The sequence below is a fragment of the Natrix helvetica genome (assembly GCF_964273705.1).
Source record: "Natrix helvetica genome assembly, chromosome: 3".
Lineage (NCBI taxonomy): Eukaryota > Metazoa > Chordata > Lepidosauria > Squamata > Natricidae > Natrix > Natrix helvetica.
Window position 1 is genome coordinate 131,291,980 of NC_138549.1, and position 65,383 is coordinate 131,357,362.

General features: G+C 39.9%; 2 protein-coding genes across 8 annotated transcripts in view; both read right to left on the minus strand.

Moving 5' to 3' along the window:
* LOC309390055 (polymeric immunoglobulin receptor-like) overlaps nucleotides 1-1,696 on the minus strand; it is a 20,901-nt gene extending 19,205 nt beyond the window's left edge. For 2 of the 3 annotated variants that reach the window (XM_081949134.1, XM_081949132.1), the window contains exon 1: nucleotides 1,524-1,696. The gene's annotated coding sequence lies outside the window, so the exon portion shown is untranslated. Of the gene's footprint in view, nucleotides 1-1,500 lie in introns of all 3 variants that reach the window. The other variant, XM_081949133.1, reaches the window with a different exon arrangement.
* Nucleotides 1,697-29,344: 27,648 nt separating this feature from the next.
* On the minus strand, nucleotides 29,345-52,939 carry LOC309388920 (specifically androgen-regulated gene protein). 5 transcript variants are annotated; one of them, XM_081946684.1, is made up of 5 exons: nucleotides 52,739-52,930; nucleotides 48,096-48,263; nucleotides 33,920-34,074; nucleotides 32,664-32,838; nucleotides 29,345-31,813 (listed from the first exon to the last, which is right to left on the minus strand). In XM_081946684.1, exons 3-5 carry the CDS (start codon nucleotides 34,031-34,033, stop codon nucleotides 30,351-30,353), a joined length of 1,752 nt encoding a protein of 583 aa, XP_081802810.1. In that variant the 5' UTR covers nucleotides 34,034-34,074; nucleotides 48,096-48,263; nucleotides 52,739-52,930; the 3' UTR covers nucleotides 29,345-30,350. The 5 variants fall into 5 exon arrangements, with proteins under 5 accessions (XP_081802810.1, XP_081802811.1, XP_081802812.1 ...); XM_081946685.1 differs by having other exon boundaries at nucleotides 48,096-48,268; XM_081946686.1 differs by lacking the exon at nucleotides 48,096-48,263 and having other exon boundaries at nucleotides 52,844-52,939.
* Nucleotides 52,940-65,383: the final 12,444 nt, after the last annotated feature.

Below are 65,383 nucleotides of genomic sequence, written 5' to 3' on the forward strand. Positions count from 1 at the left end.
CGTGCGCAATTGGCCAGTCATGTTATAAACAGCTATGGAACGTGGGCGGGTGGGCCAAACAAGCCACCGTACCAGTATGGTGACAGCTGCTCCCGGCTACTACCGTACAGGTGTACCGGGCCATACAGCCCGAAACCCACCACTGGATAGCATGTCCATTTAAGAGGGGGAAGCAAGAGCCATGGCAGTCTATTGAGAATCTACAGAATGCATACATGAATCATTTTGATACAACCCTTGCTGTACAGAATACATAGATGAATCCAAAGAATACATGAATCATCTTGATACAACCTTTGCTGCTATTAGAAAATAAATTGTATTCACAAAAATGTCATCATTATTTCTAAATTTATATCTATACGTATTATGACAATCTAATGCAAATCTGCATTCTATTTTTTCCTCCTTTTTGATCATGCGGAAATGAGTCATGTAATTTATAGCACACACCAAGACACTGTGGGTCACATCCTAATGCAGCAAATTTGTTTTAGTTAGTCATCTTGTCTTCCAAAAAGGGGTGCATAGGGGTGCCTGTCAGTGTTCTAGTTAGTTTAAATGGAAATTGCAGAATGTCATATAAATATTTTGAATACATTGAAAAATAGCCTTGATAAAATTGTGTCTTTGGTTTGAGCACATAATACTGCACTTATTTATTTGAAGTCACCTAATAATCAAGGTAACCTTAAATGAGGAAGGGCTGAAGTGACTATTGCAATGGGCTCTGGAACTCCTAATCCTAATTTTAATCTAACCAAGTTTTTCCAAGTTTTTCAATTTGAATTGAAACCAGCGAAGAATTAGCTTGTTTCCTAAACCAAAAAGTGGGCAACAGGGCCATTGGAGGTGCTAAGTCTGCTTTTAGTGGCCTTTGGGATTATCTCTGACCGTGGCTGCTGAAAATTGACAGCAATTTGGTGCCTTGTTGAAAAGGAGGGGAAAAGATGTCGTCAAACAAGATTATTACAAACTTCCATCCCCAAAACAACTCTCATTCTTTATGTCTGGAATAGCCCCATTCACTTTGCTGGCATTGGTCTGCAAGAAACTATTGTGCTCCTTGCCCATCAAAACTTGCTAACACCATTGTTGCAATTAAGAGTCCTCCTTCAAAAGCTGCTATGTGAGATTCATTTTTGTAGCTATTTTTAATAAAGTAATACTTTAGATCAGCATAATAGAAAGTTAAGAGTTTTGTTACTCAGTGTAATCTCAAGCATGTTTACGTAAAATAAATGTCCTTGTGATCAAGAAGTCTAAGACACACTTATGTTGCAATCCTCTTCAAGTGACCACAGAAGATTCATTCTATTCAATATGGCATGCTGCCAACAGGCTACTAGTTTCAGGAAAAACTTGTCTTTATAAAATACAATGTACATTTTAAATATAATTTACCACATGCCACTTTGCAGTAATTTAAACACAATGTTATTCAGAAAAAAATATTTGTTCGATATTTCCCTTTCATATAGAAGCTTGCCTTGCACTTACCTAATGATGACTATTTCACATACCTCTATTTTCCAGATATTATCTTTGATAGTTGCATCACTGACCTAGAAGCCCGCAAAATATAGAAGATAACATTTTTATTGCATTCCAAAATATTTCCTTACTGTAGAGATGGCTAATTTATTTCAGTCCAGCCATTCAAAAACTTCAGTTTTATGTTATAACTTCTTCAGCAATTAGGATACAAAAGAAAACAGTTGCATATTTAAAAGAGGAAGCCACAATTTTGGCTTTATATATCTCAGTTACCGCCGTCTGTAGTATAATGAAGTTCTTGATTCAAAGAAGAGGAAGGACCTGAGGTCATAATGAAACAAAATCTCCCGAAGATGGACACGCTTCAGAATTTTTTAAAAAAATCTAAGTCTAATATGATATATTGGCACTTACTTCACAAATCAGCAATTTGGTTTATAAGGCCATTTCCCTTGAGGATCACCACATATTCTATGACTGACTTTACGTTTTAGATTCTTATAGTTTTTAAAAATGATATTGCATTATTTTGCTTCAAAACAAACAAAACCCTGAGAATGTATGAAGCTGCAAAATCCCTTCTTCATTACATTTATTTCTAAAAAGTTTCTAAGCCTCCTGTAAACTACTGGGGTATTTCTACACAGGAAAAAGGATGAGGAGATGCTGCTTGCTATTTTAGGAAAATACCTACTTAGTCACAAAAAGGGCAAACAAAGGAGAGGTGGTAGAGAGAATTCTTGAAATTAGAGAAAGAAACAGAGCAACCTTTCCAATTGGCTATTAACTAAATTGATGTTTTATGGCTGACAATATAACTATGACAGCCACTAGGCATATATGCAAAATCCTACATGTAGCCCTTTTGTGAGAGTACTCCTGATATGTGTCAACTTTGCAAATATGTCTCCGGGTCTCCACATTTGCCTACATTTTATATACATCATAAGTATTCTATTTAAACTATTCAATAGGTTTTTTTAAAAAAACAAATAAGTTTTACAATACAATAATGCAATAGTAGAGTTGGAAGGGACCTTGGAGGTCTTCTAGTCCAACCCCCTGCCTAGGCAGGAAACCCTATACCGTTTCAGACAAATGGCTATCCAACATCTTCCTAAAGACTTCCAGTGTTGGAGCATTCACAACTTCTGGAGGCAAGCTGTTCCACTGATTAATTGTTCTAACTGTCAGGAAATTTCCCCTCAGGTGCCTTGGAGAATAGTTTGACTCCCTCTTCTTTGTGGCAACCTCTGAGATATTGGAACACTGCTATCATATCTCCCCTAGTCCCCTAGTTTTTAAATAGTTTTCTTTTTATCCAGGTAGGAAACATTGTAGTACTATTTGAAAGTAAAAAATGAGTATAAGAAACTAAGAGAAAGTAGAGTTTTCTCGCATGTGGTCTGGGGTTCTCCCAAGGGTCCATAAAATCAAAATTATTTGCCAGCCTATGGTAAATACAATATTAAAATCCCAACAAACAATCGAGAGTGGTAATGACAGCAAATACATCTATTTTTAATATGATAAATATAATTTGAACAAACAAAAGCTCTTTTGGAGTCTTCCATAATTTTTAAAAATAGGAAAACGTTCCGAGAGGGGAAAAAACATTTAAGCAACATTGCACTTGAACATGTATAAGTTCCTTTTCTTAGTCATATCTCATTATGATAAGAGGATTTTACTGGGGGCTTGTAGTTTTTCCCCCCAGGTAAATACAATGATACTGTCCAGATTTCAGTGTGTGAGTTAGGAGGAAGCCAAGTGAAATGATGATGGAAGAATTTCCTTGGTATCTTAAAGTAGCAATATAAAAATCTCACAAATGCTTGACAGGACCAATAGGCCTTTGGAAAGCAGAACAATAAACAATGAGAAAAGCATAGGATATATTCTTCATTCTGTACACATTGGATATGATAACTATTGCATTTCAGGCATAAAATAGAAATAATAGATGTACTGGCAAAAGCCACTTTAGACATTTGATGAAAAAAGAAACTTCAGTTTTATATATTCATAGGATAAATCAAAGATAGCTTCACATATGATCATGTATTATTTTTATATATAGGCAAACAAAATAATTTCTAACATCTGTAACCCTAGTTTGCCAGCCCAATATTGATTGCTGATACCATTATAAACTGTATTCCTTTTGCATAATCAAAATTACCTGAGTCTCTTATAAAAGCAACAACAGTAGTTTTTTGTATATTTAGGGATATTCCAACTTGCAGAAGACTTCCTCTCCCGCCCCCCCATCATTTGAATTAGTCAATGAATTACTGGAAGAGGTATCAAAATACAATGATCTCTATGGCACAAAAACAACCGAGAACTTAAAATGAGTGATGTGGCTTCAAAATTAGGAAGATGCATATCTACTTTCAAACAGAGGCATGTTATTTTAACCTTAATTGCTTGTTCTCAATATAATATAAATTAAATCAATATAAATTGCATCCAGCTTTGGTTGCCACAATGTAAAAAAGATGTTGAGACTCTAGAAAGAGTGCAGAGAAGAGCAACAAAGATTATTAGGGGATTGGAGTCTAAAACATATTAGGAACGGTTGCAGGAACTGGGTATGTCTAGTTTAATGAAAAGAAGGACTAAGGGTGACATGATAGCAGTGTTCCAATATCTCAGGGGCTGCCACACAGAAGATGAGTCAAACTATTCTCCAAAGCACCTGAGGGCAAGACAAGAAGCAATGGGTGGAAACTAATCAAGGAGAGAAGCAACCTAGAACTAAGGAGACATTTCTTGACAGTTAGAACAATTAATCAGTGGAACAACTTGCCTCCAGAAGTTATGAATGCTCCAACACTGAAAGTTTTTAAGAAGATATTGGATAACCATTTTTCTGAAGTGGTGTAGGGTTTCCTGCCTAAGCAGAGGGTTGGACTAGAAGACCTCCAAGGTCCCTTCCAACTCTGTTATTCTGTTAAATATGGATTTTTAATTTTTCAGTATGAGTGCTCAAACAAAATTGGGATAGATAATCACCTTAGTGTGAATTAGGGATATTCAACACTTCAAAATCTTTTCAATGTCTTCACTTCATTCACAACAGAATGAAGGAGGTTATAGAAGCAGTGAAGGAGGAGGCAACAGAGGAGATTTTTGAGGTTTCTCTATGACAGTAAATAAAAGTTATAGTATTTTTATTTAAAAATTCTATTGGGGATTATGGAACTTTTCAGTACACACGATTTTTGAAAGGAGATGACTCCCATGAATGAAAAAGCCCTGTTATTTTCATTTCAAATGATCTTTCAGGAGGATACTGGACATGTTCCCAGGTCCCCAAATCTCCGGTATGCAGATAAGGAGCTCCTTCCTAGCCCACAAACACCTAGTAATGGAATGTTCTCCATAGCGCTGCTTGGAGAGTCCAAGGAAGGGTTAACACAGCCTGTTTGCCCATGGACTGAGTAGATTTTTCCCCTCTGGCCACGCCTCCTTTGCCTCTTCTGGCTCAGTTTTAAAAACTCAGTCCGCCCGATAGGACTAGTTTTGGGGAACCCTCAGCTTTGAGTAAATAGACTGGGTTCTCCAATAGTATTTTTAGAGTATTTTATGTGTCAATATTAAGTTGTTATTAGGATTTTCCCCCAGATTTTATTATTTTGACTTTTTATTTTCCTTTTCTATTTTTTACCAAGAAGAAGATTTCCAAAAGTAAGGCTGAGGCAGCGATCGGTTCCACAGCTGCTTAGTCGCAGCTGGGGGAACAAGCGAGGCCGCTCGTCCGGCGTCTGCTGGCGAGCGCAGGGAAGGACGGCAATCCCCGTGTTTCCCTGGTCGCTTTGGAGAGGAGGCTTTTAAAAAAGCCCTTGCCTTTCCAAACGGCGTCTTTTGCCGATCGGGAGAGCGGCGGCCATTTTGAAAAGCGCTGCTTTGGCGCGCTTTTTGGCTGCAGCCAATAGGAAGCGCCTGGACCTTAAGTGAGGCTTTTGGCGCGCAGAAGAGCCGGCGGCCATTTTTTTGGAGCATTTTACCCACCGGAAAGCAGCAGCAAGCAGCAGAGCCTCTCTGCCTCAAGCAGACAGCCGCGGAGGATTGCGAGGGCTTGCCTGGGTCTCCAGCAAGCCTGAAGTTCCCCAGACACCTAAGGGGAAGCGGCAAGGAGTGTCCTGGTGCCTGATCCAGCCTCCCATCTGAGTCTGCAGACGCTTCTGGAGCCGTCGGGCCAGCGTCCATTGCCCTTCCCTCAGCAGCGACCTCTTCGACTCAAGATCAACCAAGGATGGCTGATGAAGGTTTGGAGCGAAGGGAGGAGCTGGCAGGGCCATCTGCAAAGTGCAGTAGGCCAGATCCCTCAGGCCAAGGGAGAAAGGGAAACAAGGGCGCTGGGGGGAAAGCTTCCCACTCTTCAGCTGGGAGCAAGGCCCCCAAAATTCAAGGGGACAAGGGGCAGGACTCCCTAAAGGACAAGTCTGCTAGGCCCCAGGCTCCCTCTGCACCCTTACCAAGTGAGGCTGGGCCAGTTCCTTCCCCACCCATCCAGAGGGAGATAGAGCAGGGGGAGGAAATGGGGGATAGATCCCCATCCTTCTGTGATAGGGATTCCATGTCAGGATCCCCTGCAGCCTCTCTGGGTTATCCAGGTTCTCCTAGCTCTTCAGTCAGGGAGGATATCCCCTCCTTTCAATGTTGTTTTCATGCAGAGGATCAGAGAGATCCTCCTAGGGGTGCCAGGGGACAGGCCTATGACCTATCCAGGCCTGTAGAGGACAAGGGCCCAGCTATGTCAGCAGAAATGAGGGATCTCATCACACAGGCTATTTCCCAGGGTGTGGTAGAAGCCATGAGGCTACAGGAAGGCAGGGGTGGCAAGGCCTCTAGGCCTGTTCGCCCCCGGGGGGAAAAGAGGACCAGAGTCCTCGATTCCCTGGGCACTTCTATCACCACAGAGGTGTCTACGTGGGAGGAGGAGACTGCTGAGGAATTTGCTCTCTCGGAGGATGAGGATATGCCTCCAGACAAGCCCTCCTTCACTGGTCTCTTTAAGCCATCCTTATTCAAGTCCATCTTACACAAGGCCAGAGCCTCTACTGAGCTTGGTGCCAAACCTAAGGACAAGGAAGTCCCCTCTACTTCCCAGGACCTCATGGCAGGGCTGTTCAGCGAAACAACCCCTGACCCAGAACTGATACCAGTCCCTGACATGTTCATGGAGGTTATTCAGCGCCAATGGGCACAGCCAGGTACCCTGGCCAACCCCAGTGGCGCAGACAAATCAATGTACCCCCTAGAACCTAGACTGGAGGATGTATTGAAACCTCCAGAGGTGGATGCCCCTGTGGTCTCTCTGACCTCTAATTCTAATCTCCCGGCCGAGCTATTAGAAGGGTTAAAGGCAGAGGATAAGAGGGCAGAAAAGGCTTGTCTCAAAACGCACCAGGCGGCTGCCTGGGCGATCAAAACATCCACTTCTGCCTCGTTCTTTATGAGGGCATCCCTATTATGGCTGCGCCAACTCAGATCTCAGCCCCCATCTGAAGCATCTCGTTGGCGACATGATCTTAACAAGATCATTACGGCTGTGGAATATGCCTCTGATGCATCCCTGCATGCAGCGAAATTCACCTCCAGGGCACTAGCGTCTAACATCATTTCTCGCCGCCTGCTTTGGCTCCGGCACTGGCAGGCGGACATGAAGGCGAAGTGGAAGCTGGCTTCAGCTCCATTCAAAGGGGACAACCTCTTTGGGGATTCCCTAGAGAAATTCCTAATTGAGACTAAGGATAAGAGGAAGATTCTCCCTTCCACCTTCAGGAAGCATGACAGGAAAGGTCAGGGCTCGTTCAGGAAACAGGCCTTTCGGGCACAGGAAGGTGCCCAGGCCTCCACCTCTTCCTATTCCTCCCAGAGACAGTTTAAGCAGTCCTCTGACAGGTCCCAGGAACGAAACAACTTTTCTTCCAGGGGCAGACAATCCAATCAAGGGTCTTTTCGGAAGCCCTTTCGTGGGGGCTCCCACAACCGTCAGTTTAGACGTGGGAAGTGACCGTCTGGGGTCTCCTCCCATCGGGGGCCGCCTGCAATTCTATGCAGACCGTTGGGAGGAAACAACCTCGGACAAGTGGGTCTTAAACACCATCAGGAGGGGTCTAACCTTGGAGTTTCTATCCTTCCCTCCGCGAACCTTTGTTCGCTGCCCACTATCCAAGAACCCTGTAAAGAGGGCTCTCATGCAGGCAGAAATAGATCATCTTCTGCAGATCAACGCAATAGAGTCAGTTCCTCCAGAACAGGAAGGGAGGGGGTTCTATTCCATTCTCTTCCTGGTCCCCAAGAGTTCAGGGGGGTGGAGGGCCATTTTAGATCTGAAGCGCCTGAACAGACATCTGGCCTACAAGCGCTTCAAAATGCAGTCTCTTCAGTCGATCCTAAGCTGCATGCGACAAGGGGATCTGCTCACCTCCATCGATCTCAAGGAGGCGTATCTGCATGTGCCCATCCATCCCGCACACAGGAAGTTCCTGCGCTTGTGTTACAACGGAAAGCACTTCCAATACAGGGCGCTTCCGTTCGGACTTTCTTCTGCACCCAGAACGTTCACGAAGCTTCTTGCAGCTGTGGCGGCCCACCTGCGCAAGCTTCCAGTCCACCTGGAGTGCTATCTGGACGACATCATCATCCACTCAAGGACTCATCAGCAAGCGGTGAGAGATGTAAACATCACAGTCCACACCTTACAGGACCACGGTTTTTCCGTAAACATGGAAAAAAGTAACTTGACTCCTGCCACACGCATACAACACCTGGGCACCATAATAGACTCGGTATCTTGCCAGGTGTCCCTGTCTCCGGAAAGAATCCGCAACCTCAGGAGCAGAATCCGGTTGTGTCGCAGAAACAGGTCCTGGCAGGTAGTGCAGCTATCCCAACTGTTAGGGATCATGATTTCTTGCCTCAACATAGTTCCCTGGGCACGTCTTCATGCAAGGGAACTGCAATGGTTCTTACTTCCAATGCAAAGAGCAAAGATCAGCAACTCCACCAGGAAAGTTCGCATCCCACCAAGAGTGACTCGGTCTCTGAGTTGGTGGCAGTCTCGAGCAGTGGAGAAGGGCTGCCTGTTCAGAGAACCCGACAGGATCGTGGTAACGACCGACGCCAGTCTCTACGGTTGGGGGGCGCATTGCCAAGGTCAGCTGGCGCAAGGCAGGTGGTCCAGCGCAGAGGCAGCCCGGAGCATCAATTGGCTAGAACTCAGGGCAGCCCGGCTTGCGCTGAAGAGATTTGCAGAAGAGCTGAAGGGGCACCACGTTCTGCTACTGACCGACAATGTGGCCACAAAGGCTCACGTGAACCGACAAGGAGGGACCCACTCCAAAAGACTCATGTCAGAGGCGGAGGCCATAGGACGATGGGCAGAGATCCACTTAGCGTCGCTGAGGGCGGATCACATCTCCGGAACCAGCAACGTGAGTGGGGATTGGTTGAGCCGTCAGACCATCGACAACTCGGAGTGGCAACTTCATCCAGACCTTTTCGCACAGGTGGTAAGGAGGTTTGGTCTCCCACAGGTCGACCTGTTTGCCACGGCGGCAAACACACAGCTCCAGCGGTTCTTCTCCCGCTACAAGTCAGCACAAGCGGAGGGGATGGATGCCCTGAGGTCCAGCTGGCCTCCAGGTCTTCTTTACGCATTTCCGCCCCTCCCTCTGATCCCGCAGGTGATCTACAAGCTGCTGAAGGAGGGGGCGGAGCTCATTCTGGTGGCTCCACATTGGCCCAGGAGATCCAGGTTCACGGACTTGGTCGATCTGTCTGTGGAACAACCGTGGAAAATTCCTCCAGACCAGGTATCCTTGCGTCAGGGGGCCATCAACCATCCAGAGCCCCAATGGTTGCAGTTAGCCGTCTGGCACTTGAGGGGCAGCTTCTGAAAGACCAGAGCCTCTCAGACAATGTCATTAAAACTATCCAAGCTTCCAGACGTCCGGCCACTACTCGCATTTATGACGCGACTTGGGCTGCCTTTTCTTCCTGGTGCAGCCAACGGGACATTGACAGTGTGGAAGCGTCCATCCCTCAGTTATTGGACTTCCTACAAGAGGGCTTGGACAAAGGACTGGCGCCAGCCACACTCAGGCGCCAGGTTGCTGCATTATCCACCATCTTAGCCAGACACCAACTTCAATCCCTGAGTCACCATCCTCAGGTCAAGAGCTTTTTGAAGGGGGCCTACAACATTCGACCCCAGGTGGTGCACAGGTACCCGACCTGGAACCTACCCTTTGTCCTGCAGGCATTGACAGCGGCTCCCTTCAAACCTTTGAGGAAGGTCTCTCTTCGACATCTGACTCTTAAGACTGCCTTCCTCATAGCCATTACTTCAGCCAGAAGGGTATCTGAGATTGCGGCCTTCTCGGCCAAGGAAGAACTGTGCATCATTCACCCAGACAGGGTCATCCTACGGTTAGACCCCGCCTTCATGCCGAAGGTGAATTCTCATTTTCACAGGTCTCAGGAGGTTATCCTCCCGAATTTCTGTCCCAGCCCTCAACACTCCAAGGAGCGCAGGTGGCACAAATTGGACGTGCGAAGGGCAGTCCGCATTTACCTGAAACGAACTAAGGACATCAGGCACCCCGAGGCCTTCTTTGTGTCTTTTCAGCCAGGCTCGCTGGGTCGCAAGGTGTCATCTTCAACCATAGGTCGGTGGCTGCGGGCTTGCATTAAGATGACATATGACCTTCAGGGCAAGCCGGTTCCACTTCGTGTAACGGCACACTCCACCAGAAGTGCGGCCACGACCGTGGCCTGGGCGACTCAAGCATCTATTCTGGACATTTGCAGAGCGGCCACGTGGGCGTCTCCCACGGCTTTCATTAGAAACTACAAGATCGATTCCTTTGCCTCTGCCGAAGTCTCGTTTGGACGTAGAGTATTACAGAAGGTTATTGAGGCTCTGGACAATGTCACTTCTTCCCGCCCTGGGACACCATAGCTTGGGCATGTCCCTTCCTTGGACTCTCCAAGCAGCGCTATGGAGAATGACCATTGTCTTACCTGAACGGTCGTTCTCATGGCGCTGCGGAGAGTCCAAGACCCACCCATGGTAATTGTTCAGCTCCGAGATTGTATCTTTACACAGGTGTGAGCTGAGGACGTCTTCGTCGGACAAGACCTCGTTTTTAAAACTGAGCCAGAAGAGGCAAAGGAGGCGTGGCCAGAGGGATAAAATCTACTCAGTCCATGGGCAAACAGGCTGTGTTAACCCTTCCTTGGACTCTCCGCAGCGCCATGAGAATGACCGTTCAGGTAAGACAACGGTCATTTTCTCCAGTCTTTGCTATCTCTTTTCCTAAGAACCTTTAAGGAGGGTGGCTCTACTTCTTGGTAGACAGAAGGAAGAAAGAGAAAGACATAAAGGTTGATTTCGGAAAGTGCCTGTTTGATAATATTGCCAACCTCTGATTGAAGTAATACTTTAGAGTACTGTAGAGATAGTAGCTAGCTCTAGATTTTTGAGTCCCCAAGTAACAGATTATAATCAAGACCTTATTTTATATCCCTATATTGGACACTATCCTTTCATAATGCATTCTTTTAATTTTTGTGTGTTTACCTTTCAGTCAATTTGTTCCAACAGTTCCTGTAGCCAAAATTTCATACATTGTTTGCCGTTGTCTGCTTCCTGGGAGGGAGGGGAGAGAAAGAGGGGAGAGGAAGGGGAAGGGGGGGAGAGAGAGGCACTATACAATTGACTATAATTCACTCTCTTCTGGTTTTTAGACTGATGCCTTAACCACTGTGCAAAACTGGCTCCGTGCACCATTCAATATCAACCATTTTAATAAAAACTATAACAAACAGCTATGCAAGACAGCCACTTTGGTGTGCTGGTTTGATTATGACCCCAGGCTGGAAACCAGGAGACCATGAACTCTAGTCTTATTTTAGGCATGAAACCAGTTGAATGACATTGGACCAGTCACTCTCCATCAAACCAATTCTGACACCAGTTCAAAAGATCTTGACCACAGAAAGCCTCACAGATTTGCTAGGCAGTCACCAGGTGTCAAGATTGAATGGAATATTTTTTTTTAAAAAAAAGTTATGCAAACACAATAGCAAGCCAAGAATCTACATAAAAGGTATGAAAAATGAGGCATGACACTCTGCAGCAAGTTATTTCACATAGACACGTATCACAATATTCCCTTGAGAGGTAAGAAACAGTATGCAAAATAATAACAAAAAGAAAATGAAAAATTTAAAGCATGTGGTAAGAAAAAGGAAATTTTCTTATATCTAATTTTCATCAACATTATTCCCTTCTATTCTCACAAAACATCCTTGTTTCTACCATGTCCATATACTCATTTATATGTTGCAATTTATTATTTAAACTTCATGTCTCTTTCTCTAAGGATGAATAGGATTCAGCTTTCTCTTCTTCCTTCTGGTAAACCATTCACTTTTACTTCATACATTTGTTTCTAACAGTTGATTTTCTCTGTAAGACCAAATCAGTGCAATATACCTTTTTCATAGTGGTCATTCATTTTGTAGTAAATAAATATTCATTCACCATTTATTCATTGTTGACTCTTCTTGAACTTACTTTACCACATAGACTCCATAAGTACTTCTTTGCCACTGCATTCAACTTTATGTTTGTACTGACCTACAGGTGAAACTCAAAAAATTAGAATATCGTGCAAAAGTTCATTTATTTCAGTAATGCAACTTAAAAGGTGAAACTAATATATGAGATAAGACTCATTACATGCAAAGCAAGATAGTTCAAGCCGTGATTTGTCATAATTGTGATGATTATGGCGTACAGCTCATGAAAACCCCAAATCCACCATCTCAGAAAATTAGAATATTACATGCAATCAATAAAACAAGGATTGTACATAGAATAATATCAGACCTCTGAAAAGTATAAACATGCATATGTACTTAGTACTTGGTTGGGCCCCTTTTGCAGCAATTACTGCCTCAATGCAGCATGGCACGGAAACTATCAGCCTGTGGCAGTGCTAAGGTTTTATGGAAGACCAGGCTGCTTTAATAGTGGCCTTCAGCTCTTCTGCATTGTTCGGTCCCATGTCTCTCATCTTTCTCTTGGTAATGCCCCATAGATTCTCTATGGCAGCGATGGCGAATCTTTTTTGGCTCATGTGCCATAAGTGGGGAGAGCGCAGGGGGTCGTGTGCAGGCGTGCCGCACCCATAATGCAATGCGCGACCACCCCCAGTATACATGTGCGCACTACAGGCGCGACCACCCCATTTTTGCATGCTTTTTTTCACCCTCCCCAGGTCCAGAGGCTTTATAGGAGTGTGGGGAGGGTGAAAACAGCTACGCGCCCCCCCCCCCAGAAGCACTCCAGAGGCTTTAGGGACCTTCAGGAGGCTTCCCTGAAGCCTCCAAAGCAGTCAAAATGACCCTCTGAGCAAACAGGAAGTCACTTCCGGTTTGCTCGGCGGGTCGTTTTAAGCGCTCCGAAGGCTTCAGTGACCTTCAGGAGGCTTCCCTGAAGCCTCCGGAGCAGTCAAAACGACCCTCCGAGCAAACAGGAAGTCCGTTCCCGAACCTCCAGTTTGCCCATAGGGCCAGTTTTTTGCACTCCAGAAGCTTCAGGGAAGCTCATGAAGACTCCAGAGGGCCTCCGGGGGAGCGGGGGGCTCTTTTCGCCCTCCTCAGGCTCCTATAAAGCCTCTGAAGCCTGGGGAGGGCGAAAAATGGCTTTAAAAAAGGGTGAAATCAGCTGGCCAGTGCGCCCATACATGCTGGCCAGCTGACAGGGCAGCGCCTCACGTGCCCTGACAAATGGCTCCATGTGCCACCTGTGGCACACGTGCCATAGGTTCGCCATTACTGCTCTATGGGGTTCAGGTCAGCGAGTTTGCTGGCCAATCAAGCACAGTAATCCAACAGTCATTGAACCAGGTTTTGGTGCTTTTGGCAGTGTGGGCAGCTGGAAAATGAAATCAGCATCCCCATAAAGCTTGTCTATGGAAGGAAGCATGAAGGGCTCCAAAATATCCTGGTAGACGGCTGCATTGACCCTGGTCTTAATGAAGCACAGTGGTCCAAAGTCCTGTTGCTCCTTGGTCCAAAGTCCTCTTTTCGGATGAGAGAAACTTTTGCCAAAAGCACCAAAACCTGCTTCTATGACTGTGGGATTACTGTGCTTGATTGGTCAGAAAACTCGTCTGACTTGAACCTCATAGAGAATCTATGGGGCATTGCCAAGAGAAAGATGACAGACATGAGACCGAACAATGCAGAAGAGCTGAAGGCCGCTATTGAAGCATCCTGGTCTTCCATAACATCTCAGCAGTGCCACAGGCTGATAGCTTCCATGCCACGCCGCATTGAGGCAGTAATTGCTGCAAAAGGGGCCCCATGCATGCGTATACTTTTCAGAGGTCTGATATTGTTCTATGTACAATCCTTGTTTTATTGATTGCATGTAATATTCTAATTTTCTGAGATTTGGGGTTTTCATGAGCTGTACGCCATAATCATCACAATTATGACAAATCACGGCTTGAACTATCTTGCTTTGCATGTAATGAATCTTATATCATATATTAGTTTCACCTTTTAAGTTGCATTACTGAAATAAATGAACTTTTGCATGATATTCTAATTTTTCGAGTTTCACCTGTATACAACACTCACTTTCATATAATGAAGTGGTTAGAAGGGTGTTCTTATACACATTAATTTTTGCATCTTTTGACAAACTTAAATTTTATCCTGCAGGCAACATACTTTCTACAGGTGGTCCTTGCTTAACAATTACTCATTCAGTGACAGTTCAAACTTGTGATAGTGTTGAAAAAATTCTACGTACAGAATACAGAAAAACAAGAGTTGGAAGGGACCTTAGAGGTCTTCTAGTCCAAGCCCTTGATTTAGCAGGAGATCCTAAAACACTCTGGACACTTTTATTTTTTATTTCATTATCTCTGCAAACCTTCTTGTTTAGCACTTTTTAACAACTTCCAAAATAGTGTTGGATTTTCATAAAACTATTCCTAAATTTTCTCTGCCTCTTTTAGGTTTAATTGATGTTTGTTCATTATATGTCTTTGTTTATTATATCACTTGTTTTTTGTACATATTAAGATATCATTGCAGTTTCTTGCAACTAGTAAATACAGTTCAGAATTTCCAGTACTGAGTGATATTTGCATCCTAATTTGTTTGGAGGGCTGATTCTATCACACTGTAGGAAATTGCTGCCATCATATGGCCATTGAAAGATACTTCTTTATAAATATCAAATTTGCACAGCATATACCTACAGCTTCTTCTTACACTAGAAAAGCAGACTATTGGTATATTTCATCAAATTTTGTCCTCCCCAGATCAAAATTGAGTCTGCTTGCCATGTGGAATCTTTTGTAGTACTTTCATACCGCGGCTCAAAACTCTAGATAACAAACCACTAGATAACAATAGATATCTAAAATATATTCCGTTGTTGACATTTAGATGACATTATAAATATTTGAAGCCCAGATATATAGTTGTAATGTTTGTGTGTGCAAAATTTTGCAACACGGTTTTCTGCTGCACTTGGACAGACAACTATTTCATTAAAATCTTATATACATTTGTTTTATTTAGTTGGAGACAGCACTTTTTTAAAAAAAATCTGGTTGCCAATTATAGCATACATGAACTAGTACTGCCATCATGTGGCTGTTTAAAAGTAGTAATCTGCATAATAGGGTGTTTTGTAAAAGTGTAACTATAAAAAAAACGTTGCCGCAATCTGGACTCAAAGAACAAAAAGAGCATCATCAGGCAGAGAGTTAAAAAAAAATCAGGATGGAGGCTGTAACTGTAACTCATGAGAAAGAGGTGGGGGTTGGCTTGTTCAGTTGCTGCAGCCACCTTATTTTTTCTGACCTTCTCCCCTTCAAATATCTCTGAAGACAATATGGGATTGTGAACATGTATGACACAACAGTCATGAACATCTCAAACCAGAAAGGTTTTGCCTAGGATCATGTGTTAGCTGCAGAACTGGTATAATAGGATAACTCTGTTTTCTATATTAATTAAGCTTTGAAAGCAACCTTTTCCTGAAAAGCTGTTTTCACGGAGAGTTCTTTACAATGAGTTTTTGTGGCTTTGGAAACAGCTAACTTTTCAGTGGATCTTCTATGGAAATTAGCTTAATGATAAGGTGACCAACTTTTTTACAATGAAAAGGAGGACAAATAAATTGGAAAAAATATATCGTAAATAAAAGAAATATTTTATTCATTGCAACAATAATACACTAAAATATGATATATGCATAATAAAAACATTTGCAACATTTAATATTGTAATTATGCTTACATGCCTGTTAATTAAATGAGTACTTTTCCATTGAATTAATATTTTTTGTCAAGGTATCATCTTCTAACAATATATTGGAAATATCTGAAGAAGAAATATCCTTCATATTGAATTTTACGGCAAGTGCTGCAGCTAGAGTATCAACATTCAATCTCGATTTCTCACTTGTCGAAAAATCATTGGCAATTGAAAAAAAACTCTTTCAACTGCTGCATTAGTTCCAGGGCAGCACAACGTAAATTGAGCAAGTATAAATAAATGTTCACATGGAATATGTTCATTTTTGAAATGGCTGAAAATATCCACCCATCTTTTATCAATTTCAACATGTTGATTTTCCCATTGTATTAATTTTTCAGAATTTAAATATACATTCAGTCTTCTAATTTCTTCATAGAGACAATTGTCGTCTATTTTAATGTCTAGCATTTCTTTAGATAAAAATTCAACACAAGATTCAATATCTGTTCAATATACTTGCGATGAAGTAAAAAAAACACCATTAAAAACTGTTTAATAAAATGTGAATTGTACTTACCTCTGTATAATTGAATATTCACTGAGAAAGAAATAATTACCGTGAGTCATTCAATTGCCGACGTGCCGTGAGTCTACTGTGTGCGTATGTGCCATGTTGTGTTTCGGTAAGAAGTGAACAAAGCCACTTGCACGCGACGCTCTCTCTCAAGGTCTCCCGTGCGGAGCGCATGTGTCTCATAATCGCGTCTTATACCGCACTATACCGAGTCTTGACAAATTGTCATGTCAAATACAAATACGTCACATAACGCGCAACAGATTAGTCTTCAAATATCGAAAAGGAGGACATGTAGGAGGACACTTTTCGAGGGAGGACAGAACTTACAAAAGAAGGACTGTCCTCCCTAAAGGAGGACGGTTGGTCACCTTATTAATGAATGCTCCAGAAGACATCAGGAATTTTATCCTAGCTTCATTTAATTACAAGCAAGCCTCATTTGTTTATGATTAACCATTTAGCATGGGCATTTCCAAGGCCAATAAAACTGCTCCCTGAAACTCTGTTATAATAAATATGAATGGAATGTTTTCCTTGTTGGTTTCTGACAATTTTTACCATTGTTCTCCTAACCACACAGAATTACAGAGATACCCTGACATAAATATTTATTTTTATTAGTACAAAACTGTCGCCACCTGATGGACTTTTGACTGACTTGAAGTAATTTATTTTCCCCATTGTAACACTGAAGTTGCTTCAGTAATCACAGTCACACCGTGCACAGGTATTTTCCATTGAAATAATATTACACTGGAATGATGGATGCTGATACTATAAAAATAAATTAATTGATCACTCACCTAGCAGGGAATAGTTATGGATAAGTCATTTTCATGGTCATTAGGAAAATATCCATAGAAATGTTTCCCAGTCAAAGTTTTTCCAACCGTGTCTGCCACATATAACAGAAGTATCATTATTTATACTTAGCATATACTAACTATATTGGCTGTGGATTATTGGAGTTCTAGTCTAGCCCATCGGGATTACATCCAGTACAGGAAGATGGCTAACCATAGAGACAGCTAACCATAGAGACAATCATTATATTAGTTTGACATGAAGAGTCATCTTACTCTAATCGTGAAAACAATATCTGTACTAAAGTGGCTAAGACCATGAAGCATGGATTGTCTTCAGATCAGGCATTATAGAAATCAAATGTCATCAGAACTGTTGGCACACATGAAACCTGTTAGTGTGACAATGGGATTTATTTCCATTACCAGAAACCTAGATATGATTTAGCACAGCATTTCTCAACTTTGGCAACTTTAAGCTGTATGGACCTCAACTCCCAGAATTCCCCAGCCCTTCTGGAAGTTGAAGTCCACATGTCTTAAAGTTACCAAGATTGAAAAACACTGATTTTAGTATATAGATATAATTCCTGTGGTAGTCTTCTGACTTCTATTGGAGACTATAAACGTTGAATTTTGATCAAAGAGTTGGTGTCATTGTGTTTTACTGTGTCCAATCCCTGCTCAAATCTGCCTAACATTAATACCATTATCCTTCCATTCTGGCACTATTGATTTTGTTCTATATGCCACCTTTTAAGATGTTTGAAGAATACTGTTTTCTCAGTTTATTAATCTCTAGATTAAGCCTGGCCAGATTCTGTCAACAAACTGCTATCAAAAATCTGACTTTGAATGTTCACTAATAGTAGAGAGAACTCAAACTGAGCATTAAGGTTTCTTTTGTTTGTTTGATCAGCTAAGGAAGCAAAGAATTCTGAATTGCACTTGAGGAAGTAATAATTAGAGATTTAAATCTGTAAAATAAACCTCTTTGGACCTGGCCTACAAGTGAAAGGAACTTGAAACTCACATTTTATAGCATATTGTCATTTGACTCAGGATTAGCATTTTTAAAAAAAACTATTATTCATTTCATTATATTACTTCCTTATATACTTACCATAATGCTTATTTGTTTTATGATAATGGATGATGGCACGTTAAACTATAAAGTGAACAGTTTATGGGTGGGAGGTTTTCATGTAGTTGTTAATTTTCATGCTAGTTTTAACTTGCCAGAATGACAGACCAATGAGAGAAAACTGCTCTAGAAAGATAAATGAAAAATCAGAAATGCTAATCAGCAGCAGCGTGATTTCTTTGATACTATGATTTACAGTCTTTATAAAGGTAAAGATAGCTTTTAATTATATTTATTCAAACATTTTCCTTATGTAACTTAAAATCCTTGGGTAAAAAATAAGTGCAGTTTATGTTACTAAAATACTTAAGGCCTGGATTGTTCCAATCCCATTGATTTCTTAAGTCTACACCCTTAGCTGATTTTTTGCATGAATTATTTAAGATTTGAGTAAAGATATCTTGACAAATAGAAAATTATGAACATATTATGAATAGAAAGGGTGGCATAGATCTGAACATTCTCACAGTTTTAAAAAATATTTTAATTCCCATCCAATAAAATAGCAAGGAGGTACGTTGCACATAATAGGAAGAGTAGAGTTAACGGATAAAAGCATTTTCAAGCAGCAGCAACAAGGAAACAAAAATCAATTTCCCCCTTCCAAAAATCAGAATTAACACTGTGACTAATTTAATCTGAATTTAACCTGTTATACTGTATATGGTAAATAGAAAATGTTGGTAGATAGATCCTTTTGCATCCCTAGAATGGAGGCTGCCCTCACACAATTTTATTGTTTCGTGCAGTGGTTCTACCACATCAAATGCAATTACATCTTTAAAATGCTTGCCCAAATTTATCTTTAAAAATTGATTGAATCTGATGATTTATAGATGAAAGCTATGTGAGTTTTAGTGCTGCTTTTCAGTATAAGAAGTGGCTGATTGTATGTGCTAATCTGCCTTTTCAATTTTATGGTCTCCAGATATCTTGGATTCATAACTTCTTGTTCAATATATCTGAGATCCTGAGATTTTAAAAAGTGGATGCAACCCAATTTTATGTGTACTTTAAAGACAGTTGCTATTGTGGTAATATATTGCATTACATACCAATACTTCAATGTTGGAAGCTTCATTGGTGAATGAAAGGATTTGCCAGTGACATCACTGTTGCCCACGGGACACCCAGTAGTGGGCTCCTTTCATGTCCCCATGAAGCTAGCCACTGAAGTGGTACCCATATATCAACTTACCTGCTTTTAAACTGCTGGGTCAGCAGGACCTGGCGCATGTGACAGAAGCTCACCCTGCCCCATGGCAGCAACGGATCTGAAGCATGAGCCTGCTGATTGTCAGCCCAGCATTCTAATCTCAAGAGCTACTGCGCTCCTTCATTGTATTACATTGTAGCATATATTATAAATTAAGACTCCAAATCCTGAAGTTACTGATAAATATGGATATTCCCAATCATCCAGGTCATGGTTGTCCCAAAGGTATTTTTCAAAAGGCAACTGGGCTTTCTTGTTTTATCTTTCCTTGAACGTCTTTCACTTCTCATCCAAGAAGTGAAAATTCTTCAGTTCTGGTCAGAATTCAGTCCTCTTCAATTTGGTCCTGGCTTGCATTAACACAAAAAAAGAATCAGGATCATGTGAAGTGTTAGTACAAGTTTACAATGCCTTAGGAATACCACACTTGCAATATTGCATCCAGTTTTGGTCACCATGATACAGTGACGTGCGGTGAGGTTTATGGCTGGTGAGGCTGGTGACATCATTAGCGCGAGCCGCGGTCCCCTTCATATTGACTCAGGAAGGCGGGAAATGGGACCACGTGTGCAAGAGGTTGAAGCTGCCTCAGCCTCCTGCACACATGGTCCCATTCCCCTCCTTCCTGACTCCTGAGTCAACATGAAGGGGACCACGGAGCGCGCTCCGTGGGACCGCGGCTCATGCTCCGCGGTCCCCTTCATGTTGACTCAGGAAGGCGGGGAATGGGACCATGAGTGCAGGAGGGAGGCTGAGGCTAGAGGAGCCTCCTGCACACGTGGTCCCATTCCCAGACCACGTGTGCAGAAGGCTTCTCAGCGCCTTTTCCCTTTTCCCTTTTTTTTATTTTCATGATGAGAGCGGTGAGGCTCTGCCTCCCCTGCCTCCCCTGACCGCACGTCCCTGCCATGATATAAAAAGATGTTGAGACTCTAGAAAGAGTACAGAGAAGAGCAACAATGATGATTGTGGAACTGGAAGCTAAAACATAAAAAAATGGTTACAGGAATTGGCTTTGTCCAGTTTAATGAAAAGAAGGACTGGGGTGATATGCTAACAATGTTCCAATATGTAAAGCATGCAACAAAGAAGAGAGGGCAACCTATTCTCCAAAGCACCTGAAGGCAAAACAAGAAGCAATTGAAGGATACTAATCATGAAGAAAACCAATCTATAACTAAGGAGAAATTTCCTGCAGTTAAAACAAGTAATTAATGGAATGGCTTGCCACCAGAAGTTGTGGATGCTCCAACACTGGAGATTTTAAAGCACAGATTGGACAAATATTTGTCTGAAATGGTATAGGATCTCCTGCTTTTGCAGGAGGTTGGACTAAAAAGCCTCCCTTCCAACTCTGTTATTCTGTTATTCTCCTTAAATAAATCCAGAGTACATATCTTGACCAAAGATGGGCATCCAGAAAAAAAACCTAGATATATAACTTAGAACCTTTCAAACTTTTCATCCTACAATTGTCAAACCTACTGTTTTTCATGGTAAAAAATATAGCTTCCATGGCCAAGTATGGGAAGAAAAGAAAATTATCTACTTTTGAGTATAGCTCCAACTTTTGGATTTATTCTTAGTTATATCTGTTAGATTTTAGTGTATGCTGTAATGTTCTTTTCATTTTTCACTGATCACTGGTCTGCTTAATTAGGCTTATCCTTTAATCTTTTTGATCTACTGACTTTGCAGCAGCTGGTTTTTCTTCTTTGACTAATATCAGTATATAAGCTGATATAGTATCAGTATATAATAGGGATGGACAACATGCAAGTCTCTTGTAATGCAGCGTCCCTTACTACTGACCATGTCAATTTCCTCCTTACATACATACATATTAACTGATGCCAAAGTATTATTTTGTTACATTGCATATACACATTTCAAGAGTAATCATGAAATCTTGATTTGCATTTTTAAATGACTAAAGCATGAACTAAACTTTATAACTATGTCCCACAGGAACTATCTCATGAACCATAAGAACTAAACAGGTTAAAAATTGAACCATCTATAACTGGGTGAGTTTGCTGGTTTTATCAACTTACGAAATGCATATTGGCATCTCACTGCGGAAGGCTGTGAAATATATGGACCTGTAGGTGCATCTTTTTTATTTTCAGGCTTACAGGCTACCTCCCTCCTTCCCTTTCTGGGACCCCAGGTCCTCTGTTTTTATCTGATCTTTGCTCTGTATATCAATGTCCTGCACAGGTGAGGACAACTGTTCTGCAAAGAGAATGGATAAGAAAAAGATGTGAGTTTGCTACCGGTAGAAGTACTCAGAATGGCCACAGTACCACAATAATAACAATGCCAACAACTATCCTAACATGTCCCTTGACCTAGCTTCATTTGGCTATCTAATGTAGCTTCCAAATTGAATTTCAGTAATGTTCTTTTTGTCAGGTAAGGAATTAGTTTTTAATGTACAATGACACTTCAGAGGAAAAATCTATACTGTATATTTGCCACTTGGCAAGTACCAAATATTTCATATGAAGAAAGATCCTGGCCACTCAAGACACCATAAATACTACTCAATATTTTTTAAAAAAATTCATGTTGGAATTCTTAATTGTTTCATTCTTCCTCTAATAGTACACAGAAGTACAAAATATTAAATTATTCAATAAAATAATAAACAATAAAATGAGATAATTAATATAATTGGTAAACAACTGTATAGAGTTGTTACACTGTTAAACAACATTAATCCGAATCACTTGTTATTCTGCAATGCAAATGCCTGGGTGAACAAGGATGAGTTTGATTCTCATTTAAAATTTCATGTGTGTCTATTTTTTTCTAAGAAAGAGCACATTGTTGAGGTGTCACCTTTGTGAAAACCTTACTCCTAGATATCATACCGTGAGCCAGATCCACAGGTGGAACTATAAAGACCTCCACAGCTGATCTTACTACCTTCAAACACTGAAAGCAAAATGTTAAAGAGATCTATCTTGCCTTAAAACCTGGGCTAACATAACTGCTGGGCATGATGGAAGCAGAACCAGCAGGAGGCAGGGCTGTTCATTTCCCTCAAGCTTTCTTAGGATATATAATAATTGTCAGAATTACTTGCATAATATTTATCTGAATTACTTTGACTTCCTCCCAAACAAGCGTACAAGCAAATGCTGGATCTGCAAGCTGCATTCTTACTCACTGCAATTTGATAATTGTAGTCTTCAGAAGAGGTGACTGGGAGGAAAATTCTAATAATAAGTGTAATTGAACTGAGGAACCAATTACCTGGAAAAGGGATAGGCTTCTCTTTACTGGCCCTAAGAAGGCCTGGACAACCTTCCGATTTGGATTTCTGAACTGAACTCAACAGTTCTTCCAATTCTATAATTCTACATAGTTTTTCTTTACATCACATTCAAAGTTACCATATGATAGTAACTTGTGGAGTTTTCTAGAACCACACCTAAGGGTTCCAATTGCTACATGCAACTTCAAGGCTTTGAGTTTCAAGCAGGTATCTTTCCAGCATAATTAAGGATGACAAGGATGGAAACTATCATGCAAAGCAGGTATTTTCTCTATTCCTGATATTCCACTTGAGTGTTCATTTTTAAAAAAAAATGTTAAAGTTAGTACTGAAATTAATTATCGACTAACAGAGTGGACAAAGCAAGTGTCTTTATAGATTTTTTAAACATGGAGAGAATGGAATCAAATGCAGTTCTCAAGAGATTCAAATGTATAACCTGAATGCAGCCCAACAAATGTTCTCTCATGTGCTCTATAGATTGTCATCTTCAAAAAGATATTTCCAACATATCTTAATTGCCAGTCACATTCATAATGGCAAAATCCATTATGATTATATGAATTATAAATATTATGGATTTTATGGTCTTATATTTGCAACTATTTTAGAAAGTGAATTATTATGAGTGGAAACCTGATAAAATGGATAAAGCAAATATCTTGCAGAAAGACAATGAGCAGCAATTGTCAATTTTTCAAAAGAGTGGTCTCCACAGAAGTCTGAAAACTGAGAAAGAGGTGTCCAGATAAATGAAGATGGTGCCAAATAGAATAACAACAATCAGAAGTTTAGATTGCTATGAAAGATTGAAGCTACCAGGAAGGAGCCACGATATATTGCAAGGAAAATAGCAGCAGTTCTTGTAGTAAAGTTGACTCTCAATGCTTTAAAACAAAATTCCTTTCACATCATTACTAGATTCCTGGAAATCTGCTAATCAAGTCATTGACCAGAAGACAAGTGAGAGAGACAGCGAACAAACTGGAGTACAATGGCATTTGTCAAGGCTAGAAGTTGTAAGATGACATCTCCATATTTGGAAATTGACTCACAGCAAAAGAAGCCACCTAGGTAGAGCTGAACAATAGCATGGTTTCTTTCTGCCTTTACTTTAAAAAAATGAAAAACTTTTTGTGTAGGACTTCTTTTTCTTTTCTTCTTTTCTTTCCCAGTTCAATTTTCTTTTTCCCATTATCCATTTCATGCAGTTGTTCTTTATTTTTTCTTCCTTTCCTTTCCTCCTATTCCATTTTTATCATTTTTAAACAAAATGTGATGAAGATAAAAATTGGTTAAATAAAATTGTATCTCTCTTCCCTAAGTACATATCTCAATACTTTACTGTTGGACTCCAAAGTCAGATACGGGGATTTGAAAGTTACTATCAGTACTTAAATTGTGTTCTGTAAGCAACTGGCAACAATACGGAATTTTGAGTGCATACAGCACTTTGTCCACTTACATTGTGTCAGTTGACAATTTCTGGATACGTATCAACGGTACCCCATATAGAACATTTAACAACTGAACTGCAAAATTTACTGGCCCTCTAGTAAATTTTGAATTTACAGACTTGGGATTAATAAAAATCTGCCCTCATCCACTGAGTGAACTGTCTTCTTTATGTTTTATTTTAATTATACTAGTATAAGAAATATTTATCTCCTTCATCATTTTCATTGAAAGTCATTCTTGTTCAAGTTCATTTTTAAAACTTTCTAAACATTAATATTTGCTGCTGACATGATTGTGCTATGCCCAAAAGCTTCATCAATATTAGTTTTCAGCAAATTCTGAAATATATATAAGCAGTACATTGATAGCAACCAAAATTATATTTCTCAACATGTTTGTGTGCTCACATGCATGCACGCACAAATACCAAACCTAAAAGATAGCAATAGATTGAAAACAAGTTATTGCAAGGCAAACCTCTTGTCTGAGTATGGATTTAAAGCAGGCTCATATTTGACACTAATGACATAAGAGTTCTAAGGATGTAAGGCACCTGAATCACTATGTCAACTCACTGATCAGCATTCCTAAAGGTGTTGCAAGATTAAAACTCTGAAGGGAGGGTTGCATATTAGAAACAGGAACACACCTAAACACTTTTTCTTATCATACTGTTTGAAACCTGGGAAGTAATAAAATTAAGATTTCATGAAAAGTCATGTTATTGACAAAGCAATCCACCACTAGATTATTATAGCTGTCCAGAAACAATGCAATACTTATTTTCATAAAAACCAAAGTGGTAGTTAATCAAGCACCGATAGATTTCTTTTCTGCATAATTCTCTTGTTCCAGACTAATACCCTCACAACATGAACATGGGGAATTCAGAAGTTAAGATTGGAGAATCTCTAGACAAGTGTGCTTGTGGATTCTCTCCACCCACATAAACAGGTCTCTGTAGATGACGCTTGCTAGGGAACATACCACACATGCTTCAGATTAAGACTCTACACAACCCAATATTGTTCCATGAAGTATGTTGGTGGATACATTCCTTTTGACAAGGGAAGGTAGCTCAAGTTGCAAATTATGCCAGCTCATTTTAAAAGTATTATTTTATCATATGGGAGTAACTTCCCCAACATATTCTACACACATTTCTCTGATTCAGGCAGATTCCAGATTTGGACTAGATGAATGATAGTTTGCTCAACCTAATTTGAATCACAAGAGGGATAACATTTAGAAAAGTAGTGTTGTTAAAGAAGGGGGGGGAATGTAGGTCCAAAAATAGTTTGTCTATATTCAGCTAGAATGAATTTGTGCCTCCCAGAACCAATTAATGATGAATACCAAGTATTTGTATGTGAAAATGTCAAGTTGCTTCCATCTTAGTTCATTCTTGAAATCATCTCAAAATAATTATTATTTGATTCTGATGGAGCATACCATAACCTGAGAATTGTTATAATTAATGCAATTGTGATATATTTCTACATCCTACTGTATCTTTCTACTCCATCATGTACTCAAGGTATTAAACATTACATTTTTTTACTCTCATCAAGACCAGACACAATTTTCTGTGTTCAGTGTGCTTTTCAGCCTGAAGATGACACTGGAAGAAGCCATGTTCCATATATCAGATAGAGGGGTAGGAACATTGTAAAAAAAAGCCCTCTCTTGCATTAATGATCACACCGGCTTGTAAAAGGAAATGTATCCCTCAGATAGGTGCATTTTAAATAGTTTAGGTTTTTAAAGTTAACAATTTCATAAATTATACTTGATAAACAATTGCCAACCACTGCAGCCTTTCCTTATAAGCATTGTATCTTGCAAAAAGGTATAACCTTAACTGTTATGATTGTATCAACTGTAGCTTCTGGATAATCCAGATATTGTTTTCTGAAGGTTGATTGGCAATTAGTACAAACATTGCTCTGTTGCTTGGTATAAATCTGTTTATGAAAACAAAAATTTTCATCATGTAGGCAACTATCATTGTTAGTCATGAGTTGCATAACCCTCAAACATAACCATGTATTTTAACATCAGTGGAAATTTTAGTTATGACTTCATTAAGTCTCACTTATTTTGAAGACCATGCATAGGCCAGTCAGGTCAAAGTAGGAGCTTCACACATTTCCCTTCCCTTCCATTATTTTGTTGTTATTACATCAATTTAACTTCTCACTGAAACATCCTGTGTCACATCAAAACAATAATGGTAAACAATTAATCATATTTTTCCCTCTTCCTCTGTTGCTTGGTAGCAGAGAAACAGCATTTGTCCCATCCTGCATTTTTTCTCTCTTCTTTCAGGTTTTATACTATTTCCTTTGCTCCAATGACCTCATTCTTAAAAGAGGACTTGGTTCTCAAATTCCTTTTGGGCCTTTATCTGCCTTGTGTTCTATCCTGCCTGGAGAAGATTAGGAGTCCCATATCTTCTTTTATTTTAGCCCCGCATAAATGAGTCAAGAAAACCTCAGTGATGTGAAATCAACAGGAGTAAAGGAGAAGGAACATTTAAACAGATTGATGAAAAATTAAGATCAAAACCTTTATATGTCTTCATTCAAATGATTATTAGAGGCCCAAAATAAATCCAGGTATCATACGAATTTAGCTTCTCTGAGAAATTCAATTGGTTATATGCAAGAGTATGTGATAGATAGAATTAAGTGGTGAATTCAAACTAATAATATTAAAAATAGTACTATCCAAATGCTGTTATTTCCAATGGTTTCTTTTTCTTTAAAACACCATAGTACAGATGCAAGTAATGATTGATAAACTTTCACAAAAGCTTTTTTATTTATATATTAAAAATAAAACGTGATGATTCACATATTTAAGATTAATATGTGGCTCAAAAATTGGATGTTTTGATTGAGAATTGTTTACATGTAGTATGTCTTTAATGACATTTGTGTGATACCTAAGCCAAGAACAAGTTGTGCCATGTTAAAGAAAACTCCTGCACTAGAAAGTCACATGTATGGGCCTGTCACAATCCAGACTTTAACATAAGGTGCCTGCATCTACTTGAAAAGCTGATCCATTATTTTTCATTTACATTTTTGCATAGTAAATAAAAAGATGTGAAGTGGTTTAAATAAAAACCTTGCTTGCGTTTTGTACACAAGATTATCTGCAGCTGAATTGGTCATTTTGATTAATAAGACAATGAAAGAAAAGTTTAATTTAAATTAATGTTCACCCCACCCAATCAATTATAGGGATCTGCATGAAATGTGCACTCACATATCACTTGTTGAATCAGGAACTCTTGAAAATGAGCATCCAAGCATAAATGTGTTTAATAAAGACTTAGGGTGTTCCCCACAAAAACAATCTCTCACAAATTTAAATAATAGGAATGAACACTATTTATAACATGAAGGAGAGCAAAATACTTTATAATCAGCTTCTGTAACCAGCTTCTATTTACAAAATGAAATGATACTGTGATTAGAAATAGCTAGCACCATTTCTAGAGTTTGTTTCAATGATGTAATCTTCCATGTATTATATTTTAGAAATAATGCAAATCCCTCCTTCAAATTAGTCCATTAATGAGAGTTTTCACCATAGTAATGTCTCCTACCTATTGAAAAAATCTTATATTTTCTTCTGCTATTAATTTACATTATTACATTTGCTGTAGAGATCTTGATCAACAGCATATAATAATAATATTGTATAAATAAATTGCTGGAATCACTTAAAATTCATTTTTCTTCAGAACATCATAAATCTAATAGTCTTAATTTAATTTATATAATCATCAGATAATCATTGTCATTGTTCCTTCATAGGAAATATGACTATCTATATACATGAGGAGGGAGAATTACTGGAAAAAATGTAATATGTATTAACTTTATGGCCATATCCTAAGCTGGGGGTCCCCAACTCCCAGACCACGGCCCAATATCCGGCCATGGCCTGTTTAAAACCAGAAGTAACGAGTGAGCATGCACACAAAGCTTCATTTGTGTGAGTGGAAGGGGTGTCCTCCCACTTGCACAAAACCACCCCCTCCCTTCCCACGTTGGTCCATAAAGCCAAAAAGGTTGGGGAATGCTGTCCTAAGCAACCAACAAAGCAATTATTTTAGTAACTATTAAAAGAAGCCTACATGCAAGAATAAAGCAAATTCAGTCACAACTGAATTATGTTATTGGTTATCTAATAGGAATCATAAGGGACCCATAACTCAAAATTCCATTTGAAATGGCTTTTATTTGCTTTAAGGTTAAAAACCAAGGAGATATATATATAATGTTGCAAAGACAATCTCAACTTTACACGGGAAAAGACCCGAATACAACAAAACCAGCATGCATATATATATATATATATATATATATATATATATATATATATATATATGTGTGTGTGTGTGTGTGTGTGTGTGTGTGTGTGTGTGTGTGTGTGTGTGTGTGTGTGTGTGTGTGTGTGTGTGTGTGTGTGTGTGTGTGTGTGTGTGTGTGTGTGTGTGTGTGTGTTACAACCCCTGGTATGCCCAATACAATATATATATATATATATATATATATATATATATATATATATATATATATAATGTGTGTGTGTGTATGTATATATGTGTGTATATGTATGTATGTGTGTATGTATGTATGTGTGTGTGTATATTTATTTATTTATCAGCACAAATACAACATATATATATATATATATATATATATATATATATATATATATATATATATATATATATATATATATATATATATATTCATTCATTCTATGGTAGTATGTTAGAAAATTACTGTGTACCAAAAATGAGATTCTTTTTAAAAAACCATGCATATAACTAATATGTAGTTCACTTCTACGTACTGTCAAGAGACATTTTTAAATGTTGACAATTCAAAAAAATCACCATTTTTTTAAATGAAAGATTTGAAGAACACATATCACAGACTTATGTTTTGCTTTTACTCTCTATCAAAATCTTAGATTTCAGAATTGTGGTGCTGCTGTTGCTCTTGAATGAGGTTTTGTTGAGCAGTTCAGTTGCACAACACCTAATATTTAATCTCAGTTTTTTAATATACTTGCCACTGTTTTCCTAGGAAAAGGAAGGACTAAGTTACAAAGCTTTGTACTACTGACACTTTTGTAGCTTATAACCCGATATATTTGTATTTCATTCTTACAGGAAGATAGTTTTACTAAGCAGAAAGAAACTCAACCTTTTTCCATACAAAAGTTTATTACTCAATCTTTTGGAAGCATGCACTCATACATTTCATTCTAAATAGATGTGTGATTTTAAATTTGAATACAGCAATAATCAATTCACATATAATAGGTGTGGCAAATCTAAAGTGGGTCAAATCCACTTTATTTCTAGCATCTATATTTTATTAATTATTAATTTAGAATGTGAAGCCAATTTATAAGTGAATAGTCAATTCATCTTTCATATTTATATGCAATGTGTTCTTTATTCATTCATTAAACCGACACTGAATGATCCACATATACTAGCCAAATTAGTACTGCTGGTTTTAGTGAGCAAGATTACATTAGGCCCAGTCATTTAAAAAGGAACCAACATACTACTAATGCAGCTCAATATTGACTAAATATTTCTAGCCATACTGCTATTGTCATGATACAAGTCTGTACAATATTTCAAAAGTTCATGGTTTGCCCCGGGCAATTAACACTATTTTAGATTGCCCCCTTAAACCGAACATATCTACCACATACAATCATTTATTTACATATCACAATACTCAAATCTTTGCACATATATACACAAATGCATTCTATACAGTTGGAATGGAAAATTTCTTTGTTGATGGGAAGTGTACTGCATAATAAATGGCAGAATTAATTGAATGAATTTTTTATCAGTGTTAATCCACCCATCAATGTTCACATGTTATACAAAATCTTGATAGGTATAATGTAAGCTTCAATTTCTCCATTTGGATGAAAAAAAGAGAAGAGTATATTAAATATGTATGTTAACCAAAGCTGAACATACAGTCTTTGAATTAAGTCAGCTATTAAGTTTATTCCTTCAAAAGGCCAAGCTTTTTTAAAGCTTCATTTCTGTGTTCTTCTGTGGCCCCTTTAGGGGTGATTTTTACACTAACACATGGTGGCCTAGGAAGCTTGGAGGGGTGCTGAAGTGGGTAAGATCGTCGCTCATGACCTTTGTCCCACTCAACATGATGCTGTTTCTTTTCCTTCAGATCAACAAAATCTTTCCCTGTGCCAAGAGATGCTGGGCGCATCCGGTTATTCCTGAGAAAATTTGGAGTAATCTTGCTGAGAAAAGATCTTTTATTGTTCTTAAAGTTCTCTCCCTCACTTCCAGAAGTGCCCGAACTGCTCAGACCTACACCAGATCGTTCCAGTGTGTTAGATTTGAAATTTGCCTGTTTGATCCTTTGGATGCTAATCTCAGTTGGTTGGACTTCTTTAACATCAGTTTGGTCAGACTGCTGGACAGATTTTTTACTAAGAGTAATGTCATCTTTGTTTACATTCTCCCTACTGCCAGTGTAGGATGTTTCTCTTGCTTTTGAGTAAATAGAAGTTTTGATCACTTGATCATCTGGATTCTCTTCATTATCCAAAGGGAGTCCCAGTTTCTCAAGAGCCTCCCTCCTTGCCCTCCCTTGTTCTTTATGGAGAGCATAGGTTTTATCCATGGAAAAGTCACCAGTTGCAGCTCTAGGCCTCCCACTGAATGGCAATGACACTTTTATTTTATGTGTTGGATCTAAGTTAAGTGGCGCAACATTATTTTTGCTGGTTTTGAGAATAATATTTGGGGGCAATTTTCTGGGTTTTGGGGCAATAGGAGGGCCTTGCTTGAAACTAGAATCCAACTGAGATTCTTCCAATATATGTTTGTGATTGTGATCAATTTCTTGATGATTAACAATTTGCTCAGAACTTTTCTTGTTACATTTAGGAGAGACAGATTTTAGAAAGGATTCATTTCCAGCTGCTGTCTCCATCATATCTGGTGGGAATTCTTGTTCAACAGCTCTTGCCTCATGTTCTTCCGTTACACCTTGGTTCCTCTTACTTTCATAATGAGATGTTGCCCCATTTTCGGCATGTTTCCAAGAATCAGTAAGGATTGATTCATGCTCTATTACAAGATGGCTCTTCCTCTGGTCTTGGAATGGTTCAGGAGGTGGAATTACTACTGATTCCAGCTCAGAGATTCTTTCCCGAGTACCTATCTCAGGCACTTCTTTCAATATGTCCAATGCCCCATGCTTAGAAGAGTCCCATAAAGTTGGATGCAATGGAGGGTGAGTTTTTAGATCATCAGCATTAGTTTCTGGTGCTTCGGCAACAAAAATCTTAGAAGTATGAACAGCATTTTTTGCCATGATATTTTTTGGAAGGCTGTGGTGGCCTGGACTTAAGATGGCAGAAGGTATTGAACCAGAAAGAGAGGCCTTGTCTTTTGGATCAATTTGTTTATGCTTTCCAAGATAATCAGGATCCAGTTCTACAAAATAAAAAATAGAGATAGGGGAAAGAGAAGGTAAATAGTAACATATCTTTTTTTTTTAGCAAGAAACAAGAGGACAGAAAGTTATCAATAGAGGAAATATAAGCCAAGGAGGAATAGAATCAAATATTCATTTAGATTTTGCACAGTCATTACATTAATTTGATAAACTTTGGATGAAATAATAAAACATGAATAAGATATCAATGAGTTTGAACACATTCTCCAAGAGTTTGAACATTTCCTCCAAGAGATGTAGATGAGAGAAAGTAGACAAATGCTGGTTTTCTATGGCAAATTGAACAATATAAGCACTTGCTTATATTGTTCAGCCATATTGTTCAGCCATAGAATACCATCTTTTATGAAGAAACATAAGTTCAAAGTACAACTGTATTAAAAAAACTTATTGAAAATTTTCCAGGTGTACATTAACCATATTAAAAAAATGAGAACTAGATCTGAAACTCAACAGGTTAGACATTTTTAATGAAAAGCTAAAGAATGTAACCTCCCTTATTTTGAGGATGTGAATTTTGACTAAAGACATCTATTTCCTGAAACTTAATTTTTAACAAGCTAAATCAACATATAATTTCATTTCAAAGCATTATATTTTAAAGTTATCAAACCTAAAAACATTACATGGGACAATCTGCACTATATTAAAGCCTTTTCCGATAATTTGGATGGCATAATAAACATCAACTATTTTGTGACCCTAAGGCATGCTTATACAAACAGGAATTTAAATCTGTGTCTTGTTTCTTCAAAACTCAGTCAAGAATTACTGTTCAGCTGAAGTGGCCCCATTGCAATTCGCTTATAACACAGTTCACAAACTTACCTTTGGGGACATCTCTTGTAGGCCATGTCCTTGGAAGTTTGGAAAGTTCAACAGCTTCTGCCTCATCAGCAGAAACTCCACTGTCTGCTTCAGCATCTAAAGAATGCAAAGTTTCTTCAAGAAACATAAGGCATTCTTTTTCTTCAACTGTTAGATAATCAAAGCCACTGTCACTCTGAGACAAAAACAAAGAACAAAAAAAAAACCTCTGAGTAAAAGCTTGCTCTTAAAAATAAGAATTTCATCTCTATTTCTTGTCTTCCATTCAAACTTATCTATGCAATTTCTGGGAAATATTAACCAATCTTTCTAACTAAGTTCAATAAAATTCTAACTTTTTTGTCAAAACAGAGCATACATTTGTTTGTTTGTTTGTTTGTTTTCTGCAACCACCATTGCTGAAAATAGTTCAATTGGACAAACTATAAATTAATTGAAATAAAATGATTAAATGTCAGTTGTGGTTTGATACAATACATCACATATTTCTGACAATCATTCCTCAACACTTAGAATATTACTTTTCTAATTTCTCAGTATGATTCTTTTAGCTACTGCTCTATTTCATGATCTGTACAACCATAATTCTTGTTAAATACTCAGTTTTGGAGTACAGTTCACTACCTTATTAACATGTATAAGATTTAAGGATTTAAAGGAATGTATATACATTCTTACAATCTTACACAGGAAAAGACCCAAATACAACAAAACCAGCATTCCTAAAAATGTATATACATTAAAAATGTATATACATTAACACATTATTCCAAAGAGATACCTGATGATCTCATGACTATCATATGGGTCAATAAATCTAAAAAAAAGTATATCTCAAAAACAGAAAATCTTATACCCATCCTTTCAAATATATTCTTTAATACACCCTAGACACATTTTTTCATGAATCATTTTTAAGTAGATACCATTTTAACATTTTTAAGGACATGAATCAATGATGGGGCATTATTAGTTATTCCAGTTCTTAGCCTATAAAATATACAAGTAATGTTCACCTAAAATATCATTTCGTATTTATTATTAGATTTATTTGTCACTCCTCTCGCTTTGAGGCAACTGTGAGCAGCTTACAAACATAAATATTATTAACCTATATATAATAAGCTAGTATTATTTGATAATACACATAAGGGATATTTTTTTACTATACCATACAAATTATCCAGTGCCATTAAAGCAATAGATACCACACAACTTTCAAAATAAATCAATATACAAATAAATAAAAGTATTACCATTTCAAAGGAACTGGAGTTGTTGCTGATCACACTGTCACAACTGCCTGCACTGTCAACAGTTGGTGCGGGATCTGGTTCAACAATTCCTACCCATAAATCTTTTTTAGGCATATCAAGTTAAATAAGAAAGCAATCCGTATGATTCAGGAGCTCTAGGATAAAAAGAAAACAAAATAATATATATTCTGCAATGTCAAAACATATTTGGGATAAGGATAAGAAATATTAAATATCTTAATTTTTTTACATTTTCATTTTTTGTATAACACACACACACACACACACACATTTATTTGTTTGTTTATTTATTTATTTATTTATTTATTTATTTATTTATTCAATTTATAGGCCGCACCCTTTCCACCAAGGGACTCGGGGCGGCGTACAACTCAATATACAAATAAATGACAAGGAGGAGGTAATCAAAACATTGTACAATTCATAAATAAATAATCATAAGTTAAAAACAACACAATAAAATTTAAAACAATTAAAATACCCAAAAAATCAGTTAGTTTAAATTTAAAATTGTCCAGGGGGGATTAGAAAATGTAGTTGTAATTTAAGCCAGGCCAGCTAATTAGAACAGGTGGATATATATATATATATATATATATATATATATATATATATATATATATATATATATGTGTGTGTGTGTGTGTGTGTGTGTGTGTGTGTGTGTGTGTGTATTTGTGTTACAACCCCTGGTATGACTAAATATGGGAGGAAGGTCACTCCTCCCTCTTTCTGTCCTTCGGCTTATCACAGAAGACCATGCAGGCAGAAAACCATATTTTTATTTTTAATGTTGTCTTTTTATATTTGTGTTATATTTGTACTGATAAATAAATAAAGGGAGACTAGGATAGATCTATTTCGAGCTAATTAGCTCTCATCAGCTAGCCATACCCTTACTGGGATTTGAACCCGGGCTGTATATATCTTAGGCTAGCTGATGAGAGCTAATTAGCTCGAAATAGATCTATCCTAGTCTCCCTTTATTTATTTATCAGCACAAATACAACACAAATATAAAAAGGCAACATTAAAAATAAAAATATGGGTTTCTCCCTGCATGGTTTTCTGTGATGAGCCGAAGGACAGAAAGAGGGAGGAGTGATCTCCCTCCCATATTTGGGCATACCAGGGGTTGTAACACACACACACACACACACAAACAAACACACACACACACACACACATATATATATATATATATATGCTCACTGAATACATTCATGAAATGACTGTTGTTGTTTTGTAGCAGCAACTCATGACTATGCATACAAAAGTGTCCAAATTCACACCATTGAAATTCTCTGGAATTATGGGTATATAATTAATGAGCACGTCCTTAACCTGAAAGTACTTACCGGTACGGTACTCCTACAAACCTGATTTACATGGTATGTTGAAGGTGATTATGCATTATAAAATTACTGTCCACTCTTAGCAATCACACAAATACACCTTCTCTAGCTTGATCTGTCTCTAAGTGGTTATTCATGTTTTATAATCACCACTGTAATCAAATTCACAATCTTTTTGTAGTCACCTTCTTTTGTTTCCCTATACCTTTCCCAACATGATAGATTTCTTAACAGAGTTAGGCCTTCACATTATGTATTCAAAATAATGACAGTTTGAGCTGCCTTTTCATTTTTGCCTCAAGTGAAAACTCTGAATTGATTTGTTCTATGAACCATTTGATTGTTTTCTTAAGTATCCATGAAATTCTTAGGGAGTCATTGAACAACAAAATTCAAAAGCATTAATGCTCTTTCTATTCTGTTTTTCAAAGTTCAACTTTTACTTCCATAAAGCACCATAAGGAAAATGATGACTTGCACGTTTTCTGATCTTTCACAACTTCTGAATATCTTTCCAAGGCTTCACTATTACCAACTACAGGCTTGCAGTGTAGTTCTTCATTTTTGGTTTCTTCACTGTTCACAATCAATCCTAAAAGGCAGAAGTTACCCACCTGCTTCATATCTCTCTTCTCAAACACTGAAGGTATTCGCAAAATAATCTAAGCATTATTTTTGTAAATTAGGGTCAATTGTCCTATTACTTGTAATACTACGCTGGTTGGGGAAAAAAGATAACCAATCGAAAAAGAGAAAAAAATCTCCAACACCTCTTCACCAGTAATCAGCACTCAGCAAAGATGAATGTCCAACTTGAGACCAACAATCAAGTAAGCAATACCCCAATCAAGAAACTGCCATCAGACTCATCAATAAGCAGCCCAACCAAAGAATCCCTAAGACCATCTCCCACCTAAACAGACAGGGAAGACACTCAGAATATAGACTGATAGCAAACAGCACTACTTACTAGCACTGATGCTTCCTAGTTAGGGTAATGAAACATTTGCAAGAAAACAAGCAAGCTCAGAGAGCACCAAGGACCCTTCATTGTAAGCCGTTTCTGAAAATTTCCAAAAGGCATGACCAGTTCCTTATCTTTTTATGAACAGTGAAGCCAAGCTGGCTGAGGATTATATCCAAAGGGCACCAGGTTAATGAATACTGCTGTAGACTCTGACCCGGTTTAATTGCTATAAAGTTTCTAAAGAGAGCTCAACCTAAGGGAGCTTCATGAGCATGCCTAGGCATTTTTCTGGTAAACATGGTAACAATTCTTCCAAGATATTTCATGTGTTTCCAGTTCAATTCACAGCTCTGATGTACGTTGGTGGTCTCCCAACTAAGTATTAATCAGGTTTGACTCTGCTTAGCCTCTGAGTCCAGGTAAGTCAGGTGCTATTACCTGTTTAATCAGTAAGTGAAAATCTTATTTTAATTTCTCCAAGGTCATTTTAAATGGAAAAATACATGAGAGAAGCAGATTTTCTTTTGCTTTGTGAAGACAAAGCAAATCCATTCCCACATAAAATCATACGCAAGGAACATGAGAGTGGCCTCTCTAAATGCTGTCTTCCTTTATTAACTAATAGTTATCATACCTATTGGCTAACAATACTGAAGAAATGAAGATTAACATTAAATAATTCAAAGTTGTAAGCAGTCATAGGTAATGAGCCTATTTACTTAGGGCAGAGGCCAGGGTGTGTGTTTACCTGCCTCATACCTGACATTCCTTAGAGAAAGGAGAATGCCTTAAAGAGACAGGGATACATTCAATGCAACCACTTTTAACACAGAAACGTTTTAAATTAGGGTCTCCTAGATAGCTACATCTTTCTACTGTGAATAGCATGTATTTTTGGGGTGGGGGGAGATAAGAAGTATATTTCATTCTTCAATGAATTGAAGTCTAGATTACAAACAGGAAGTTCTAAACTATGCCTGCAAGAATAGAATGTGGCCATATCCAGAAATTCTAGGTTTATCCAGTATATACGTGGTGTCCTCAGTAATCCTGCGAGTAAATCTGGTTGCGAGCTTGTAATTTACGTCAGGTGACTTGATAAATTTTGTTCTTGAATGGAAATTTAACTCCTCACTGGCTTGTTGTGGTAAAGAAAATAAGATGCAGGAGTATTGAGTATGTTTGCCGCTTTAATTTACAAATAAAATGTCAGGATAATAATATTAATGCGCATATGTGACATTAATACATTACATTATCCTATGTTCTTGGAAAGAACTCAATGAGTATGAAGGCCAACACCACATAAAGAACTGGCACTGGTGACTTCATATTGTTGTGAACAGAGAATAATAATTCTCATCAAGCCATAACAATCTTCCTATTCCAGGTCTTTGGAAAGGACTCAACAGATGAATAAAAAGGCCAAATCCAATCTAAACATCTGGCTGACTGTGTGATAAACCATAATACTACTACTATTAATAATAATAATTAAATATTATATGGCCAATACATTAAAAAATAGCAGGTAAAGCAGATAATAACAAGACTTGGCATCGGCTAAGAGCAGAAAAGTTGAAAAAAGAGGCACAGGGGCTAATTCTGGTTGCACAAGGCCAAGCCTTAAAAACAATTGCAAACAAAACCAGAATTGAGAAAACAGCAATGGACAGCAAGTGCTATCTCTGCAAAAAAAATCCTTAAAAACCAGTGAAGCACTGCTGCAGCAAAATCACACTGACTACAAACAACGACACAAAAAATGAGCAAAAATGGTAAGTTAGCGGAATTGCAAAAAATACCATTTGCCTGCAAGAAAGAACTAATGGGACCATTAAATGGAGAAAGTAATGGAATATAAAGAAACCAAAGTGCTCAGGAACTTTAGAATTCAAACTGATAGACACCTGCCAGATAACACACCAGATTTAACAATTGTCAGTAAGATATATTTTAAAAAGTCTGGATAGTGGATGTGGTAATATCTGGGGACAGTAGAGTAGAACAAACTGGGGGGGGGGGGTCATAAAATATAGACCTGCAAATAGAACAACTGTAGCAGAAGAAAGCAAAAGTGAAACCTACAGTAATAGGCATCTTAGATACAATCCCAAAACATCTGGAAAAAGCAAAAATAGCAATAGTAATAGGCACAGTGGTGGGTTGCAGACAGTACGCCCCGTTACGGGCACACCAGTACCTGCCCGGAGCACCGGATACCGTTCTGGTACAGTGCTCCGGAGGGCCCACCCACTCACTGTTATCTTTACCTGTCTTAAAAGTCTTCAGCACTTCCGCACACGGCGCATACAGCGCCTGCGCAATGCTCCACCGAGCAGCTGGAGCATCACGGAAGTGTCACTGGAGGGTAAGACGCATGCACGCCCTGTGCACGTGTGTGCGCATGATGCACGCATTAATGTGGATGACTCTGGGCCCTGTTGCAACCGTACCGATTGCAACAGAATCCGGAACCCACCACTGAATAGGCACCTTAGGTGCAATCCCAAATCATCTGGAGCACCATTTGAGCACCATCGGCATTGAGATAACCACCATCAGTCAATTGCAAAAAGACAGTTTTAATTGGAACAGCTTATATCTTTCAACAATACCTTTAACACTATCATATATCTGCCTATTCCAGGTCCTTGGAAATGATTCAATAGGTGGATAAAAATACCAATACCAGTCTAAATATCTGGCTGTGTGTGTGACCTACAATAATAAGAATTTAATCCTCCATCACAGTCCCTAATCACTGTGTCATAACAGTATGCTTTCCTTTATTTTGGTGGATTAGTCTGGACTGACAATTATGCAACAGAACATGAAGAAATTAATAGATTTTGTTCCCAAAGGCACATATTTCATTTGCTTTAAAAGCAGGAACCTATCAGAAAAATATGTGTTTCGTCTCTTGGAAAATCTTCTATAATATTGTATCTGAGCTAATTACAGACTTCAATTCTAGGCAGCTCTAGTGAGAATGTTATGAGTACTAGACTGTGGGCTTAGTAAATTATAAAATAGAAATATGCATTTCTACAACATATTGGCATTGCCGATTTGCAGGTCTCAAGTCATGATGGTGTCATCACAAGTACTAGTACTACCTTTCATGTCTTCAATGAATTATCTAACTCTTTGCAATTCTCCTATTTATTTTCTCCTGATCTTCCTTTTCTACCCTTTTAAAATAAAAAGCACAGAAATCTAATCTTTGGGCATCTGACTGCCCTTCTGAAAATGTTGACTATGTAAAAATAGCCCCAAATGAAAATATTTGAATCTTAATCTAAGATACATTTTGTAATGTAATGTTTAATGTTAATATCATAATTTTGTTGCATTTGCTTAAACAAATAATAGCACTGTAAAAAATAAATCTGTCTACCACTCCCTACACAAGCTTTGTTAAATACATTAGGCCATACTACCTTGCGATGGTGTGGTCACAAGCTTTATTCCAGTAAGTCATGTTTTTAGCTCCACCTCATGCTTGTGTCACATTGTGTCTTACTCATATTTAGCCTTGGTTGTAATGGGCTACATCTAATATAGCAATGTCACCTTTCCTAGATGGTGTGTCCATTCAATGTACAAAAAGCATCTCAATCACTTCATCATTCCAGTGAATGGTCTTACACAGCAAAGAGGAAAGTCTTCAGATTACAGGATTTTGGAGGCTAAAGATAAAGATTCCTTTCACACATATGTGCTAGTCATTCCCTACTCTAGGGGTGGCGCATATCTCCGTTTCAAAGCCAAAGAGCCAGTGCTGTCCAAAGACATCTCCGTGGTCATGTGGCCGGCATGACTAAACGCCGAAGATGCATGGAATGCTGTTACCTTTCCACCAAATGTGGTTCCTATTTTTCTACTTGCATTTTTACGTATTTTTTAACTGCTAGGTTGGCAGAAGCTGGGACAAGTAATGGGAGCTCACTCCGTTATGCGGCACTAGGGATTCAATTGACAAGCTCAGCATCTTAGCCACTGAGCCAGCCACTATGTCCCTCTTGGAGGCTATAGTTCTAGTATTTGATTTTTACATAATAAAATAGAAAAACTCTTAGGATGAATGCCTGAATCTAGTTGTCATTCTAAATTTCCCATAAGGTTCCAGAATGTGATCATCTAGCACCAGCATGGGAAAAAATCTATAAAAGAGAGTATAGGTAAAGACCCAATAGAACACCATGTCAAGGCCTTGGCAGCTATTCAAAGGTGCTAAATAGCTGCCAGTCCTGTTTTACAAGTGGCTACCTAAGTCTAACACAGCATCTTTATCAACATTAATCCCAATTCCTCTTGTCATAGACAGGCAAATTTCAATCAAATTACTTGTCTTGTATTACAGTATTCAATATTTGTTACAGAGAAGTTGGGTAAAAAAAATTTCTAACATTTTAAAATCTGTAATATAGGAAAAGGCTCTAAAATTAGAGTGAATCAATCATAATATTCATTCAGATTGATTTGGAGTTCACCCACCTTCATCCTAATTTTAGTTCAGAAATCCAGATCTCTTTGCCTCATGATTTACTGAGTAAAATTGAAAATCAACAAATGGGTTTAACTATGTTTGTTTCAGAAAGCAGTCGGAAATCTCAAGAATTATAGTATTACGTAATGTGCCAGATTTTTTTTAAAAGGTGCAGAGTTCTTCCATTACAAATCTCCAAAATATGTGGGTGTAGTTTTTTTGTTTTTAAATTCAATTTAGGCACCAGCCAACATGGGTGGCTCACTCGCTCACATCAACTCTGGGTGGCTCAGAATATAATAAACAATAAAACATAATAAGAATACAAACAAGGTGGGATCTGTCACTCTGTGCAAAAACATAGGCAAAAAACACATTTGACTTCCATTTTTCATTAGTAAACAAACTACTAATAACATTTTTATTTCAATCAGGGATTACAGCTGTCGGTACAATTTGAGAATCTGTTTTTCAAAAGGAGACTTCTTTCTATCATGTTGGGGTGTGGTAAGGTTTTTTATGAAAATTACATATGGTACAACCCTAGTTCTAACTGCATCAAGGGGAAGAAACCCAGCAGACTTCTGGTGAGGCTTTATGATGAACCAGATGTCTCTGAAGGAGCAGAAACGGCACTGTGATGGAGCCAAAAGATAAATTCTGGCTAGCACAATCTCTCCAGAAAGAGTGATCATGAGGTTGGCAATCCAGATGATTACTCCTTACTCCTCTGGAACTAAGGTCTTGCAATTAGTTTATAAACTGAGTAGCTGGAGGTGGGGGGGAGGGGGTTTCCACCAAGCTCACTGATGTAAAATACCCTTTACGGACATAAAATTAACATGAGCTTCGTTTCTTAGTCATTTTTGAATATAATTAACTTATAATTAAAAAGGAGCTATTTAGAATCTTTGGAGTGACCAATTTTATAGTACTTCAGTCCTTAGCAAATGAAGTTTTAAATATAAGCTAAAAGACTTTTTAAAAAGATGCAAAGAGAAATCATTTCTTTATATGTTTTTTTTCTTTCTCTTTATTATATACTTATTTTTTTCAATTTCTATTTTTTCTTTTCTACACTTTCTATTTTTTATTTTTATTCTTTTATCTTTTCAGTTTGTATTAATTTTTATCTTTTAAGTTATAATAATAATAAAATTCCTATTTAAAAGGGGAAGGGGCGAACCAAAGAGGTTATAATGAAAAAAGAAAGCTATTTACGGTTGTTTTCTTTTTCTGAATTGACAACGAAACAAGAAATCGAATAGTAGAACTGTTAGATTCGGGCAACGAGAGAACAGACTCCGGACACGAAGTGACTTAACAGCTCTTTATTAGTAGTAGTAGTGATCCAGCTTAGTGTGTGGTCTGAGGATTCCCCTTTTATAGGGATCGGGTATGCCTCTCGACCAATCAGAGTGATCCCTAGTTCCCGCCCTAGTGGCAGACCTGAGTGGAGACTTACAGCGATATATGCTAATATCTAACACCCCTCCCTTCTTAGACGGAGTGTTCCTGTTAGTGATAAAGTCCTTTAAGTACGTTGGTTTCTGCCTCACGCGAGTGGATCGTCGGAGTTCGGTTTGAGTTGGAGTGGGTGTGAGATCAGCTTGTTCAGCTAGTTCCGTTCCGCGGTCTGGGGTTGGAAGGCTTTCCTCGCTCGGATGCTGTTCCACTCCGTCGTTGATCTCTGGTTCTACTCTTAGCTCCGGGGTGCTGTAATCCTCTATGTTTGGGCTCTCGGGTTGCTGACTTTGCGCTGGAAGGTAGTCCTCGTTCGCGGATCGTAGTTCTGAGTGTGTAAGGCGACCCCGTAGTTGATCTATGTGCCTTTTCCAATTTCGTCCATCTTCAAGCTCCAGCAAATATGAGCGTGGACCCGTGATGCCGATTACCCTTGCCGGCATCCACAATGTTCCCCCTGCATAGTTGTGGGCGTATACTGAATCCCCTACGCTAAATTTCCAAATTTTGCTTGTAGAGTCTGGGGGCGATGTGGCAGAGTAATTTGGGTGAAGACGGTCCAGGTGAGACCGTAGACGGCGGCCCATGAGTAGTTCAGCGGGGCTCCTACCCGTCGTTGCGCTGGGGGTAATATGCTGAATTAAGAGGTAATGATCAATGCGTGTTTGCCAATCACCTGGACCCATCCTAGCGAGGGCCTCTTTTGCGGATCACACCATTCTCTCCACCTGTCCGTTCGATGCCAGATGGAATGGCGCGACAAGGGCATGCCGAATTCCCTGACCTGCTAAATACGTTTCAAATTGCATGGCCATGAACTGGGGCCCGTTATCGGAGACCAGGAGGTCGGGCAGGCCATGAGTGGCGAAAAGTCGCCGTAGTACCTTAATGACTGCCTCTGCTGTGGTTGAAGTCATTAGGACTACTTCTAGCCATTTGGAGTATGCATCCACAACTATAAGAAAGGTCTGACCTTGAACTGGCCCTGCGAAATCGATGTGTATTCGCGACCAGGGTGCTTTAGGCTTCTCCCATTCTGTGGCGGGTGCTTCTGGGGGTGCTGGTCTAGATTCTTGGCACGGATCGCAAGTGGCCACCCATTCCTCTATCTCTTTGTCCATGTTTGGCCACCAAACATAACTCCTTGCTAACGCCTTCATTCTAACGATCCCTGGATGCCCAACATGTAATGCTTCTAACACATTTCTACGTAACGCCTAAGGAATAACCACTCGATCCCCCCACAACAAACAACCTTGTAACACTGAAAGTTCATCCCGTTTTGCCCAATACAGTTTAAATTCCGGCCCCACGTTTCCCTTCGGCCACCCCCTCCAAACCCACGTTTGAACTTGTTTTATTATATTGTCCCTAGAAGAGAATCTGGCAACGACGCAGGAAGACACAGGTCCAGAGTCCAAACAGTCAATTAACAGAACTGGTACCTCGGGAGTGGGGTCTGGCAAAAGATCCGGGAGTGGGCAACGGCTGAGTGCGTCTGCATGTCCTAGAGTGGAGCCCGGTCGATGGATCAGCTTGTATGAGTACGCGGCCAGGAAAACAGTCCACCTGGTCATGCGTGGAGAAAGGGAGACTGGTGTGGGGCGGTTTCCCACCAAAAGTCCCAACAGCGGTTTATGATCTGTAATTAGTTCGAAATCTCAGCCGTAGAGGTATTCGTGGAAACATTTAACTCCAGCCACAGCAGCTAACGCTTCTCTGTCCATCTGGCTGTAATTCCTCTCGGCTGATGAAAGAGTCCTGGAGTAGAAGGCGATGGGTGCTTCGTTCCCGTTTGGCATCCTGTGGCTGAGGACTGCGCCGACGCTGAATGGGGATGCGTCGCAGGTCAATACCAGTGGTAGCGTCTGGCTGTATTGCACTAGCAGCGAGTCGGTGGTGAGTAGGCGTTTGACTGCGGCAAAAGCTGCTGCTTCGGATTGTCCCCATCTCCAAGTTGCGGTCTTTTGGAGGAGTCGATGCAATGGCTCAGCAATGGTCGCCTTCTGTCTCAGAAAAACGCTGTAGAAGTTAAGTAGTCCGAGGAAGGCCTGCAACTCGGTCTGATTTCGTGGTGTGGGGGCGTCCTGGATCGCCTTAATTTTCTTTGAAGTGGGGTGTATTCCCTGACCATCGATTCTATATCCCAGGAATTCTACACTAGGCACGTTAATTTGGCATTTCTCTTTTTTGAGGCGGAGACCCTTCTCTCTGATTCTGGCCAAAACAGTTCTGACTCTTTTTAATAGTTGCTCCTCGTTTGCAGCGTACACCAAGATGTCATCGAAATATGGGACGACTCCCGGTATCCCTTGCAAAAGCCATTCCATGACGCTCTGGAACAGACCTGGGGCAATACTCACACCGAATTGTAGCCGGTTGCATTTGAATGCGCCTCTGTGCGTCACTATAGTTTGGGCCTCCGCTGTGGCGCTATCCACAGGCAATTGCTGGTAAGCTTGTGCCATGTCTAGTTTAGCAAATATCTTTCCTGGCCCCAACGAGTGCAATAGGTGTTGGACTACTGGCACAGGATATGAGCTTTGTTGTAGCGCGACATTAATTGTGCATTTATAGTCTGCGCAGATGCGGACTGACCCATCTGGTTTGACTGGGGTCACTATGGGAGTTTCCCAGCGTTCGTGATCCACTGGCTCAAGTATTCCTTGCTCTACTAGTTTATCGATCTCTTTATCAATTTTTGGGCGGAGTGCAAAAGGCACTCGTCTCAGTTTAAGTCGGATTGGCGCCACTTTTGGGTCTAAATTGAATGAGATGGGTTTACCCACATACTTATCAAGACTGGGGCTGAACACATCCTTGAACTCCTTAAAAATCAGTTCAGCGCTGCTGTTCTCCACGGCATTGATCCCGGTGACTTCTAACCCCAGGGCTTCAAACCAATCTAGTCCTAGAAGGTTCTGTAATGGTGCGCTGGCGATGGTCACGGGCAGCTGGGCTACGATGTCCTTGAAACGAATTTGGAATGTGCCTTGGCCCACGATGGGGACCCGGTTCCCCTGGTAGTCTCGTAGCAGGATGTCCTGGTGCGCGTAGTTGGCTCTTTTTGAGGCTAGGGATAGCCTTTTTCATGGATGCCCATGAAATGATCGTCAGGGACGATCCTGTGTCAACTTCCAGCTCGCAAGGAAAGCCCTCCAAGAGGACCGTGACTTTCAGCTTTTTGGGCCGCTTAGTGCGGACCTGACTTATTGTGGTGAGATAGGTTCGCAATTCCTCTCTCTGGGTCAACTCTATCTCGGCATCGGTATCCTGCCAATACTCTCGTTGGGCGTCCTGGTAGTGTGCTCTCTCAGCTCTTTGTGTGTAATCTCTCTGGGAATACGCCCTTTCAGCTCTTTGGGAATTGTCTCTCTGGGTAAACTCTCGTTGGCTTCTCTCTGGGCGCCCTTTTTGATTTCGCCAAGCCCCTGGGTTGGACTTCTGTTGGCGGTACATTGGAGGCTGCCATTGGAGGCAGGGACTTCGCTCCGGCACACTCGTGCAATGTGCCCAAGTTTGTCGCAGTGTGAACAAACCACGTTCCTGAACCGACAGGTAGACCGGGGGTGGTTCCCTCCGCAGCTTGCGCAGGGTGGCAAACGGAATCCGGATCTACCCCCAGGCCTCATGTGACTGCTCCGCATCAGGTGACTGTCCTCGAACTCGGGATCCTCGAAGTCTGGATTGATGTCCTCGTAGTGGACTCTGGCGTGTCTGGGTGCTGGCTGACTTGTGTTGAACCCGCGTTGTATGGTTTCCGACGATCTTTCCGCTGATTCGGACGCCCTTGCTTCGTTTAGTGCCATTTGTAGGGTTAAATTTGGATTGGCCAACAGCCTTTTTTGTAGCGAAATGTCCTTTAACCCACAAACAAGTCTTGCCAGGATTTGCTCGTCCAGATCCCTGAACTCACAGTGAGTCGCTGCTTTACGCAGGGCTGCAACATATTGGTTGATTGATTCTCCCGCCTTCTGGTTCCGCGTGTTGAATTCCTGGTGGCAAACGTGGCGGGAAGGTTTTGGCGCGTAATGGGTCTGCAGGGTCTGCTGTAGCGCTGTCCATGATACTGCTTGTATCGGTGTTGGTTCGGAGAGGTCTCTGGCCGTGTTGAAAACTTCTCGCCCACAGTAGCTGAGGAAGATGTTCTTCTTTCGGGAGTCGGTTATCCCCGTGTATTCGTTTGCTTCGAGAAAACACTCGAAACGAATCATGTAGGCTTCCCATTGGTCGTTCGTTGGGTCGAACGGAGCGGGAGGAGTGTGCATCGCCATCTTCTCTGCGTTGAATTTCCCGCGCTGCGATGGCTTGAGATGGCTGCCGGAATTTCTGCCGAATTCCTGGGCTGGATCGAATCCTGGGATTCTGGAGGTATCTTCGTCCTATCTGTCTCTCGATCCCACCTTCGTTGCCAATGTTAGATTTGGGCAACGAGAGAACAGACTCCGGACACGAAGTGACTTAACAGCTCTTTATTAGTAGTAGTAGTGATCCAGCTTAGTGTGTGGTCTGAGGATTCCCCTTTTATAGGGATCGGGTACGCCTCTCGACCAATCAGAGTGATCCCTAGTTCCCGCCCTAGTGGCGGACCTGAGTGGAGACTTACAGCGATATATGCTAATATCTAACAAGAACAAGAAGCAATGGGTGGAAGCTAATCAAGGAGAGAAGCAACTTAGAACTGAGGAGAAATTTCCTGACAGTTAGAACAATTAATCAGTGGAACAACTTAGCCTCCAGAAGTTGTGAACGCTCCAACACTGGAAGTCTTTAAGAAGATGTTGGATAGCCATTTCTCTGAAACAGTATAAGGTTTCCTGCCTAAGCAGGGATTGGACTAGAAGACATCCAAATTCCCTTCCAACTCTGTTATTCTAATAATAATAATAATAAAATTTTATTTGTTAGCCGCACCCTCTCCCGAAGGACTCGGGGCGGTGTACAATAAAAAACATATAAAATACAGATATGGACAATACATACACAAAATAGACATATATGTGGAGGAGGTAGACAGATGGATGGAAACAATTAAAATCACAGTTTAAAATCCCCTAAATAAAATCACAAAATTAAAAAAACCGTCAGGAGCGATATCATCAAACTATGGTTGAGCCAGGCCAGCTACTTGGAATAGGTGGGTCTTGAGCTTCACACGGAAGGCGCGGAGGTCAGAGGTAATCCTAATATCCAGGGGGAGGTCATTCCACAGGGCTGGGCCCGACACAGAGAAGGCTCTGCTCCTAGGCGCCGCCCCCCAGCACTGTCTGGTGGACGGCACCTGGAGAAATCCCTCTCTGTGTGAGCGAATTGGTCGCAGGGATGTATGGGGCAGAATACGATCCCGCAGGTATCTAGGTCCTGAGCCATGGAGCGCTTTAAAGATCGTTATCAAGACCTTGAAACGCACCCGATAGACCACAGGAAGCCAGTGCAGCTCGCGCAGGAAAGGTGTCACATGGGAGTACCTTGTACTCCCCATAATTACCCGCGCGGCCGCATTCTGGACCAACTGCAGTCTCCGAGTGCATTTCAAGGGAAGCCCCATGTAGAGAGCGTTACAGTAGTCCAGGCGAGACATCACCAGTGCATGAGTGACTGTGCGCAAGGCGTCCCGGTCCAGTAGGGGGCGCAATTGGCGCACCAGGCGAACCTGGTGGAACGCCCCCCTATTCTATTGTAGTGATAAAAGATAGAGCATTTAATGATGCAAAGATATGAACAACCAGAATTTTTCATGTACATACCCAACATTCCACTTTCAAGCACCTTTTTTAGTATTTCTGCTTCTGGGAATGATAATTCATAAACATTTAACTACATTAATTCAACATCGCTTCCCACAGCATTTTCCTTGAGGGTCCAGGACCAACTCACCCTGGCCAACTCAGCATGGCTGATCCACTGCAATCGATTTGCTGCGGCTGACTCATCACAGCTGACTCGCTCTGGCCAATTTGCCCTGGCCAACTCACCGTGGAACAACTCACTGTGGGACAGTTCACTGTGGGACCATTCAATGCAGGATAACTCAATGTGAGATAACTGTACTGGGACAAAATGAAATGTGAATGACAACAAATAAAATAATGTCAAAGAAACAGTGGCATATAACAGTACAGTTATCTCATGTTAAGTTATCCAGTGTTGAATTGTCTTGCAGCAAGTTGTCTCATGGCCAGTCGGCTGGGGCAAGTTAGCCAGGGCAAGCCGGGGCAAGGTAGGGTAAGTCAGCCAGTGCATGCTGTCCCATTCTGTTCCTTGAAAACACAATTAAAACCATTTCTAGCATTTCCAAATTTTAAACTTCAATAAACTGAAAATTTCTAATATCCATCAATTATTATAGACCAGTTCTCTCTTTGAACTCACACTATCTTACTTTGATGATTTGGAAACATCAATCATAAGGGCCTCTATAATATTCAGCTGCAAATGTCAGTGTTTGCATTTATTTATGGATAATTTATGAACACCTTACATTTGTCTTAATGTCATACAGAATGATGACTCTCAAACAAATATTCTTTATCTTGATCATCAGTGATACACAATAATATCATTAACTGGAAGAAAGACAGCCGAAATGATTCGGTAGATTTACAAAGTCTTTACCATTAGGCATTTTTCCAAAATAAAAAATCAAAAGATTCTTACCACTCAGATATAATTACAATGAATTTGACCAGTAAAGCAGTCATCTCATACTTTAAACTCTAAATACATAAGAGTGAAACTCTTGAAATGCATCATAGGGTTCCATAAGTCGTCCCTCCCCCCCTAAAAGCTTTTCTCAAACTCTCAAGAGGCATTACAAGAGTCATGTTCAGAAGCATTGAAGACTGAAAGGTCCCAGCCACCCATTGTATTTCTATATCGAACCAAAAATTTGACAAGCTATGGAGTTAGCCTAAATGCTTTCCCGGCCAGTATGTATGTTCTTTAATTAGAATGGAAGTGATGACTACTAAGATTCAAATTACACCAAATTAACCAGGCTAGCAAAGAGATTGTTTCTTCATTATTGTGGCTTAAGCACTTCTTAGCATAGTCCTTGTTTAGCTTCCTTTCCTTTATTGTATTTATCAGGTATTCCATTTCTGTGCACAAGTTCAGAACTTATTTATATATATAGATGGAGGTTTGGATACAGAATGCGTTCTTGTACTCCATTAAATTTATGCCAGCTGGTTTCTAGACTTATTAGAAAAATAGAGTTTCTGTATCATTCATAAATTATAAAAGTAAAGGTAAAATTTCCCCTGTCCAGACATGTCCAACTTTAGGGGATAGTGTTCATCTCCATTTTCTAGCTGAAGAAGCCAACATTGTCTGAAGACACTTAGGGGTCATGTGGCCAGAGTGATTATGCACCAAGGTGTACGGAATGCTGTTAACATACCACCAAAGTGGTATGTACGTATTTATCTACTTGTATTTGAATGCTTTCAAACTGTTAGGTTAGCAGGAGCTGGAGTCTCAAACCTGGGTTGTCAACTTTCCAGCTGATAAAGATCAGCATCATTAATTGCTGACCCATTGCACCCCTCATTTATATATTGTAAAAAAACTCTCTATCATGTCCTTTTAATGCATGCATAGTCACAAGTAAAATATAGATAGAACACCCTACTGGTATACTACTAGTTCATATCATGAATGAACACAACAGTATGGAGTGAACTCTAACCTTCTTTTACCAGAGCTTTTGTTTTCTTTTGTTTTGAAAAAAAAAGGTTTTATTAACATACAGCAAAAAAGGAGAAGCAAACGAAGCAACAGCCATGATATGTACTTGAAATTGGGGTTTTAAATTAGGTTACATCATTTATTGTTTCTGCAATGAGATTTGTGTCCTTCAATTGTCAGAATAAAAATATTTGCACCTAAATAATATTTTTGAATCTGTGGCTCACCCAAGTCTGGATTTTTATTGCCATTCACATTGCTGTGGATTCAAACTAGTTTGTGTGATGAGTTGTTTTGTTTCCACCAAAAAATTGATTTGCTTCAAAGACCAACAACTCTAGATGTCTTTTTCAGGACTAAGTTTTATTGAGAGGTCAGATTCCAGGGTCTGAACAAGGTACGCTCGAGAAAAATTCTGGATTCAAGATCTCTCTTTTATGAACAATGAAATTCAAAAGTAAGGGTAGCAAGCTGAAAGGTGTGGTTCCAATTTTCTCTAACTTGTGCAAGACTTGACATTACTTGTGGGTGGCAAACATCAGTTTCGCTTGTAAAGAAATGTGAACACCACAAAACACTAAGAATTAGCAAAGTAGTTAGAATAGTTCTAAAAGCTATATTAAATATTAACTAACAACCTTGAATAATAGGTCTCAGGGTATCAAACTATGAACACAGGGCATAACTGCCCTTTTTTTATGGGTACATATTTGAGGAAATGAAACTAGGTGCGCCCACACTTAAGATATCAACAATACATATGTGAGGTAACTGCACCAGGGAAGCGTTATCAGTAATTCTCATGTGACCTTCATACCTGGCAGAACATTTTTAAATCAGTGAATTATAAAGCAGAGCTATAGAAGACATATCAGATGAAACTGAGAAACTACTACCAGTTATGGAACTATCTCTTATCCTTATGCATTTTATTTCAACATAAGGCAGATCAGGGCTGCCTTTTAAATAAATTTGTGTGTGTGTGTGTGTGTGTGTGTGTGTGTCTGCCTGCCTGTCTACTACCTACTATCTACTACCTACACACACACACACACACACTATCTGTAGTAAAATTAAATGCAATATTTGGAAAAATAGATTTTGTATAATAATGTAGAACTATAAAAGTTTCTCAAGGCAAAATGGGTGGCATATGTGAAATAAATAAATAAATAGCAACAAACGTGGCAGAAGTCCACATATTTTCACTTCTTAATTTGCCAATTTCACTTGAATGCTTATATCGTATCTTTCCTTGAAAATATCCCTAAATGGACATTTAAATCTGTTTCTGTGGTTTCTAGTAAAATATGAGAGCCAGTCTGGTTGTAGTGGTTAAGACACCCTGCTAGAAAACGGAAGACTGTGAGTTCAAGTCCCATCCTAGCCATGAAAACCAGCTGGGACCAGCCACACTCTCCCAAAGCAACCCACTTCACAGGGTTATTGTTGTGGGAAAATGAAGAGATTGGAAGGTTAAATGAATAATTAAGCTTTATTCCTCCAATAATGTTTTCTAATAGTTAGTTAAGCACATCATTCATAGACCTGCTTTATTTGTGACCCACTCAGATGAACATAGCCAATAGCATCTTGATATCACTCTTACTTTTGTTGTGTGTTAAAAAAATTTAAAAATTGGCAATCCAAATTGCAAAGACTATATTCAGCTCATTCCACTGCAAATGACAGAAGCCTGTTTGTCTGCTATACTTCACAATAGTTTGAGTTAATACTACGAAGTCAGCACCTCTCAATTACATTGTTGTGGTTTCTATGTAATTTCTTATGACACAACATCCGATTGCTTGAAATACCCATTTTGCTAGAATTTGTCATACGACAAGACAAATACTAAAATCATCCTACACTTTATAGGAATTTACATAGGATGGGACTTTATGTAGTCCACATAATGTTCCATGCAGTCCCTCAGAACACCTTTTGCGCTGAATTTTGGTGGCATACATGTATTTTGAGGCACAAAATACATCTATGTTCTAAAAGATGCTGAACAGTTAAAATATAATTTGCTAAATACTCAAATAAATGGTCAATTCTGTGCAACTCTGCCAACTTGCTCCATTTTCTTCTTACTACAATACTTACTGAATAAAGCTTTGTCTATCTGTGAAACAAAAATGAGTTCTAAAGACAGACTCTTGAATGCATGTACATTACTTAATTGCATTTCAATGTCATGTTTACTAAACCATCTCAGAACAAGACAGAATTCCAACATGTATGCACAAGTCTTTTGACCCTATACGCACAAAAGACAAGTCTCTAATAATCACCAATTACAGCTGCAAATCTGCACGTTCCAACTAACTTAATATCTAATTAAAATCATTTAGTTCCTTTTGTTTAACTGCATTCAACTAATAAATTGTAAATTTCCACGCATGTTAATAAATTCAGTCAAATATCTTATAATTACAGCTGAATTAAAGTAGCCTTTGTTTCCCATTGCGGATAGAATAAATAGCTATCTTATAGAAAAAACATTTCTACTCAGTTCCATCTTTCAGTATTTTTAAACCAATACCTGTTCTTCTTAATATAGAAGAGATCACCATTGTTTTGTAATTTTGCATAGTAAGCATAAGACATTCTTAGTTATTCCACACACGTAGTTCTAGAAACTGGAATCTGCTTAAATAACTTTTTTGTAAAGAAAAGTTTGTACTGGGTTTGACTTACTTACATAAGGAGATCATTTAGTAGCAACTCAAAGGTATAAGTGAGAATAACCCCAAGAAAGAATAAATAAATACAGTAAGGCACCTTATCCTTTTAAGCAAACATAGTTTAGTTAGAGTTTAACTCACCTTCACTAGGAAATGAAAGCAATTCCACGTACTCTGCTATGCACCAACACATCAAACAGGCTATACCACCTCCTCTGTTCTATTCTTGACCTCCCACTGACTTACCTAGACAGGTAAATTCCTCCTGTCTTTCTTTGCTCTCCACCCTGAAGTTGACTCCTCCCCTAAGCTCTTCATTCCAGCTGTTTCCTAAAGAAAAGGGGAGGCGGGATTACAGAGTTCTTGGCTAACCACATGCTTTTTTTCTTCTAACAGTAGCACCCAGAAATGAAGCAAAACAGATAAATATCTTTTTGAAAACTGAGTGTTATTAAGGTTAAATGCTTTTGTAGATAAAATGCTGCTTAGGGCTGAATTCCCTAGCAAGTGCAGGAAGTAGGTGATTTCTAAATTTTGGAAGCAAGAGTAAAACAAAAAGGAAACCATCCAAGGTTGAAAGTATACTGTCACAATTAAATCCACTAAAGTCAAAGTATATTATATCCTCATATCTTAACTTCCTTTGATATTATAGGTAGTCCTCAACTTGTGACCACAACTGAGCCCAAAATGTATGTTGTTAATTTAAAAAATTGTTCAGTAAATTTGTCCCATTTTACGACTTTTCTTGCCACATTTGTTAAGTGAATCACTGCAGTTGTTAAATTCGTAACATGGTTGTTAAATGAATCTGAGTTCTCCATTGATTTTGCTTGTCAGAAGGTTGCAAAATGACTCCTGAGTACCGCAACTGACATAAATATGAGTCAGTTGTCAAGAATCTGAATGTGAATCATGTGACCATTGGGATGCTGCAATGGTCATAAGTGTGAAAAATGGTCATAAGTCCTAATTTTCAATGTTGTAACTTCAAACCATCTGTTAGATTCGGGCAACGAGAGGACAGACTCCAGACGATAGTGACAAACAGCTCTTTATTAGAAGGTAGTAGTGATCCAGCTGAATACGGGGTCGTGCAGCTCCCCTTTTATGGGGAGCTAGCAGACCTCCCGTCCAATCAGAACATTCCCTTGTTCCCGCCCTAGCGGCGGACCTGAGTGGAGACTACAGCAGTTTATGTAAATATCTAACACCCCTCCCTCTTAGATGGAGTGTTTCGGTTGGTTACAAAGTCCTGTAAGTATGCGGGTTTCTGCCTTGCTCGGGTGGACCTGCATAATTCTGGTTGTGCCTGAACGGGTGCTGGATCGGAATGTCCTTCTTGTTCCTCTGTCCTGGTTGGGGATTATTGATTCCCTTCGCTTGGGAACTGCTCCGTTCGTACGTTGGCCTCTGGTTCCACCCTTGGTTCCGCTGTGCCGTAGTCGTCTGCGATGGCCGTGTCGGGTTGTTCTGTCGGTAATCTTTCTGATGGTATAAGTTCTTCGTTCGATGATCGTAGGTTGGAGTGAGCCAGGCGACCCCAGAGTTGGTCGATGTGTCTTTTCCAGTTCCTACCGTCTTCCAGTTCTAACAAGTAGGAACGAGGTCCGGTGATACCTATTACCTTTGCCGGAATCCACAGCGTTCCCCCTGCATAGTTGTGGGCGTATACTGAATCCCCTATACTAAAATTCCTAATTTTGCTTGTAGAATCTGGGGGCGATGTGGCAGAGTAATTTGGGTGTAGCCGGTCTAGGTGAGACCTTAGTCGGCGACCCATGAGGAGTTCAGCGGGGCTCCTTCCTGTCGTGGCGCTAGGGGTAATATGTTGAATTAGTAGATAATGGTCAACCCGTGTTTGCCAATCCCCCGGACCCATCCTAGCGAGGGCCTCTTTTGCAGAGTGCACCATTCTTTCCGCCTGACCATTGGACGCTGGATGGAATGGCGCGATGAGGGCATGCCGAATTCCCTGACTTGCTAAATAGGATTTGAATTGCATGGCCGTGAACTGGGGCCCATTGTCGGAGACTAGGAGATCGGGCAGGCCGTGCGTGGCGAAAAGTTGCCGTAGTACCTTGATAACCGCCTCTGCCGTGATCGAGGTCATCAGGACTACTTCTAACCATTTGGAGTATGCGTCCACAACTATTAAAAACGTCTGTCCCTGAACTGTTTCTGCGAAGTCTATGTGTATTCGCGACCAGGGTCCCTATGGTTTGTCCCACTCCGTAGCGGGCGCTTCAGGGGGGGCTGGTCTGGATTCTTGGCACGGATTGCACGTGGCTGCCCATTCCTCTATTTCCTTGTCCATGTTAGGCCACCAAACGTAGCTTCTTGCTAATGCTTTCATCCTTACGATCCCTGGATGCCCTACATGCAAAGCTTCTAATACATTCTTCCGCAATTTGTGTGGTACAACCACTCGATCCCCCCACAATAAACAACCTTTTAAAACTGACAGTTCATCCCGCTTAGACCAAAACAGTTTGAATTTGGGTCCCACAATCCCTTTGGGCCACCCCCTCCATACCCAAGTTTGCACTTGTCTGATTACGTTGTCCTTAGCAGAAAACCTAGCAACGTCCATAGAAGATACCGGTCCTGTGTCCAAACAGTCAATCAAAAGGACCGGTATTTCTGGAGTGGGGTCGGCCAACAGTTCTGGTAACGGGCAGCGGCTGAGCGCGTCTGCGTGCCCCAACGTAGAACCCGGTCGGTGTACCAGTTTATAGGAGTACGCAGCCAGGAAAACAGTCCACCTGGTCATGCGCGGGGAGAGGGAGACCGGTGTGGGGCGGTTCCCCACCAGTAGACCCAGCAATGGTTTGTGGTCTGTTATAAGTTCAAAATCGCGGCCGTAGAGATATTCGTAAAAACACTTGACTCCCGCCACAGCTGCTAACGCCTCCCTGTCCAGTTGGCTGTAGTTTCGCTCCGCTGAAGACAATGTCCTTCAGTAGAATGCGATGGGGGCTTCGTTCCCGTTTGGCATTCTGTGGCTGAGTACTGTGCCGACGCCGAAAGGTGAGGCATCACAAGTTAATACCAATGGTAGGGTTTGGCTGTACTGGATTAGCAGAGAGTCGGCCGTCAGCAGGCGCTTGACTGCAGTGAAGGCGGTCGCCTCGGGACGTCCCCAGGTCCATTTGGCGTTTTTTGCTAGAAGTCGGTGCAAGGTTTCAGCGACGGTGGCTTTCTGCCTGAGAAAGATGCTGTAGAAGTTAAGAAGTCCGAGGAAGGCCTGCAACTCGGTCTGATTTCGTGGTGTGGGGGCGTCCTGAATTGCCTTAATTTTTTTCGATGTTGGGTGTATTCCCAGTCCATCGATCCTGTAACCCAGGAATTCTACGCTGGGCACATTAATTTGGCATTTCTCTTTTTTCAGGCGGAGACTCTTTTCTCGAATTCTGGCCAAAACAATCCTAACACGCTTTAATAGTTGCTCCTCATTTGCAGCCGATACTAAGATGTCGTCAAAATAAGGGACGACTCCTGGTATGCCCTGCAAAAGCCGTTCCATGACGCTTTGGAACAATCCCGGAGCAATGCTTATGCCGAATTGTAAGCGGTTGCATTTGAAAACACCCCTGTGCGTCACTATGGTTTGGGCCTCCACTGTGGCGCTATCTACTGGCAGCTGCTGATACGCTTGTGCCATGTCTAGTTTTGCAAAAAAAAATTCCTGGCCCCAACGAGTGCAATAGGTGCTGTACTAATATAAAATTATTATCAACTAATATCAAATAAAATTCTTATTATTATTACTACAGGCACAGGATAAGCGCTCTGTTGGAGAGCGACATTAATTGTGCATTTATAATCCGCGCAGATGCGGACTGACCCGTCTGGCTTAACCGGGGTCATGATTGGGGTTTCCCAGCGAGCGTGGTCCACTGGTTCGAGGATTCCTTGCTCTACCAGCTTATCAATTTCCTTTCCTTATCAATTTGGGGGCGGAGCGCAAAAGGCACTCTCCAGGGTTTGAGCCTGATAGGCGCCACGTTTGGATCCAAATTGAATGAAATTGGTGTCCCCACATACTTACCAAGGCCGGGGCTGAACACATCCTCGAACTCCTTAAAAATTTCTTCGGCGCTGCTGTTACCCACGGCGTTGATGCCGGTGACTTCCAGCCCCAGGGCTTCGAACCAATCCAGTCCCAGGAGGCTCTGCAGTGGCGCGCTGGCTACGGTTACGGGCAGTTGAGCCATGATGTTTTTGAACTGGACTCCGAACATGCCTTGACCCACGATGGGGACCCTGTTCCCCTGGTAATCACAAAGCAGGATGTCTGGTGTCCGCAGTTGGCGCTTCTTTAGGTTGGGAATCGCCTTCTTCATTGCTGACCACGAGATGATCGTCAGCGACAATCCCGTGTCTACTTCAAGCTTGCATGGGGAGTCCTCCAGGAGGACAGTGAGTTTCAGCTTTTTAGGCCGCTTTGTGTGGACCTGTCCTATCGTGGTGAGATAGGTTCTTAGTGGTTCTCTCTGGGAATACTCTCTCTCGGCTCCCTGGGGATACTCTCTTTCAGCTCTCTGGGAATATTCTGTCTCGGCTGACTCCCTTGGTTCTCGCCCTTTGTTTTTTCGCCAAGACCCTGGGTTGGACTTCTGTCAGCGATAGGATGGCGGTTGCCATGTTGTAGCAGGCACTTCGCTCCGACACACCTTTGCAATGTGTCCAACCTTTTCGCAACACTGGCAAACAACGTCTCTAAAACGGCAGGTAGACCGGGGATGACCCCCTCCGCAGCTTGCGCAGGGCGGCAAACGGGATTCGAATTTTCGCGCCGGTTTCGTGTGGCTACTGCGCATGCAATGGCTGTCTTCGCACTCGCTGTCCTCTGTCTCCTGATCGGTGGCCTCGTGATGCACACGGGTCTGTCTGGTTCCGGAGTGGGATGCGCTGTACCCGCGTTGCAGCGTTTCTGTAGATCTGTCTGCCGATTCCGAAGCTCTTGCCTCATCCAGTGCGATTTGCAGGTTCAAATTGGGTTTGGCCAACAAACGTTTTTGCAAAGTAATGTCCTGTAACCCGCATATGAGGCGTGCTAGGATGTGCTCGTCCAGATCCCTGAACTCGCAATGCGTTGCTGCTTTTCGGAGCGCTGCAACGTACTGGTTGATGGATTCGTCCGTTTTCTGGTTCCTTATGTTGAATTCGTGGTGGCGAACGTGGCGGGAAGGTTTTGGCGTGAAATGCATTTGTAGCGTTTGCTGTAGCACCGTCCATGTTACTGCCTGGATGGGGGTTGGCTCCGATAGATCCCTGGCCATCTCGAAGACCTCTCGACCGCAGTAGCTCAAGAACATATTCTTTTTCCGGGAGTCCAGTACTCCCATGAGATCATTTGCCTCGAGGAAGCATTCGAATCTCAACATGTAGGATTCCCAATGTTCAGCTACTGGGTTGTACGGGGTTGGTGGAGCGTGCATCGCCATCTTGCCTTTCGTTTGAATTTGCCGCGCTGAGATGGCTGCCGGAATTTCCGCCGAAATCCGGGGCTGGATCGAATCCGTGGATTCTTGCTAGTAGCTCTTTGTCCTATCTGCCTCTCGATCCCACCCTCGTCGCCAGTGTTAGATCGGGCAACGAGAGGACAGACTCCAGACGATAGTGACAAACAGCTCTTTATTAGAAGGCAGTAGTGATCCAGCTGAATACGGGGTCATGCAGCTCCCTTTTATGGGGAGCTGGCAGACCTCCCATCCAATCAGAACATGCCCTTGTTCCCGCCCTAGCGGCGGACCTGAGTGGAGACTACAGCAGTTTATGTAAATATCTAACACCATCACTAAATGAACTGCGGTAAATCGAGAACTACCTGTTGTCGATCTACTCTAGGAATAATTGTATATGTATCTAATCCTATTTACCTGGCATAAGAAGATGGAAACTTTGCAAGTATTTGTATTCATATCGATGGCTTTTTTCATAAAAAGTATTGGAATCCAATCAGTAAATAATAAACGCAGAGGTATAGTGTTTTATTCTTTACTGTTACTTATTTATTAAGAACTTTTCCACCAATTTCAGAAACAGATTGTCTGGACCCAAATTGAAAATCAAAAAGCAAGTGGCCGGTGTGGCCAGGTGGACTTTTGCATAGGTTCATCCTTTGTACCAGTTGTATCTTTTCTTTGATTGGGAGGCCCTTCAGATTGTTACTCACAGCATGGTCACCACCCAATTAAATTATTGCAATCTGCTCTACAAGAGATTGCCCTCGAAGAACAATGAGAAACTACAGTTCTTTCAAAATACAGCAATATGAGCAGTAATAGGTGTCTTTGGGTAACAGGTGCCTTTCGATCTGGCAGGAAATAGTCTTACCTTCGCTACTTGTACGGAACTGGGACCGCTTGCGGACAGTGTTTCTGCACAAGCACAGAACCTTCTGCACATATGCAGAGCGTCTGTGATGACGTCTGTGAGGATGGACAGAGCCTCCTGACACTGCCACTACCAGTTCACCCGAACAGTGTAAACCAGCAGAATACCACCTCTGCTTTCGATGTCTCCATATATCACTACTGCCACATGGTGTGCATTGGTTGCCAGTCAGCTTTTGAGTGTAATTCAAACTACAGATTCTTATCTACAAAGCCCTGCATGGCATAGGGCATGGATAATTGAGAGACTGTTTCTCCCCAGTTATTTTTTATTCACCGTGTACATTCCAGCAGAATGGGTGTGCACCAGGGCCTTTTTATTAAATGTGGTCATCTTGTGGGATTGAGGAAACACGCTTTCTCGGTCACAGCCCCACCCGTGGAACATCATTGACCCAGAAAGAAGGGCTGCACCCTCTCTCCTAGAGTTCTACAAAGTTCTTAAAACTTGGCTTTGGTTCCAGTCCTGGGATTGTTGGTTCTCTGAGACCCATATTAAGATAGCTGCAGTGGTGGATTCAGCCAATCCGCACCACTCCGGGAGAACCAGTTGTTAAGTTTCTGAGCAGTTTGGTGAACTGGTTGTTGGAAGAAATCATTAGGGCAGAGAACCGGTTGTTAAATTATTTGAATCCCACCACTGGATAGCTGCCAGTTTTATTGGTTTCTATTGTGTGGATTAAAAAAGTCTTTTAAAATATTGTTTTCATTTTTTTCCTGATAACACAGATGTTTGCTTCTGTGAAATTAGAGCTGGTTTAGAAAGGACTATTGTTGTATATGTTATTCCCTAAATGATAGCTTGATGCCATATAAATGTGATTGGTTAACAGTAATTTCTGAATTCTATCTTTGCTCTGCAGAGCAAAGATATTAGGCTTTAAGCCTAAAACACAAAATAAGTCTTTTGTATATTTCCAGCAGACCATGATTCGGACATAAGAAACACATACATGTACATATGTGTCTCTTATGTCCGAATCATGGTATGCTGGAAATATACAAAAGATTTATTTTGTGTTTTAGGCTTAAAGCCTGTGAAGCAGAGCACAGATATAATTCAGAAATTACTGTTATATATAAACATCGTTGCTATGCATACTTTATTCACAATGAAATTCAAAAGGAAGCATGCCAAGTAAATATGCACAGGATTATAGCTTTAGCTGTATTGTAGGCTGTAACGGTACTCAGTACTATTCCAAAAGTGGTTTTTCAAAAGGCAACTGGATTTTCTTGGTTTTTAAAAAATATTTCGCTTTTCATCCAAAAAGTTTCTTCAAGGCTGAAAAAGAATAATTTGTAGTAAATGATCATATTGTTTCTTCTATATTTATTCCAATTTACAAAATGTAAACAGAATGCTGCTCAGAGTCAGTATTTAACTTGGGCAAGGAACTTAAAGAATAAAATTGAATGAACTTTTTCTCAATCAAATGTATCTAAAAATATGAGGTCACCATGTGTGAGTTGGACAGCCATATACATTTCTTAAATAAATAAATAAATAAACAAATAAATAAAAACATGAAGCAGCACGTTTTTAAAAAGTCCAATAATGATCTATTGAGCATATTATTTAAGCACATCATCACTTTTGCTTACAAATAAAATATGTACAGATGTCAAATGTGGAAATCAAACCAAACCAAACCCATTATCCTATTTGCCTGAGAGAATTGACATTCACCTGGTTTTGAATATAATATTGAATTTTTTTTTCATTCAGCAATAGTATTTTTTGAAAGTACCCACATAGAAAGGACTACTTTGCAAAGTTGATTACTTATCCATCTACGTTTTCTTTTCATTCAATCAACTGAAGATCAATGGATTAATAAAAAGGAAGTTCCTCCTTTCTCTCCATTTGTAATAAGACACCATCCTGCCCATTTTTCCAAATGTAAAAGTTTGTATTTTTTTCTTAAGATGTCTCATAAGCATTAGCAGGCACCACCTACATTTGGTATGTTGTTCTTCTGCATAGTTTGCTAGTGATATCTTCAAAGAGAAACCCGTAGCGTTGTCTCCAGATATGTTCCTGCTTATTAAGCTGTTCTTTCTAGGATGTGGTTTGGAATATATGTGAATTCATCACAGATTCACTATTCTGGGTGACTAATGTACCATGCCTTAAAGATTAGAAGGTTGGCAGTTGATATTTTTACTGTATATTTCCTCTTCATTAAAACATTCAGAATAGTCACAAATGCACTCAGTCCAAAAATAAATCAAATGTAGATATTCAGAAAACAGGAAGTACAAACCATAACGTCATCCTTCTAGCTGGTATCTAAAAGGTGTTATTAACATTATGTGGTGGGTTACAGTTGTTGCAGGAGTAATGTACTTTTGAAAAAAGAATACAGTAAGAGGTTGGAAAGCTGTTAGAAAATTTATATCGATTTTACTGACTATAAAATTAATAGATTGTAATTTTATGAAGTTCTACAACTAGTTCTGCTATGATGTTCTACTACTTGTGATATTCCACTAGGATTCCAATATATTTATTCCAATTTGCAATATTATAGAACAAAGATCAAGCTATCTGTATTGTTATCTGGCAAGTGAACTATCATTATTCATTTCAGTATCATTTCTTAGTTTTATTCCATATAAGTGCCTACATGTGATTCTCAAAATAAAATTGAATGAGATTGCCACAATACTTTTGAGTATTATATTTGAAATGTTATGTTGACCATGGAGTTTTTGGATTTATCTTCCTTATTCATTTCGGTGCTTCTACTTCAGATATGTTCACTGAAGTAATATTCCCTTGGCACATGGATGTCATTACTGCACATGTTTAGCATTCCATTTTCTTAATTATTAACTAAAAATGCCCTTGATTGGTGGGGGAAGGGGAAGCTGACATTTTTTGGCATCAAACCAATACATTTACTGAAGTCAATAGGTTACCAAGCATGAATAAAGAGCATTCAAATATTTGAAACAATGCACCTTTCTCCTGGGCAAGGTACTGTACCATTAACCATTTTTTCTATTCCATCAGAAAGTCATACCTTCTCCAAACTGATGCAATTTACATAATTTTTGACATTTTGTAATTCAAACAATGTATTTAGGTCAGAGCCCTGTTTTGTAAAACATAGTGCACATCGATAATGCTAAAATACAACTTAAATAGCCCATATCAAGTCACAGTATTGTTTTTGTTAACACTATTTCCTGATTTGAAAGGACCGACAACACCTGGACATCAGGTTAGAATTGTCACTAAAATGTACGGTCATTATGTAAATGTATCCATGGAAGTGTAGGTTGCAAAGAGATACAGGACTTTTATTTATATACTATATAGCCCACCAAACGTGAGGACTGCAGCATTTGAGACACATCAATATTGAGAAATGTATGACTTCTAGCTCAATAGCTACTGTGATGCTTAAGTTTGTGCACCCTTTTGACTTTTCAACATTTCGGTATAAAAATAACCTAGAACATCTGTTCTCCATACATGTCCTAAAACTAGATACAGGTAGTTCTTGTTTAGTGACCACAATTGATGCTAAGTGATGTGGTTGTTAAGTGGAAAATTACATGACTGTGACTGCTTACAATTTTACTTCAGCTTCTACTTTTCTCCCTTCTCTGTCCTGGGATAATTAGCCAGAAGGGAATTAATGTTTAGATTTACCTTCATTGGAGAGGAAGATATTACAAGAAAGTAAGCAAGCACAAAATGGAACATAATACATAGAAAGGAATGCACTAGCACTGTTTGCCTAGCATACTCCTGGCTCTCAACCTTGTAACTTTGGATCATTTCCCTAAACAAATCAAAGAACAAGTAAAATACGTTGGCTCATTTGTTTGAGTCCTTTTTATTTAATTTTTGTTGTTGTGCGGAGAAGAGATATTTTAGTATGACCTACTGTAACATTTTTTATGCAGAAATATTGAAAATTCAAAAGGATTCACATATTTTTAAGCATTACTGTATAGTTACCCAAATATCTGTGTAGTCTGCCACCTTTGTAGTCTAAGGAGTAATCTGGATAATAATGTTTCTAATTTAAACTAAATGAAAGTTTTATTACATGTAGGACTCTTTATCAAACATTCTCTGCAGAACTAAATGTTATATAAAGACAGAATATTAACAATGTCATGTACTACTGGAAATACACATATCAAGATGCAAAAAGCAGGGGAAGAACTAAAAGCTCAGAGTTCCAAATATAACTGAACGTCTTGCTTTCTTGTACAGTGAATTGCTTTAACAAGTGGTGGAAGTGAACAGCTAAAAATTATATATAAATCATAATGAAAGAACTAACTTAGTGGAATATTAGCAAATTCTACCCATTCTATAAAACAAAATTATCAGCATGAATCAATAGGAAGATGTGCTTGACTGAAACTTTTTAGCACTATTCAGGAAGCCATTATAACATAGTGGTCATTTTACATTAATTCATTTGGTATACATTAGTTAGTAATACTTATATTTTTATTTCTTTTTGCCAAGGATTAGATTTTCTTTCAAATAATACCTATCCTAGTAGGTAAAGAAAAATGGTTAATGTATGGAGTTGTTAAAACATGGGAAATATAAGATGAAATAAAGAGTAATTGACTGCAAAGGGATTCAGTTTTCAATGGCCTTCATATGCAGTTAAGACAAAGATGAATTATGTACAATGATGAACATGTAATTGTTAAAATGCATAAATTTTGATTGAAATTTGAAACAGCTCTAGTGAAAATTTGTATGATAAATGGACTATGAATTTTGGATACAATATATTGATGGAACAGTGAGAAAATATAAAAGGATTGAAATTTACATTATTTTATCATCTAAGAGTTTTTTAATATAAAAAGATGTAATTGCTACTAGAATGTATAAAGATATTTCATAAGTATGTTGGAAATGTGAACGACATGAAGTATCATTTTATCATGTCTTGAGGACTTTAAAAAGAGCCAGAAATTTATGGATTATTTTCAGAGTATAAGACACACTCCCCCCCCTAAAAGGGTGTGAAAATTGTGGTGCACCTTATACACCGAATGTTGCTGAAGTGCCACCCACACACCAGCCCCCACCCATCAGCCATTTTCGGCCTCTGCACACCCTATTTTTGGTCTCCACGCATTGCATTTTCAGCCAGTTACAGGCGGCCGGGATCTGCGGTGGCGAATGGGTTGTGGTGGCGACAAATAGACCATGGCAAGCACACTGCAATGGCGGCGAATGGGCCACGGCAGCAAATAGGCTGTGGCAACGGTGAATGGGTGGCAGTGGTGGTGAACGGGCCACAGGGAATGGGCGATGGCAGCATTGAACAGACTACGGCAAACGGGCCAGATAGATGCTGGGAACTAAAGGCAGATTTTTCCCCCTTGTTTTCCTCCACAAAAAAGATAGGTACATTTTATAGTCCGGAGCGTCTTATACTCCTAAAAATACGGTATATAATACATTTCTAAAAGAATATTCAATAGAAACCAGAATTTTTCTTTCTGGGAAAAATGAACAACCAACTAGAACAAAGCCATGTAGATTATTTTTATATATGATCACGCTATGAAATTCTATATGTGCAAAAATGCAAACTCTGAAATGGTGAAAATGGCAAAAGCAGGAGAAATAAAAAAATATGATTAGAGAAATATCCATAACATTTTTATCCTGCCTTTATTATTTTAGTAAATAGTACATACAGTAGCAATAGCACTTAGACTTATATACTGCTTCACAGTGCTTTTCAGCCCTCTCTAAGCAGTTTACAGAAACAGCATATTACCCCCAACAATCTGGGCCCTCATTTTACCCACCTCAGGAGGATGGAAGAGCTGGTAAAAATCGAATTTCTGTGGTTTCTAGTAAAATACGAGTGCTTCTAGCACCTGGTACTCAGCAGAAGTAGGCTGCAGTACTGCATTCTAGAATGCAGTACTGCATTCTAATATTGGCCTGCAATATTGCATTTTAACCACTGCGCCACCACAGCTCATAAATGTTATGGATATTTCGCATAAGTGGAACTTCACGCGAACAGAAGCCCTTTCCAGTCAAGTGCCCGCTGTTCGTGCAAGTGGAACTTTGTTTGTGAGAGCAAGCACCCTGCACTTGCACACAAAGCTCTATTTGTGCAAGTGGAGTACAGTGCTCGCACAAATAGCGCACCTGCTACTCACATACCCACCCCACCCACCCACCACAGCTGGGCTGGTAAGCTGAAAAAACTGGGGACTGTTGCACTATTACATCTAAACTCTTTAAAGAGCAACTACCTTTAACATGGAGATGATCTGGATTTAGGAACAAGATTGCTTTCAGCTGTAAGATTTTTAAGTTACATGGAAAATATTTTTACCAGTTAAATTACATGTAGTTGAAAGGTTTATA

Bases quoted from the DNA above. Each gene is read 5' to 3' on its own strand.
- LOC309388920 (XM_081946686.1), bottom strand. From the start codon at position 34,033: ATGCCTAAAAAAGATTTATGGGTAGGAATTGTTGAACCAGATCCCGCA. The intron at 32,839-33,919 runs GTAATACTTTTA...TTTTTGTCTCAG, and splicing joins ACTCCAGTTCCTTTGAAATG to AGTGACAGTGGCTTTGATTA. The intron at 31,814-32,663 runs GTAAGTTTGTGA...TTTATTTTGTAG, and splicing joins TACAAGAGATGTCCCCAAAG to AACTGGATCCTGATTATCTT.